General features: G+C 45.2%; 1 protein-coding gene across 1 annotated transcript; it reads right to left on the reverse strand.

Annotated features, from left to right (window-relative positions):
• Window positions 1-7,130: 7,130 nt before the first annotated feature.
• LOC115098460 (extracellular calcium-sensing receptor-like) lies at window positions 7,131-49,890 on the reverse strand. Its single transcript, XM_029614958.1, has 5 exons — window positions 49,633-49,890; window positions 37,538-38,353; window positions 33,823-34,050; window positions 15,789-15,912; window positions 7,131-8,050 (listed from the first exon to the last, which is right to left on the reverse strand). The coding sequence occupies exons 1-5, from the start codon at window positions 49,888-49,890 to the stop codon at window positions 7,131-7,133; spliced, it is 2,346 nt and encodes a 781-aa protein (XP_029470818.1).
• Between the last annotated feature and the right edge of the window lie 5,241 nt (window positions 49,891-55,131).

A 55,131-nucleotide genomic window follows, 5' to 3' on the forward strand; every position in this document is an offset into this window, starting at 1 on the left:
CGTGAGAGTGTGTTGTTGCTGCGATCCTGAGATCCTACTTGTTTCTGATCCTGAATGCCTGCTTGTTCCTGATCCCAAGTTGCTGTGTGTTCCAGACCTCGAGCCACTGCTTCTCGGATTACCCTCCTGGTTCTGACCTCAGCTTGGCTTCCTGAGTCCGCTTGTCCATTGCCCGTCCTGATCTTTTGCTTTTCTCTTTGTACTGCTGGTTCGTTGCCTGCTCTTACCCCCGGTCCATCCACAGCTTCCTCTGACTTCCGCCTGCCTCGAACCAGACCTCCGGATGCCATCTCTTCACCTCTTGGACCCTCGTCGAGAGAAGACCTGCACCTAAGTCCTACCAGCTCCGGCACCCAAGGGCTCAACCTGAGGGGAATATGGTTTGGTATAGGTGAAGCTTCAGCTGGGTCATCTTCTCCAGTACCGCTTCCTGGAGATGAGGACCACTGGGGCCCATCCCTCAGTGGTAGCTCCATGCCTCATCCTTGTTCAAGGGTCCACACCACTAACAGTTTACCAAGGCCATGGACCCGGCCGACCTGACTGGTCTCCAAGCCATTCCTGGCCTGGCTCAGTGGCTCCAGCAACAACAACAGTGCCTAGATGTCCTGGCAGCTACGGTTGAATGTCTGGCCAATCGACTGAACTCAACTCCAATGCCTGGGGTTCCCCCACCGTAACCCGCAGCAGCACAAGCCCCTTCCACTTCTCTCACCTCCAGGTGCCTCCTTGCTACTCAGGGACCCGAAGCAGTGTCACGGGTTTCTGAATCACTGCTTCATGCACTTTTCCTTGCAACCGGCACAGTTTACCAGTGACCAGGTCAAAACCACTTTCATTATGTCGTTGCTCGATGGCAAAACTCTTGCCTGGGCTTCTCCCCTATAGGAGCATGGGGACTCCCTACTTGGGGAGCTTTTCTGCTTTGTTCAGATTTTTAAACAGGTCTTTGGTGAACCTGGCTGGCAGTCGGCGGCCACCTCGGACCTCCTTCGTATTTGCCAGGGGTCTTTCTCCTTGATGGACTACGCAGTGGAGTTCCGTACTCTGGCGTCTGAGGTAGGCTGGTGTGAGGACAGCCTTCATAGTATTTTTCTAGAGGGCTTGGCCTCTAGAATTAAGGACGAGCTAGGTGCCTGGGAATCGCTGGAGGATCTGGAGGCCCTTATTGACCTGACCGGGAGAATTGATCATCACCTGCAGCAGCGCCTACAGGAGCTGAAGCCAGGGTGAAGAACTGTACCCTTGGCTCCGTCTTTCTCATGGCCCCTGGCCCCGCCTCCACCTCCAGAACCAGCTCCCGTATGGAGTGAAGACACTATGCAACTTGGCCATAGCCACCTCACACCGGAAGAGAGGCAGCGATGCAGGAAACTAGCCCTCTGTCTCTATTGCGCCGGTAAGGGCCACATGTTGGCCCAGTGTCCCAAGAGGCTGGGAAACTCCAGAGCCTAGGCAACACAGGGGAGCTGAGCCTAGGCTGTGTAAACCCACTCCCCTATGCACCACTCCAGTAACTCTCCATTACCCCGACGGCTCCTTTCCAACTTTGGCCTTCAATGACTCCACAGCTGGGCGAAACTTTATCCTGTCGGAACTTGTTAAGCAAGTACAGCTCCCCGTTGTTCCCAGGATCCCACCGTTGGTGATCGCCTCGATTCAAGGAGACACATTACCAGGCAGAGTCACCCACGTCATCGCCCCAGGGAGACTCTGCATTGGAATCTTCTATGAAGAGGAGATCTCATTCTTTGTACTTGAGAAGCCATTCACCTAGTAGTGCTGGGACTCCCGTGGCTCCAGAGGCACACCCCCTGCATTGACTGGGAGACGCTGCAAATCGTCTCCTGGGGGCCCAACTGCTATTCCACCTGTCTCCATGGTCTGCCCTGGCCCAGACTCCTGCTGGCCATGACCTCACCAGCCATGCCGGCCCAGTATGCGGACTTTGCTGACGTAATCTTGAAGGAGAAGGCGGAGAAACTCCCGGAGCACCATCCGTTCAACTGCGCCATCAACCTCCTGCCAAATACCACACCCCCTTGGGGCCGGGTGTACCCGCTGTCTCTCCCTGAGACTCAGGCGATGTCGCAGTACTTCCATGAGAACCTGGATAGGGGTTCATCCATCCCTCCACCTCTCCGGCAGGCTCCGGGTTCTTTTTCGTGGTGAAGAAGGATGGCAGCTTGAGTCCTTGTATCGATTATTGAGGCCTTAGCACCATTACCCACTCCCTCTCATCCTGGAACTGCTTGACCATCTCCAAGGAGCAAAGATCTTCACTAAGTTGGACCTCAGTGACGCCTACAATCTGGTCTGCATTAAACATGGGGATGAATGGAAGATTGCTTTTAACACACGTGATAGTCACTACGAATCCTTAGTGATGCCATTTGGCCTATGTAATGCACCGGCAGTCTTCTAGAGCCTCATGAATGAGGATTTCCGTGACATACTCCACACCAACGTCATCGTCTACCTGGACGACATACTGATTTATTTAAAAGACCTGCCCACTCATTGCCTGGAGGTTCGCGCATTCTGCAGCGCCTGCGAGAACATTGCCTTTTCACCAAATTGGAAAAATGCCTTTTTGAATGGGAGTCTCTCCCCTTCCTGGCTTCATTGTCTCCAATACAGGATTCCATATGGACCCCGAGAAGGTAGCAAGTATCCAGGACTGGCCACGACCATGGGGGTCCATGCCCTCCAGCATTTCCTTGGCTTCGCCAACTTCTACTGACATTTTATTCCCCATTACTTGTACCTAGTAGCACCCCTTACTGCTCTCACAAAGAAGGGATCCGATGCCAGACATTGGCCTCCTGAGGTGCTCCAAGCATTCAAGGAACTAAAACAGGCCTTTCTCCATGAGTCCTGTCTCCGTCACCTCAACCCCTCACGTCCATTCGTGGTGGAGGTAGATGCCTCTGATATTGTGTTAGGGGCCGTTTTCAGCCAGCGTTCCAGCAATGGGGCCTTGTTACCGTGTTCCTATTTTTTCCACAAGTTCACACCAGCGGAAAATAACTATGGCATCGGGGACAAGGAGCTCTTGGCCATCAAGATGGCGTTCGAGGAGTGGCAGCAATGGCTCGAGGGAGCCCAGTATCCCATCACGGTTTATACAGATCCTAAGAACCTGGAGAACCTCAGCCAAGCTCAATGCCTGAACCCCCGCCAGGCCCGCTAGTCGCTGTTCGACAGCTGTTTCAATTTCTCTCTGCGGTACCGACCAGCCTCTAATAATGCTAGAGCCGTGGCCAGCCCTGGCCCAGACTCCTGATGGCCATGACCTCACCAGCCCTGCCGGCCCAGTACGCTCTACAAAACAGGCTCTAAGAAACAGAGGATGTGCCCGTCGCACCCCAATACATTTTGGATCCTGGCAAAGTTCTAACCGCAACCTACATGGTACCCCTGCGGAAAACATAAGTTCATCTTTGCCTTCGTCAGAAAATCCTGGCCAGTCATCCCTGTAGGACTCGTATCCTGAAGCTTCTATCCTGCTACTACTGGTGGCCATGGATGTAACGTGACATCCGGGCCTACGTTGTCTCTTACCTAACCTGCGCCCAGCAGAAACCTCTGCCCGGACGCCCCTGGGGTCTTTTGCAACCATTGCCAGTTCCCAAAGAACAGTGGACCCACATCTCCATGGACTTCATTGTGGATCTACCCTCATCTAGTGGTAACCAAGTAATTTGGGTGGTCATCGATATATTTTTCTAAAATGGCGCATTTCATCGCTCTTCTCAAGCTATCCTCAGTGCCTGAGCTTGTCCAGCTGTTCACTCAGCACATCTTTCACCTCCATGGTCTCCCATGACACATAGCCTTTGACCATGGGTCCCAGATAATGGTGAAGTATTGGTGATCCTGTGTAAAAGGTTTGGGATACAGCTGGATTTCACATCAGGGGAACGAGCAGGCTGAACGAACCAACATGAGCCTGAAAACCTTCCTCCGCTCTTTTGTCGGGAGCAGACAGTACGATTGAGCCGCCCTGTTGCCCTGGGCAAAATTCTCCTTTAACCTCCACATCCATTCTGTGACGGGAGCTTCTCCATTACAACTGGTCTTTGGATGACAACCGGTGCCACCGCTGCCCATGCCACTCATGGTGCCCTCTCCTGCGGCCCAGCTCACTGCCCAGCAACTCCACTCACTGAGGGACATTACCCAGGCTAATCTCCTGCAAGCTGCTGATGCAGCCAAGAGGGGGTCTGACAAACACCGCTGCCCAGCTCCCTTCTATAAGCCGGGAGATTGCGTATGGGTGAGCACTCTCCATATCCGTCTTCAAGTGCCCTCAATGAGGTTGGCACCTAAATACATTGGTCTGTTTACAGTAAGCGAACGTCTGGGCCCGGTCTCCTACCATCTTCGCTTGCCCTCTAGTTTGAAAATACACAATGTGTTCCACATCTCCTTGTTGAAGCACTGGTGCTCTCCTTGTTCCACTGCAAGCCACCAGAACCCCCAGACATTGCCTCAGAAGAAGACCAGGTCTACCAGGTCAAGGACGTATTGCATGTGAGACGCAACCACAGATGCTGGGAGTACCTGATTTCCTGGGAGGGATTCAGACCAGAGGAGAACATCTGGGAACCCGCCTCGAATATCCTGGACAAATCCCTTCTCCAGCAGTTCCACCGGACACACCCCAGCAAGCCTGGTCCTTCAGTGAGGGGGCATAAAGGGGGGGGTACTGTTGGGAATCCTGGCCGCAGCAACTCGCGGTCGGTCCCCCTTACCAGTACCGGCAGGCACCCAACCCGGACTCCCTCCTCGATGGCCCGGGGTGGCTGGGTCCCGAATCCAGTGACAGTGTTTCTCTCACGCAGCCCCGGATGCCACCTACTTCCTCTCAGCATGCACTCTCCTAGGCGCGGGCGCATGTAGCTTGCCCCTATTTAAAGGAGCCAAGGAGGGAAACCCTGGCCCAGCCCCCGAAGATGACATCACAGGTCGGGGCTATTTAAGGTTGAATCAGCTTCCTGTACCTTGCTTTGGCAACAGGTCCTACTCGTGAGAGTGTGTTGCTGCTGCGTTCCTGAGTTCCTGCTTGTTCCTGAGCCCCTGATCCTTTGACTGTCCTCCTGGTTCTGTCCTCGGCTTGGCTTCCTGACTCTGCCCATCTTGACCTTTGGCTTGTCTCCACATACCGCTGGTTTGCTGCCTGCCCTGACCCCAGGTCTGTCCACGGATTCATCTGACTTCTGCCTGCCTCGACCTGGACCTCCTGATGCCACCTCTTGACCTCTTGGACCCTAGTCAAGAGAAGACCCGCACCTAAGTCCTGCCGGCCCCAGCACCCAAGGGCTCAACCTGAGGGGAACGTGGGCTGGTATAGGTGAAGCTCCAGCCGGGTCTTCTTCGCCAGTACTGCCTCTTGGAGATGAGGACCACTGGGGGCCGTCTTTCAGTGGTGGCTCCACACCTCGTCCCGGTTCAAGGGTCCACACCGCTAACAAGATTAGAGGGTAAAAGCTGGGATAGGTGCTCCCCTATGAGGAAAAAGTAGATGATGTGCTCTGACTGTATAAAAAAATCTTGTAGGACAACAAAGTGGATTAGATGCCAAGTAATGTCCGTTTAGAATCTTTATTATGGAGACTCGTTCATCCAATATAATGATATAATAATGAACAAGTCTCCATAATAAAGATTCTAAACAGACATTACTTGGCATCTAATCCACTTTGTTGCCCTCACGGCATTTTTAGATCGCCTACCCTCTTGTTTTATCGGTCTCAAAAAACCTTGTAACCATCTCAGTGTGCGGATATTTGAGTTGGATTTCCTGAGTTAATCTCCTATAGAGTATCATGGCATATGCTGTACCATGTTTGTTATTTTTCTAGGGTTAGGACTCTGGGGTCTCTCTGAATTGAGATGGTATGAGTAAGGAGCTAGAGTACCTTATCCCTACATTTTGTCCATGGTGGTTTGTTGGAGACCTTTAATTGATTGAGGAGGGAGGTTTTTTTCACCCTTTCTGCTTCATATTTGGGTTCACCTTTGAGTGACACCTTTTTGTCAATTTTATGTTTATGAGGACCAAAGGGCCTGGGACTCAAAGTTTCAGATGACTGAAGAAGGAGGTGCCTTTTTATCTAGAAAGGATATGAGAAAAAGAGGTGTCATAGGTCAAGAATGGACTCTCATCCATACTGGAGAAGTATGATTTTAGATCTTATGCTACGGATGTGTGGGAATTCTGGTGCCCCAATGGTACTGCAGATTGTGAAGATAAATAAAGACGAATGCAAGAGAGGTATGAGGAATGGGTCTGTGTTTAGTAATGGAAGTAAATTTGGATACATTTCTACCTATTCCAATGGGAAGAACTGGAAATGAAATGGTGATGTGAGAAAAAGTGAAAGGCCAAATTATCCACAGAACAGGCTGGGAGTAATGGGAGAATTTCTTGCTAATGTTCATTTCGTGAAGATCAATTGGACTATTTTCAAATTAAGCTATAAAGGACCATCAATTTACTTTTACATCTTATTAGTAAAATTAATTAGAACCCATCCAGTTTGGTAATTGTGAAGTTATTTGAGGAGATCTTCATTCATTTATTTTATATTTTGCCTTTTCAGTCACTTCAAAGTGGAAGATATTTCCCTATCCCCCCTGGGCTCACAATCTAAGTTTCTACCTGAGGAAATGAAGGATAAAATGACTCACAGAAGATCACAAGGAACAGTATTGGGATATGAACCTTGGTTATCCTAGTTTACAACACACTGCTTGACCCACTAGGCTAGTCTGCCACTTTGTCAGTGATGTTGACAAAGGGAAAGAAAGAGAGAGATTGGAAGTAAAATATCTAACAGGGTCTTGAAACTGAGCTTCACTTGCAGGGGATCCTGGACTGTCAGAGAAGTGTATTAAGTGTGTGAGAACTGTGCAATTAAGGTACACAACTAGGTGTGAGCCTTTAGATCCAATATCTTGTTTTTCCCACCCAGGAATAACACTATCGTCACTATGAGACTGCTTATTCTTTTTAGCCTCTTGGGAAAGAGGATTTGTGGAGGCTGCCAAATCTGGAAATATTTTGAATAATATAATATGAACATTTTCTTTTCAAAACCCGTTCAGGTGATGCAAATGGTCTATCATAATTCTTTCCTGCTTAAGGCCTGTTTCTTACTAAATGTTGTCACATTGCCAGATCGCCATGTTAGCAAAATGATGTAACACTTGGGCAGAAATATGCAGGCTAGGACACCAGTGCTAGAGGACAGAATGGCGAATATCTCCACGGCGACCATATATTTCCCACGAGTGCTCAGGTAGGCTGGTAGGAAGGAGGTCCAGACACTAAGAAACACAGTCATGCTGAAAGCAATCCACTTGGACTCATTGTAGCGGTCTGGAAGTTTCCGGGCTTGGAATGCTATGAGGAAGCTGATGCCAGCCAGCAGGCTCAGGAATCCCAGCATGCAGTAAAAGGCGATCCGTGAGTTCTCATTGCACTCCAGGAGAATTTTGGCTGGAGAGTCCTTCCAGTTAATCTCTGGGAAAGGAGGATACATGCATATCCAGGTGACGCAGATGCTGGCCTGAATTGACAAACAGCTCAGGATAATAGTGACTGGGGTTCTGTAACCTAACCACCTTCGGTATATGCTATCTGGGGACCTGGCCTTGAAAGCCACCACAACCACGGTGGTCTTGGCAAGAATACAGGCCACACAGAAAGAGAAAACCAGTCCGAAGGCAGTCTGGCGTAGGACACAGCGGAGCCCTACAGGCTTCCCAATAAAAATGAGAGAGCAGAGGGAGCAAAAGATGAGGGAGGCTAGGAGAAGGTAGCTGAGGCCTCGGTTGTTGGCCCTCACAATGGGGCTGTGTCTGTGTTGGATGAAAATCAACAGGAGCAAAGCAGCAATCACTGAGAGGAAAATGGCAGCGGCTCCCAACCAAGCCCCCAAGGTGTCACTGAAAGAAAGGAACTCCACCACTCTCCTGATGCACCGATCTCGCTTCTGGTTGCTCCAATGGTCATTAGGACACTTGATACACAAAATGGCATCTGTAAGAATATAAACAATACTTAGTGCTGTTTCAAATTATAGATTTCTAGAATCCATTCATGGATAAAAGACGTGAAAAGTTAGAAAATAAAAGAATATATCTGGATTCTTAAATGCGGGAACAAAACCAAACTAACCAAAGCAAGTTTCCTAACTTCAGAATGATTGATTTCAAGAAAATTAATGGTTATATACTAAGGAAGCCCTATGAGTGCTAGAAGGCTATAAAAGATACATCAACAGTCCCTGGTGGTCTAGCAGGGTGCACAGAAGCGCCGGCCACCTTTTGCCCCATCATGTGACAGGGGTTACCGGTGCCATTGGGCAGCCACTCTCACATGGTAGGGGCAAAGGGTAGCCGGTGCCAGTTTGACTAATGGCAGCTGCCAGGTCCCCTGCTCGGTACAGCCAGAAACCCCCATGCCTCCAGAGAAATAAAGAAAAGGAAAAGCAGTTTGTTTGAAAGCCTGAGTGTTTAAACGTTCTACAGAGCAATGCTCAAGCCTCCAGGGGAGGGAGAGAGAGGAGAAAAGAAGCCGAACATTTTTCTCCATTGTTTGAATTCTTCTGTTAATAAAAAGGAAACGGCTGAGTTGTGCTAGAAAAGCACTAAGAGAAAAAGAAAAATTTCCTGGGCTTCGCTTCAAAGGTAGTTCAAAGTTTTAAATGTAACAGACCAGCGAGTAGTGCTGCCTGTGTAGGAAGGGAAAAATTAATTCAGTTAGTGCTGGATAAGTCAGGATTTTATTTTGTATTTTCCCTGTGAAAGAAAAGTTCTGCTGCCAGTGGGAATATAACAGGGTGTGTCAAATGGCTATAGCTGGTGACTGAGAGAGAAGATATTGCAACATGTGCATTAAATGACAGAGACGAGGAATGAACATCAGGGCCAGGAAGACCCAAAGCAAGGGAGCTCATGTCTGAGGGAGGCAGCGTGCACTGGCATGAAGGAGCCAGCACAGAATGGTCTGAAGGAGACAGCACAGTCTCACTAGAGAAAGAAGATAGAGAAAAGACTGATACAGAAGGGGTTTCCTGGCTTCAGGTTAACCAGCAGGCTGAGAAAGAGTCTGCACCAGGGGAAGAGCTGGTGGAAATAAAGGAGGGAAAAGCATTGCTTCCAGCTGGAAAGCAGTGGCAATACCTTAGTGATCAGCAGCATGACCATATCATGGCTGAATCAATCCCCATGGACTGTGCAAAAGGGGGAGCTGAGTCACCGTGGCCAGAGATAGAAGGCAAGGAGCTCACTGGGACAGTGGTAGCTGCCTTGAGCCAGGATGACCAGTTGGCTGAAGAAGAGTCGGATTGTGTTCAGGAGCTTTGCCCCACTAACCCCCAAGAGGTGGAGGTGGCAGAAGAGGCCAAAGTTGAGGGCAAGAAAGGGACAAGTGTTCTTGGAGCCCAAGCCAAGAAGGATGGGGAGAAAATGGAGGTCCCAGTAGTCCAACTTGGAGAGGACAAGCTGCAAGATGGGACTAATGAACTGGACATTATAAAGAGTGGGACTCTGAGACTAACCAAGGAGGGTTGTCCAGAGAAACAAGAGAAAATGTTTGTGTTGAAAAAAGGAAAAGTCTAGTTATACAGGGAATCCTTAGCTGAGACCCCAGAAAGGTGGGAGAAGGGTACCTTGGGAAAAAGAGAAAGGACTCCAATTGAAGTGGATTCCCTTGAGTTAAAAAGCGAGGTAGTCCCTGATTTATGACCTTGTAAACTATACTACTGGGCAAGGCTCAGAGAAGAAAAGAGAAAGGCCCAGGTGTTAGCGCAACAGTGAAGTAAAGGAGTAGTGGGTTTATACTGTGGGTCTTGGCCCTGGTAGGAGTAGCCACTCAATTTGACATGATTGAGCTGAGGGGGAGTGTAGGTGACGGAGTATGCCTGAGAAAACCCCGGAATAGTGTAAAGGACCAGTCCCAGCCATCGCTAGTCCCAGTCCACCTTAAGACAGAGCATAATGAGTACCAGTGGCTCCGACGGCAGGATATAATGTAGCCTCATAGGCGAGCAGGGAGAAGCCTGGGAACCAGAGAAGAAGCCAGCTCCTTCCCAGAACAGTGAGTAAAGGCAGGAAGCAGCCTAAATATTTTGTGACTTCCAGTCCAGCCTCATCCAGCCTTGCCTTCTAGCTCCAGTCTTATTATGACTTGTCTCCTAGCCCAATCTGTCCAGCCTTGTCTTCCTTTCCTTTCAGTGACTTCTGTGTGTCCACATCCACCCTTGGCTGGTCCTTTGGATCCTGACCTGCCAACCACTTACCTGGACCCAACTATCTTGCTCAATGCCTGCCCTGACCTTGGCCCTCCTTTGACTTCTATAAGCCTGCTGTCTCCTCATCGCTGTGTCTCTGCCCTAGGGACTCGCTTAAGTCCTTCTGGTTGCCAGAAACCTAGGGCTCAAACCGTAAAGGAGGCAGCAGGTACAAGGTGAAGCTCCAAATTGTCCCGCTAGAGGGCGCATTTTCCAGTCTCTTGTCATAAACCTCAGGGGGCCCACTCTCAAAGCTGCATCAAACTGTGCCACTGCACTAAGGGCTCACAGAACCGAAATCATCATATTACCACTGTATCGAGCTATGGAGTGACTCCACCTTGATTATTGTGTGCAGTTATGGTCACTCCATCTCAAGAAAGACATAGTGGAACTAGAAAAGGTGCAGAAGAGGGTGACGAAAATGATAAAGTGGATGAATCTTCTCTCCTATGATGAAAGGCATGCAGGCTAGGGCTCTTCAGCCTGGAAAGGGGACATGATAGAAGTTTTAGAATCATAAGTGGGGTGGAACGGTTAAGTAAAGGACAATTATTTACCCTTTCAAATAACACTAAAACAAGAGGACACTCCATGAAACTAACAACCAGCAGATTCAGAACAAATTATAGAAAGTAGTTTTTCACTCAGTGCACTCAAGCTGTGGTATCTGCTGCCAGAGGACATGATCAAGGCAACTAGCAAAGTGGGATTTAAAAGAGTTTTGGACAAGTTCCTGGATAAAAAGAACATAACATATTATTAGCCATGTAGGCAAAAGAAAATTTTGATATCCCTGGAAGTGAGTACATAAGATCTTTTCATACTGGGTAAGACCGAGGGTCGATCCAGCCCAACATCCTATTTCCAATAGTGGCCACTCCAGATCACAAGTACCTGACAAGAACACAAACATTAAATGCTTCCCATGCTACTAATTCCAGTAATAGCAGTGGCTATTCCTTAAGTCAACCTAAGTTACTAAGCTGAAGGCAGCAGATTTCTTTCATGGTTCGTTAGAATATTTTAGAATTGCTTGCACCACTACAGTTCTGGAAATGGGGAAAGAAAAGTGGCAAGACCAAGCAGTGCCCCCATAGCCACAAAACATGAAAAATCTACATAGTGTAAACACTGAACTCCCAGTCTGGAGTGGAAGAGTTACTGCGGAAATATTTGGAGCTATTCAACATAAAAATTAAACTTTGGTAAAATGTCCCTAACACAGAGATTAAAAAAAAAAAGAAATTGTAAACATAAAAGGAAATTTGTTAACAAAACCAAAGTAATTGGAAACCAAATAAAACTAGTATATAACATTCAGAAGAAAAGGTGGGAGGCAAAGGGTAGGTGGGAGGGATTCAAAGGACAAATTTGAATTAATGACTGGAAGGGAGACAGTAAGCAAATCCAAGGCTCTCGTGCTAAGCTTTCAAAAGGGAACTTTGATAAAATGAGAAAAACAGTAAAAAAAAACCTGAAAGGAATAGCTACAAAGGTAAAACGTGTGCAAGAGGCGTGGTCATTGTTAAAAAAATACCATCCTAGAAGCACAGTCCAGATGTATTCCACACATTAAGAAAGGTGGAAAGAAGGCAAAATGATTACCAGCATTGTTAAAAGGGGAGGTGAAAGAAGCTATTTTAGCCAAAAGATCTTCATTCAAAAATTGGAAGAAGGATCCAACAGAAGAAAATAGGATAATGCAAAAGTGTTGGCAGGTTAAATGTAAGACATTGATAAGACAGGCTAAGAGAGAATTTAAAAGAAGTTGGCCGTAGAGGCAAAAACTCACAGTAAAAACTTTTTAAAATATATCCGAAGCAGAAAGCCTGTGAGGGAGTTAGTTGGACCGTTAGATGATCGAGGGGTTAAAGGGGCACTTAGAGAAGATAAGGCCATCGCAGAAAGATTAAATGATTTATTTGCTTCGGTGTTTACTGAAGAGGATGTTGGGGAGGTCCCCGTACCGGAGAAGGTTTTCATGAGTAATGATTCAGATGGACTGAACCAAATCACGGTGAACCTAGAAGATTTTGAAGGAGTTAATAAACATGTGGATAAAGGTGAACTGGTAGATGTAGTCTACTTGGATTTTCAGAAGGCGTTTGACAAAGTTCCTCATGAGAGGCTTCTAGGAAAAATAAAAAGTCATGGGATAGGTGGCGATGTCCTTTGTGGATTACAAACTGGCTAAAAGACAGGAAGCAGAGAGTAGGATTAAATGAACAATTTTCTCAGTGGAAGGGAAAGGGCAGTGGAGTGCCTCAGGGATCTGTATTGGGATCCTTACTTTTCAAGATATTTATAAATGATCTGGAAAGAAATACGAAGAGTGAGGTAATCAAATTTGCAGATGATACAAAATTGTTCAGAGTAGTTAAATCACAAGCAGATTGTGATAAATTGCAGGAAGACCTTGTGAGACTGGAAAATTGAGCATCGAAATGGCAGATTAAATTTAATGTGGAGTAGTACAAAGTGATGCATAGAGGAGATAATAACCCATGCTATAGTTAGTTACACAATGTTAGGTTTCATATTAGGTGCTACCACCCAAGAAAGAGATCTAGGCGTCATAGTGGATAACACATTGAAATCATCGGTTCAGTGTGCTGCGAGAATCAAAAAAGCAAACAGAATGTTGGGAATTATTAGAAAGGGAATGATGAATACAACGGAAAATGTCATATTGCCTCTGTATCACTCCTTGGTGAGACCGCACCTTGAATACTGTGTACAATTCTGGTCGCCGCATCTCAAAAAAGATATAATTGCGATTGGGAAGGTACAGAGAAGGACGACCAAAATGATAAAGGGAATGGAACAGCTCTCCTATGAGGAAAGACTAAAGAGGTTAGGACTTTTCAGCTTGGAGAAGAGACGGCTAAGGAGGGATATGATAGAGGTGTTTAAAATCATGAAAGGTCTAGAACAGGTAGATATGAATCGTTTATTTACTATTTCAGATAATAGAAAGACTAAGGGGCACTCCATGAAGTTAGCATGTGGCACATTTAAAACTAATTGGAGAAAGTTCTTTTTCACTCAATGCACAATTAAACTCTTGAATTTGTTGCCAGAGGATGTGCTTAGTGCAGTTAGTGTAGCTGTGTTTAAAAAAGGATTGGATAATTCTTGGAGGAGAAGTCCATTACCAGCTATTAATTAAGTTGACTTAGAAAATAGCTACTGCTATTACTATCAACAGTAATATGGAAGACTTCATTTTTTTTTAAATTTTATGTTTATGCCAATTTACAATAATTACAAGAACAAATCTTGATAGGAAAAAAAAAAGAAGAGATTACATTCATTCAATATCATAATACTATTATATAATTCAGAATAAACAGGAAAGTAAGATAATTACAGTATCTCTTCAAATTTTAAAGTCCTCAATAAGGAGGGTGGATCCTTTCAAACCTAAAGGAAAAATATACATATGACTTATTTGAGGAAATATACCAGATATTACAGCAACACATTTTTTTAAATTTTTTTTTACTTATGAGGGACTAGGAACATCCAGACAGGGTGCTTCAGTAGTTATGGGAGCTTTCCCCACTAAGAATTGAGTTAACTGGGGTGGATCAAAAAACACATAAGTATTCTGTAAATATTTGACCACACATTTGCATGGAAATTTAAGAAAATATCTCGCCCCAATTAATAAGATCTGCGGAATAGACTTAGTTTTTGGCTACTTGCCAGGTTCTTATGGCCTGGATTGGCCACTGTTGGAAACAGGATGCTGGGCTCGATGGACCCTTGGTCTAACCCAGTATGGCATGTTCTTATGTTCTTATGACAATCCAAAAGAGATGAAGAGACCCTGTCTCTATCGGGGCTCCTGCTCTACCTGTGCCCTCCCCTGAGAGATAAACGATCATTTACACTTCTCACATTGAAGTGATCGCCCATGCTCCCCTTCCTCAAATCTTGTATGAGAACTTCTAATCACTGGACAGTGACAGGGATCACATTATTCAGAAAGAAGAGGTTTTGCTGGTAAAAATTTATGTTTCTCAGATTACAAATCACACTACTTGAGAGAACCAGTCTTGGGAGATGAGTAAGAGGAAATAGACTTAATTTAAGAGATCTGCCAGGTAGTTGCAACCTAGATTGGGCACTGTCAGAGACAGAAAGTTGGGCTTGATGGACCTTGACCTGACCCGGCATAGCAATTATGTTCTTATCTACTTATGAGAGACTTACAAGAGAAGGGCACCATTAAACTTGTATAATGACAATCAGAAAATAGTCACAGATGCACTGACAAAACTTCAGTCCCGAGAACTCTGCTGGAAAGGATGAACACGAGGGACTGATTATTCAGCCGAGAAGGGTTATTGGACGCCCGATAGCAAAAAGATCACCCCCCTTGTTCAGACAGTAAAGGGTTTATATTCCCTGACTGTGTCATCAGATCCCAAATGGGAAGGGATGAAGCTGTAAATGTTACCCAAATAGGATATGACCTTTACTAATAGCCTGTCTGAGTCTCCATCTCCCTCCTGCCTATTGTATCTGGTCACACCAGCACAGTTCCTGTTTACAGAACTACATAACTGTGTATATAATGTTTATTATTTTTCTATACCAGTTTCCCAAGTAAAGAATCCTTGCATACTGCCACAGAAGAAAACTCAGTCATTTGTACTTCACAGTCAATGTTTCTCTTGGAAGCATGGGAGTGCAGTTAGTGTAGCTGGGTTCAAAAAAAGGTTTGGATAGGTTCTTGGAGGAGAAGTCCATTAACTGCTATTAATCAAGTTTACTTAGGTAATAGCCACTGCTATTAATAGCATCAGAAGCATGGGATCTTCTTGGTGTTTGGGTAATTGCCAGTTCTTGTGCCCTGGTTTGGCCTCTGTTGGAAACAGGATGCTGAGTTTGATGGACCCTCGGTCTGACCCACATGGCAATTTTTTATGTTCTTATGTCCCAGCTGCACACCCCCAATTCTGTTCCTGAACAAGATTGGGACAAACTGGTATCATAAGAAAAACCCATAAGCACCAACAGCCTATGCTCCAGAACCAATATGGCTATTCTAACTCTTAACTACTGGGAAACAAAAACAAAAAGGCAGAAAGGTTGAACACAATAATTATTTTCATCAATTAATATATTAAAATGATAATGATAAACATTTTCCCATTCCCTTTATCCCTCACTCATTCCATCACTTTCTTTACCACTATTTATATCTCATTTGTTTCTCTGTATCTCTTTATTACTCTTTAATCCAATATTATGATAGTATAAATATCTGCAATAACAAAATAGTATTTGGGAGCTACAAAGCACAAAACTCTGTCCTGACTATAGGAAAGTCAAGACCTGAATTTTAAGAAAAGGTGACCTTCAGTGACATCTCATGATTTTCATCACTGGTTAGGTGCAAGCCCAGGTTTCCTTGAGGCCCCTCTTCTCCCCCTCCTCTTTTCTCTTCCCCTTCACTGAGGTAGGCCTCACCAGTTTGGTTGGAGATCTCTCCCTCAGGACAGGGGGTACAGTGGAAGCAGCAGACAGGTCGTCCTTCCTGTGGAACTTTCCTGTACCCCGGGGGACAGCTCTCACTGCACACAGAGCGTGGGACCTGAGAAAGAAACGTAAGAAAGCATTAGTGCTGCCTAATTGTGAAGAGAAGATTATGGAGTCTGACAATTATCCAGACAGCATATCGCAATAAGTCCCCACAGGGCAGAGCCCTGTGGGAGGTGCCATCTCTTGCTGCGACCAAGGGCCCACAACTCACGTCAAAACATAACAGATTGCTAACTCCATCGACCCGGCTGAGCTCTCAGCCTTGAAGCCATCCCTGGCCTGGCTCAACGGATCATCGAGCAACAGAAATCTCTGAAGACACTAGCCGCTGCCTTCAATCAATTGAATGCCAGACTGAACTCTCCAACTACTCCAGATAAAAACGCCTCTGTTCAAGTGGTTGCTGTTCGTACCACTGTACCGCTACCAGCCTCTACACGCCCCATGGGGTCTTGTTGCTCTAGTAGTAATGGACACAGAGGAAATAGAGTTTTATTGTACAGCAAGTGATGAATATAGCCCATGTAGTGGATAAAGAATCTAGTCCAGTGGAGGAGGGTCTCAGATGATACAGCTCTGTCAGTACTCTGTTGCATGGAGATGAAGTCTCACCAGATCAGAGAAGGAGATGGGTCTGGTAGTGGTCCACGGAGCGGGGTAGGCCGAGAACCCGGTCACAGATGGAAGGCCAGAGAGAGGTAGATCCGGTAGTGGTCCGTTGAGCGGGATATGCCGAGAATCCACCGTTTAAATCAGTCACGACCAACAACACCTGAGCCACAAAGAATACCAGGCGCCCACAGAGAAAGGAAGAGAAAAGAAAAAGAAAGAACAAAAGGCAAGTGCCAAAAAATCCTTAAAAGCTTTAAAAAGAACCAGGGACAGCCGTGATCGGGAGGCAAGCCCCGCCCCCTCCAACATCACCAGCTGAAGCCGCGGACCGTTTAAATCGGTCGCGACCACCAAGCGTCGTGTGCCATGCATCGCGTGCCGAAGAGGCGCGACAAAGGGACACTCCCCTTTGTGCACCCCTTAGTGCAAACCTTAGTGCTAACACTAATAAGCTCTAAATCATCTTAAAACTTTCTTCCTAAACTACCCAAGAAATGACAACCCCTCATCCTCCTAACTACAAAAAGAACCACAGAAATGAACCGAAATTAGAAATTAACCAAAATGACATAAGCATGAAAACAAAAAACCACAAATACCAACACTGTAACTTAACTCATAACAACTCAAAAATATACAGCAGCTACTTAGCACTATCATTCATGCTTTTCAATGCACAATCCATAATAAAGAAAATTCCCATTATCAATGACTTTCTTCAAGATGAAAACCTGGACTTCACTGCAATCACTGAAACATGGATAAAAAACACAGACACAGTACTACTCAACCAAATCAACAAACCTTTCTACAAAACCTTCTCAATTCCCAGACAAAAAGAGAAAGGCGGAGGCCTAATGGTACTCATAAAAAAAAAAAAAACCTACAGATGGAATTACTCCCAACTAATAACTACATCCCTCTGGAAATTGCACTATTCGACTCACCAAAACTACAAATCCGTCTGATTTACTGCCCCTCCCCCCCCCCCCCAATACTCTGGATCAAAACTGCTCACCACTTATTGAATTCTTCCTGACAAAAATATCCATCAACAAGCCCATAATCATCTTAGGTGACTTCAACATACACATAGGGGCGGATTTTAAAACCTCTGCGCGCGCCGGCGCGCCTATTTTGCATAGGCCGCTGGCGCGCGTAAAGCCCCAGGACGTGCGTAAGTCCCGGGGCTTTCGAAACGGGGAGGGAGGGGGTGTGTCCGGGGGCATTCCCGAAACGACGTGGCGTTTCGGGGGCATGCCGCGGCGTTTCGGGGGCGGGCCCAGGGGCGTGGTCGAGGCCTCCGGACCATGCCCCCGGGACCGGAGGACGGAGCGGGGCTGCCGGCGACGCACGCAAAGTTAAGGGGGGGGGTTTAGATAGGGCCGGGGGGGGGGGGGGTTAGGTAGGGGAAGGGAGGGGAAGGTGGGGGGAGGGGCGAAGGTTGCACAAATGTGCACCCCTTGCGCGCGCCGACCCCGGATTTTATAAGATACGTGCGGCTATGTGCGTATCTTATAAAATCTGGTGTACTTTTGTTCGCGCCGGTGGCGCGAACAAAAGTACCGGTGCGCGTATTGTTTGAAAATCCGCCCCATAGATACCATCCCCCACTCCCACACTTGTTCCTCAATCATCGACGTGCTCTCATCAATTGGCCTTAGCCAAATCATCAATGGCCCAACTCACAAAGCAGGTCACACACTTAACCTCATCTTCATAAATACTAACACATGGAATAACCACCGAACAAAGATCACTAAGATACCCTGGTCAAACCACTCTATAATCCATGCAAATTTATACTCAAACCGTAAATTTACTACAATAAAAAATCCACCTAAATCCTTGATATACAGACCACCTTTTCACATTGAAACACTTCAAGAATACTTACAAACAGAACTAACAAACATAGATCCATCAAATGCAGAGAATGCAACTTCCTCCTGGATCTCCATCACCAAAACAGTAGCAGATAAGATAAACCCCATGATAAAGAAAACAATAAAAAACCCAAAACATCAGAATCAATGGTACAATGAAAACATCAAATCAGCCAACCGAGAACTCAGAAAAAAAGAGAAAACCTGAAGAAACAACAATAAATCATCCACTCTACTTAACGCATACAAAGCACAACTAACAGATTACAAAAACCTCATCCACAAAACAAAAAAATACTTCTACTCAAATAAAACAAACAAATACCAACATAACCCAAAGATGCTTTTCACCATAGTAAAATGCCTAACCAAACCTATCAACGATGACCAGCTATCTTCAATATCCAAGATCACAAGTAATGAATTAGCAGAATTCTTTAATGAAAAAATAAAAAAACATCATAAATAACAACCTCAACATTAACACCATCTCACAAAACCAGAAAAAAAACAGAAAATGTAAATCTCTCAAACTGTAAGTTGGCCCAATTTTGAAACTGCATCATCACTGGAAATCCAAACAATCATCAAAAATATGAACCCAGCAAAACACCCTATGGACTCCATTCCCATAACGATGTTAAAAAATATTGAACCTTCAATAACTAAAATTTTAACTGTGGAATTTTAACAGTGGAAACACTGAGAGGAGAGGATCACCTTGCTGGTGGCTGAAAGGAATCAGTAAGTTTTTGCTTGGGACATTGACATTGACTTTTTTAAAAGTATTGGGGCAAAGTTAACTATTTGGGAATATTATTTAGTGTGTTTGTGTGTTTGTGCCTTTAATAGTCAGGCAGTGAATAAACAAGTTAGACTGTTTGCATTTTTAAATAGTCAGTCAATAAGGTAGCAGTAGGTAGTGTGTTTATTTTTTAAAAGTCTGCCTGACTATTAAAGTGTCCTCCAGACTTTTAAAGAGCTAAGTGTTTTATTTAATAATAACTGAGTGCATTGTATTGAAAAACAAAAAAAAAACCACAAAAAAAAAAACAACTCCCACAAAAAAGTAGCCAGAAGCTAGAAATAAGCTAGGAGCAGTATATACCAAAGTAAAAAAGTTGAATAGTTCAGCTCAGTTACTCACCTTGGAAAGGTGTTGAGGTAGTGTGATTAGGTTTGAATAGGGAACAACATTTGTTAATCAAGGGAGCTGTGAGTCACTCAGGCTGACTAACTAAAGTTAGACTGTTTGTAATTTCCCACCCCTCGCCCACCCACCCCAAGCTCATCCCTTAATTTATAGGCAGGTGCCACTTGCACAAAAAAAACAAAACAAAACCCATCAAGAAAAACTTTATTGAGAATTTGATCAGACCCCAGTAGGCCACTACCAGACATATAGTGAATTCACTAATACATTTAAAGGAACTTAGACACATTCCTACTCCCATAGCAACCTAAAACTTAACTAGGAACTGATCAAAATTGAGATGAAGGCAGCAGTCCAGCAGCAAGAGGGGGGCTTCCCAGTCTTTTGCATCGAGTGTCACATGTATGATTTTTTACCCACCGGTGAGAAGTTGTACATGTGCATGCGATGCAAAGAGCTCCTGGCTCTCAGAGAACGAGTCCGATCTCTGGAGGCTAGAGTGGCAGACCTGGAGGAGCTGAGGGAGACAGAGAGGTATATAGATGAGACCTTCAGGGACATAGTAGTCCAGTCCCAACTTCAGACTGGCAGCCCTGGTGCTGCCTTGGAGGAAGAAGGTCTCATAATGGGAGAGCACCAACCAGGTGTAGCAGGAAAGGATCCTGTAGCAAGGACCTGCTCTCTAGGTGATGCATTGTCCTTTCGCACTGAGGATATCTCCCCAAGGCCTACTGCCCAGGAGGGAAGGGTTAGGTCGGCCGTCATAGTTGGTGATTCGATTATTAGGAATGTAGATAGCTGGGTGGCGGGTGGGCATGAGGATCGCCTGGTAACATGCCTACCTGGTGCGAAGGTGGCGGACCTCACGCGTCACCTAGATAGGATTTTAGAAGGTGCTGGGGAGGAGCCGGCTGTCGTGGTACACGTGGGCACCAACGACATAGGAAAATGTGGGAGGGAGGTACTGGAAGCCAAATTTAGGCTCTTACGTAGAAAGATTAAATCCAGAACCTCCAGGGTAGCATTCTCTGAAATGCTCCCTGTTCCACGCGCAGGTCACCAGAGGCAGGCAGAGCTCCGGAGTCTCAATGCGTGGATGAGACGATGGTGCAAGGAAGAGGGATTCAGTTTTGTTAGGAACTGGGGAACCTTTTGGGGAAGGGGGAGTCTCTTCCGAAGGGATGGGCTCCACCTTAACCAGGGTGGAACCAGACTGCTGGCGCTAACCTTTAAAAAGGAGATAGAGCAGCTTTTAAACTAGAACAAAGGGGAAAGCCGACAGTCGCTCAGCAGCGCATGGTTCGGAGAGATGTATCTTTAAAGGATACTAATGATGCATTAGAATTAGGGCATCCCGACAGTGAGGTTCCAATAATTAGAAAAGTAGTCCAAGTGCCTGTAACTAAAAACCCACCTGAGCTAAAAAATTCTAACTTATCCCTATCAATTAAAAAGCAGAATAAAAATACAAACAAAAAACAAACTTTGAAATGTTTGTATGCTAATGCCAGAAGTCTAAGAAGTAAGATGGGAGAATTAGAATGTATAGCAGTAAATGATGACATAGACTTAATTGGCATCTCAGAGACATGGTGGAAAGAGGATAACCAATGGGACAGTGCTATACCGGGGTACAAATTATATCGCAATGACAGAGAGGAGCAGTCGGGAGGAGGTGTGGCGCTTTATGTCCGGGATGGCATAGAGTCCAACAGGATAAACATCCTGCATGAGACTAAATACAAAATTGAATCTTTATGGGTAGAAATCCCTTGTGTATCAGGGAAGACTACAGTGATAGGGGTATACTACCGTCCACCTGGTCAAGATGGTGAGATGGACAGTGAAATGCTAAGAGAAATTAGGGAAGCTAACCAAATTGGTAGTGCAGTAATAATGGGAGACTTCAATTACCCCAATATAGACTGGGTAAATGTATCATCGGGTCACGCTAGAGAGATAACGTTCCTGGATGGAATAAATGATAGCTTTATGGAGCAATTGGTTCAGGAACCGACGAGAGAGGGAGCAATTTTAGATCTAATTCTCAGTGGAGCACAGGACTTGGTGAGAGAGGTAACGGTGGTGGGGCTGCTTGGCAATAGTGATCATAATATGATCAAATTTGATTTAATGACTGGAAAAGGAACAGTGTGCAAATCCAAGGCTCTCGTGCTAAACTTTCAAAAGGGAAACTTTGATAAAATGAGAAAAATTGTTAGAAAAAAACTGAAAGGAGCAGCTACAAAAGTAAAAAATGTCCAAGAGGCGTGGTCATTGTTAAAAAATACCATTCTAGAAGCACAGTCCAGATGTATTCCACACATTAAGAAAGGTGGAAAGAAGGCAAAACGATTACCGGCATGGTTAAAAGGGGAGGTGAAAGAAGCTATTTTAGCCAAAAGATCTTCATTCAAAAATTGGAAGAAGGATCCAACAGAAGAAAATAGGATAAAGCGTAAACATTGGCAAGTTAAATGTACGACATTGATAAGACAGGCTAAGAGAGAATTTGAAAAGAAGTTGGCTGTAGAGGCAAAAACTCACAGTAAAAACTTTTTTAAATATATCCGAAGCAGAAAGCCTGTGAGGGAGTCAGTTGGACCGTTAGATGATCGAGGGGTTAAAGGGGCACTTAGAGAAGATAAGGCCATCGTGGAAAGATTAAATGATTTCTTTGCTTCGGTGTTTACTGAAGAGGATGTTGGGGAGGTACCCGTAAGGGAGAAGGTTTTCATGGGTAATGATTCAGATGAATCAAATCACGGTGAACCTAGAAGATGTGGTAGGCCTGATTGACAAACTGAAGAGTAGTAAATCACCTGGACCAGATGGTATACACCCCAGAGTTCTGAAGGAACTAAAAAATGAAATTTCAGACCTATTAGTAAAAATTTGTAACTTATCATTAAAATCATCCATTGTACCTGAAGACTGGAGGATAGCAAATGTAACCCCAATATTTAAAAAGGGCTCCAGGGGCGATCCGGGAAACTAGAGACCGGTTAGCCTGACTTCAGTGCCAGGAAAAATAGTGGAAAGTGTTCTAAACATCAAAATCACAGAACATATAGAAAGACATGGTTTAATGGAACAAAGTCAGCATGGCTTTACCCAGGGCAAGTCTTGCCTCACAAATCTGCTTCACTTTTTTGAAGGAGTTAATAAACATGTGGATAAAGGTGAACCGGTAGATATAGTATACTTGGATTTTCAGAAGGCGTTTGACAAAGTTCCTCATGAGAGGCTTCTAGGAAAAGTAAAAAGTCATGGGATAGGTGGCGATGTCCTTTCGTGGATTGCAAACTGGCTAAAAGACAGGAAACAGAGAGTAGGATTAAATGGGCAATTTTCTCAGTGGAAGAGAGTGGACAGTAGAGTGCCTCAGGGATCTGTATTGGGACCCTTACTTTTCAATATATTTATAAATGATCTGGAAAGAAATACGACAAGTGAGATAATCAAATTTGCAGATGACACAAAATTGTTCAGAGTAGTTAAATCACAAGCAGATTGTGATAAATTGCAGGAAGACCTTGTGAGACTGGAAAATTGGGCATCCAAATGGCAGATGAAATTTAATGTGGATAAGTGCAAGGTGATGCATATAGGGAAAAATAACCCATGCTATAATTACACGATGTTGGGTTCCATATTAGGTGCTACAACCCAAGAAAGAGATCTAGGTGTCATAGTGGATAACACTTTGAAATCGTCGGTTCAGTGTGCTGCGGCAGTCAAAAAAGCAAACAGAATGTTGGGAATTATTAGAAAAGGAATGATGAATAAAACGGAAAATGTCATAATGCCTCTGTATCGCTCCATGGTGAGACCGCACCTTGAATACTGTGTACAATTCTGGTCGCCGCATCTCAAAAAAGATATAATTGCGATGGAGAAGGTACAGAGAAGGGCTACCAAAATGATAAGGGGAATGGAACAACTCCCCTATGAGGAAAGACTAAAGAGGTTAGGACTTTTCAGCTTGGAGAAGAGACGACTGAGGGGGGATATGATAGAGGTGTTTAAAATCATGAGAGGTCTAGAACGGGTAGATGTGAATCAGTTATTTACTCTTTCGGATAGTAGAAAGACTAGGGGGCACTCCATGAAGTTAGCATGGGGCACATTTAAAACTAATCGGAGAAAGTTCTTTTTTACTCAACGCACAATTAAACTCTGGAATTTGTTGCCAGAGAATGTGGTTCGTGCAGTTAGTATAGCTGTGTTTAAAAAAGGATTGGATAAGTTCTTGGAGGAGAAGTCCATTACCTGCTATTAAGTTCACTTAGAGAATAGCCACTGCCATTAGCAATGGTTACATGGAATAGACTTAGTTTTTGGGTACTTGCCAGGTTCTTATGGCCTGGATTGGCCACTGTTGGAAACAGGATGCTGGGCTTGATGGACCCTTGGTCTGACCCAGTATGGCATTTTCTTATGTTTCTTATGTTTCTTATCATAAACCTATCCCTCACTGAAGGAAACTACCCTGAATGCCTAAACTCTGCAATTATTAAACCCATTCTGAAAAAGAACAACCTTGATCCAAATAATCCACTGAACTACCGACCCATATCAAACCTACCCTTCATTGCCAAAATCATTGAGAAAATTGTATACTCCCATCTCAGCGACCACCTTGAAGAAAACATCCTACTTCCCACTAAATTTGGCTTTAGAAAGCAACTGAACACAGAAACATTATTACTATCTTTGAATGACACCGTACTCAAAGGTTTTGAAAATGGCACAGCTACCTTCTGGTATTACTCGATCTATCAGCAGCATTTGACAAGGTAAACCACTCCATTATGATAGAATGACTATTGGAAATTGGTGCAAAAGAAAAAACCCTAAAATGGTTCACATCATATCTTTCACAAAGAACATACCAAGTATGGGTCAATAATACCCTTTCAAAAAAAAATAAATCTTGACACCGGAGTCCCCCAAGGATCCGCACTATCAGCAACACTCTTCAACATTTATCTCCTTCCAATATGCCACCTCCTATCAAACCTCAACCTGACCCACTTCATATACGCAGATGACATTCAAATATTAATACCAATAATCAACTCGTTGGAAGAAACCTACAAAAAAACAGCCACCTACCTAACCAAAATAAAACTACTATCCAACTTGAAACTCATACTAAACTTTGATAAAACTGAAATAATCATACTGGACAGAAAGAACAACTTTCCTCAACCACCTCCACTCAACTTAATTTATTATTTATTTATTTATAGATTTTTTATATACCGGGGCACGTAGATAACATCACCTCAGTTTACATACAAACATTAATTCAGCAAAGTGCTTTACAATATAACATAATAACTGAAAAAATACAGTACCATGAATAACTATGTATTAAGAGAATAAAAATCAATGTATGAGTGTCTGTGTAGATAAACTAGGAAGAATAGAATAGGACTTAGTTCATTAATAGTAGGCTTTTTTGAATAACCAGATTTTTAAGTTTAGTTTAAATTTTTTGTGGCAAAGTTCCTGGCGTAATTCAGACGGCATGGTGTCCCATATTGTTGATCCAGCAATGATGAATGAACGTTCTTTTGTAGAAGAGGGATTGGTCAGATTAGGTGCGGGGATCTTCAGTTTAGCTAAATGCTGGAATCTAGTTGGGCGGATTGATGTTTTGAATTGTAGATGATCGGGGAACCAGAGCATATCTCTGTTGTGAATGGCTTTATGTTTAAGCGTCATGGATTTATATATTAATAAACCAAAAAGTGGCTATCACTCCGATCAATCATGCACGCAACCTTAGAGTCATAATTGACAAAGAACTCTCCTTCAAAAATCACATCACAGCTAAAATCAAAGATGGTTATCACAAACTCCTACATTATGTCATTTAAAAACTTTCCTCTCCCCCAATGACTTCAGATCAGTCCTTCAACTACTTATATTCTCCAACCTGGACTACTGTAACTCCCTATTATTCAACTTACCTCATAATACCCACTACAGATCCTGCAAAACACAACTGCAAGAATACTCACTGGATCTAAAAAAACATGATCACATCACTCCCACACTTATATTTCTACACTGCTCCCAATAAAATTTAGGATTGAATACACATTTCTAGGGGTGTGCATTCGTTTTGAACGCATATGTAAAACGCAACTTTTTTTTTTTTAACTTAAAAAAAGTGATGATGCGCAACACATTGCATTTTCAACTTATTCAACATAGCTACGTTGAATACGTTGAACCTAAATAAACACTTAAACCCCCCACCCTCCTGACCCCCCCAAGACTTACCAAAACTCCCTGGTGGGCCAGCGGGGAGTCAGGAAGTCATCCCTGTATTCCTTTGCGAGGAGCACGTGACGTCGGCGTCACGTCGGAGTGACGCCGACGTCACGTGTTTCTCCGCGCCTCCGCTCCGGGACCCCTGTTGGACCCAACTGGAACTTTTGGCCAGCTTGGGGGGGGTCAGGAGGCCCCCCCAAGCTGATCTTCTATCTTATTTCTAAATGGCTCAGTCTGTTTTATCATCAGATTCCCCAACTCGACCATAGTTTCCCACAAAGATTCTAACGTTATCTGTTCCGGTTTTTGTGGATTGTAAGGAAACATTTTTAAACTTAACTGCTGCGGCGTGGATGTGCTCCCAGGTTGATTCAGCTCTATTCCGCCTCTGTCTGGGCTGCCAAGGTCAGCTTCAGGCCCTCCGGGCTGTTCTTCCCCGCTGTTTTCTCCCGTTGGTGAACTCCCTGACCGGTACTCGCCGCTAGCACTTTCGGCTTGCTGTGCTAACGGGTTCCCATCCGGGTCTCTCAGCATCGCTGGATTCCTGGGCGCTTGCTTTTGCATCGGGGACAAAGTTGTTTCAGAGTCCGGTAGGGAACTCAGCTCCTCTCCTTCAGTTCCCTGCCCTTGTGACTCAACTCCCAATGCTGCTGCTCCTCCCCTGCTGGTGCAGGTTTCTTTTTTGTAGGAAAAAAGGATGGCACCTTATGCCCCTGCATAGACTACAGGGGTCTGAATGAAATTACCATCAAGGACAGGTACCCCCTGCCCTTAATATCAGAACTGTTTGATAGACTCCAAGGGGCCAAAATATTTTCCAAATTGGACCTCAAAGGAGCTTACAACTTGATGTGTATTAGAGGATGAGATGAATGGAAGAATGCTTTTAACACCCATGATGGATACTTTGAATACCTCGTCATGCCCTTCGGTTTAAGTAACGCACCTGCAGTCTTTCAAAATATGATGAACGACATCTTAAGGGACTTACTGTATTAATGCGTAGTAGTACATCTTGATGATATACTGATATTTACTCAGGATCTGCAAAGTCATGAGGAGGATGTTAAGAAAGTCCTAAGATGCCTGCGTGAGTACAACCTTTACACAAAGCTTGAGAAGTGCAAATTTCACAAAGAAGCTGTACCCTTCCTGGGATATATCTTTTCGAAGAAGGGTTTTCAAATGGACCCTAAGAAACTTGAGAGTATCTGGGACTGGCCTCAACCCACAGGCCTGAAGGCATTACGTTGATTTACCAATTACTATCAATCCTTCATTAAAAACTACTCTTCATTGAAGGTCCTCTAACTGCTATGACCAAGAAGGGAGCCAACCCTTCCAATTGTTCTCCTCTGCCTTCATGATGTTCAAAGAGGCTTTTCAAAAGAAGACATGTCTCCACCACCCTGACCCACACCATCCTTTCATCGTGGAGGTTGACGCATCCGCCGTTGGTATGGGGGTGGTTCTAAGTCAGTACAGCGAATCCAATATATTTCATTCTTGCTTCTTCTTTTTTAGGCGATTCTCGCCTGCTGAGAGAAACTATGGGATAGGAGATAAGGAGCTCCTCGTGATCAAACTGGCTTTTGAAGAGTGGCATCCCTAGCTAGAAGGCGCTCAACACCAAATAGTAGTATACACTGATCACAAGAATCTAGAGTACCTTTGACATGCTCAACGACTCAACCACTGTCAGGCAAAATGGTCCCTATTTTTCAACAGGTTCACTTTCCTTTTGAAATACCATCCAGGAGAAAAGAACTCTCGGGCTGATGCCCTATCACACTCCTTCTCACCTCAGGACATGCCAGATGAACCCCGTCATATCATCGATCCCGCAAAAGTGGTCCTCGCAGCCACCCACACGGTACCTGCTGGGAAGATGGGGGTGGCCAGAAGTTTAAGAAAAAGACTGTTGAAATGGGCACATGATTCTCGTCTGGCAGGCTATCCTGGACAGAGTCGCACTTTAGCAATATTGCAAAGATACTATTGGTGGCCCACCATGAAGAAGGATGTGCAAGCATACATGGGTTCCTGTGCTGTATGTGGTAAGAAAAAGCCACCACCCGGGCGACCTTGGGGTTTATTACAACCTCTACCATCACCGGATGAACCTTGGACCTATATCACTACTGATTTTGGAGTGGACCTGCCATCATCCAGCAGCAACAACACCATTTAAAAAGGAACTCAAAACCTGGTATTTCAATCTAACTTTCCGTGATGGCGTCGGTTAAGTCGTCCACAACTTCCTTCCTCACTCCTCTCCTACGCACATCACGCTCGAACCCCCTCGAATTTCCTCCCCTTCCCCCCTCCACCCTGCATCTCCCCCCCTCTCTTCTCTGATCCTCCTCCACCCCTGTCCCTCCCCTTATCTTCCTCCCCACCTCATCTATTCCTCCTGCAACCCTCACCTATCTAGGAGCTCTGCCCTACGCCCCCCCGTCTTTATGATTTTAATGTTTGTTGTAAAATGTTCCCTTCAAGTTTGTATTTGTTGCTCCCTCTCTCCTATATCCCTTTCTCAGTTACCAGTATATTAATTTGTGCCAGTGTTATAAAATTGTATTAAGTTGTTATCTTGTAAACCGGAGTGAAGGCATCCCACTATACTTCGGTATATAAAAGCCTCGAAATAAATAAATAAATATGTGTTACAGTCGACTGGTTCTCCAAAATGGCACACTTTGTAGCATTACCAGGATTACACTCTGCTACTGAATTAGCTAAACCTCTTCATTAAACACATCTTCCATCTTCATGGGATGCCCAAACATATCCTTTCCGACAGAGGAATGCAATTTACTGCAAAGTTTTGGAGAGCACTATGTCAGAAGTTTGACATTGCTTTAGATCTAACCTCTGCCTACCATCCTCAGAATAACGGTCAGACTGAGAGGATAAATAGGACGCTGAAACAATTTCTGCAATCCTATGTCAACTCTAGACAGAACGACTGGGCTGAACTACTGCCTTGGGCAGAATTTGCCATCAATTCACATCCTGCTTCTTCAACGGGGTCTTCCCCTTTCCAACTTGTCTATGGGAGACAACCTTTACCTCTGCTGCCTATTCCATTGACAGTAGGCTCTCCTGCTGCCCAGGCTACTGCAGCAGAATTATTTCAGCTTTGGGCAGCTCCAGGGAATCGAGAAGTGACTGTGAGAAAGACTGTGGCTGCCTTACCGGGGGTGCGGTGTCCAGGCGGCCCTGATGGAGTGCAGCTAAGCTCACTTATGATGTCATAATTGCGGGACAGAAGGGGCTTAAAATCTGCTCCTTGGAGATGGTATTTGCAGCACCAGGAAATTGAGAAGTGACTGTGAGAAAAGCTGTTGCTGCCTTACCGGGGGTGCAGTGTCCAGGTGGCCCCGACAGAGTGCAGCTGCGCCCACTTGTGATGTCATAGTTGCGGGATGGAAGGGGCTTAAAATCTGCTCCTTGTCAGTGCGTAGTTGATGCTGGCGCACTGCCGAAGACGCGCACACCAAAGAGGCACACGCAGCTTTTTCAGCTTCTTCAGATTCTTTGGATCTTTGGACTCCTTCCCGCTAAAATATTGGTGGAAAGGAACCTCTTCTCAAGTACTGGTGTCTCCGTTTGCGTTGGAACCAAGGTAAATTAACTAACTAGAACGTACACTATCCACTTCAGTATTGTTTTAAATGCCTCACTCAGCACGAAAGAGAAGGGCCAGAGAACGCCAGGCCTCAGACGTAATGGAGTCCATCTCTAAAGTGGGACTCATGGATATCCATGTACAACGAGGATTACAGAAAGGGGATGAAGGATCGCTGAATGTTAAGAGGGGAGAAGAGGAGCCCTCCGCATCTCTAGATCTTTTAACATCACTCTCCCCAAGTGAGATATCCCCTCTGGTGAACCCAACTGAGAAATGACAGCTGGCCCCAGGAGAGCTATACCCTACCGACAGGGTAAGGGGAAGCTCTTCCTTGAGGCAAGGAGGTCAGCTAGATAATCTCAGCCTTAAGTAACATCTTGGGTCCCGGTCAAGCTTCAATTGAGACTGTGGAAGAGGGTAATGGGGTAAGAGAGGATGGGGATCATATTATTCAGTTCAAACCTTTTGTTAAACCACAGGATTTTTCTCTTGAAAATATATGGGAGGCCATAAATGAAGTTAATAAAAATATGGGTGATCAAATGTTGATAATATTAAATACTGTATCATTAACAAAGAGGAATGTGGAGGATATAGAAACTGAAAATAAACTAGTGAAAAATGAATTAATGAAAGTAAAGGAAGAAATAGGAAAGTCCAGGGAAGTACAAACTATGATGATGAAGGAAAACCTGGTATTACAGCTCAAAATAGAAAAGTTGGAGAATGCAGCTAGGGTAAGGAATATACGGTGCATAAATTTCCCTAAATTATCTATGCTGACTCCATTGTTTCTATGGAGAAAATATTTAATGGAAAATTTAAATATCCCAGAAGCAACTTTACCCATAATATCTAAGTTGTTTTACTTACCTCCAATGAAAAAAATCAACAGTTGTTAGAGATATTGGTAATTTAAAAATAGAGGAATTAATTCATAAGGCTCCTCTTCAAGATAAAGTTTTAAATGTATCAGAATTACTTGAGCAAACAGATATAGAATCAGTAGTGCCATCAACATTAATAATATCTTTCATGTTAGAGTCCGATAAAGATTGGATTTTCAAAATATTCCTTTTAAATAGATTCAAGGAATTTATGGGGTGCAAGGTGCAATTATTCCCTGACTTAGCGCCAACACAGAGACGCAGAAAACAGTTTCTTGCTCTGAAGTCTCAAACACCACAAATGGGAATGCTTTTTATTCTGAAATATCCTTGCAAATGCCTGATAAATTGTGAAGGCAATACCTATGTATTCCTACAACCGGATCAGTTAACAAAATTTATCCAAAGTAAAATGAAGTCCGCCACCAGCTCCACCCCAAAACCCACCTAACATAGGGCCTCATTTTCTAAAGTATCGCAGGCCTGCGATACTTTAGGTAATGAGGGGTGGGAGGCCGAAAGGGGGGGGCGGTCCTGCGCTAGCCGGCAGCGATCGCACCGCCACGGTGCGATCGCTGCCGGTTTCGCACCCAATAGCGCCACTACAGAAGGTGTAGCTATTGGGCGCGAACTATTTATTTATTTATTTATTTTAAACGCTTTTCTATACCGTCGTTTAGTAGTATACCATCACAACGGTTTACAGACAGGCACATAAATAAGTCTGGTTAGGATTATAAATTAGCTAGTAGGTGCCAATAAATTTTCGGTTACATGATTCAAATAATATACACTATCTGGATCGTGGATTGGAAATTCTATTTATATGACTAATAGAATATCCATATATGAGATATACTGTACTCTCTTAAATTAATCTTTAGGTATGAGAAAAATAATAAAGGAGGGATAACTGCTATTTGTTAACTTTTAACTGTGTGTCGGAGTTCTTTTTCTTGTCTGTTAGTATTCCTTACTCCTCACTCTCACTGTGAAAAAGCTTTTTTGAAGAGCCATGTTTTTAAACTTTTTTTTAAAGAGTTTTAAATCTTTCATTAATCTTATTTTGAGTGGCATTGTGTTCCATAATATTGGACCGGCTAGGGATAGTGCTCACTAGGACACGAAAAGGGCCTTACCTTTTCGTCGTCCACAGTGTCTTCGCGGAGTCAGCCCCGGTGACGCCCCGATTCCTCCTCTTCCGGGGCCGACCACCCCCATTTTGGTATTGCATGCGATAAGGGACTTATCTCGTGCGATCCGTCTCGAAAATGAGGCCCATAGTCTTATGTGATATGACGTGATCTCCCTCAGTTTAAATATGTGTAATCCTAGTTAGTTGAGAAACTAGTTTGAAAAATAAATAATGTATAGGTATTGTGTACCTTGGATTCAACTGTGGGCTAAGCACAGGTAAATAGAGTTAATAAAATAAAACTAATTGGATTGGATTTAATATAAATTAAGGAATATGTAATCTTGATTTATCAATTGTTTAATTTAAAAAATTGTTTAAAGTGCTTGATGAAAGTAATATATGGAATAAGAAAAATTGGTATATTTGATTAGGTGAAAGAGGAAGGTAATATTTAGTCTTTAATTGAAGATTTAATGTTCCTTATAGTGTATATTTTACCATGAATTCTGTAACCTGTGATAAATTTAAGATAAATTATGCTTGAATTGTATTGTAAAATGAAGAAATATAAAATAAAAAAAAAAAAAAAAAGATTTATCTCAACTTTGGAGACTGACGAAGGAGCTCCTTTTTAAAGCAGGACAAAAGTCAAAGAGGACCTATGATGCCCATCATCAAAAGGCACCCCATTTCCAGCCAGGCAACAAGGTCTGGTTAAGCACAAAATACCTCTGACTCAAGCTCCCTTCTGCAAGATTTGCTCCTCGCTTTGTGGGACCTTTCGCCATCCTTCTGTGATTAGGAAATTTAACATACAGTCTCAAACTGCCTCCATCAATGAAGACACACAATGCATTTCATGTACCTCTACTAAAGCAAGTGATACATTCCGAGTTCTCCAGAAAAGAACAAGAGCCCACCAGCCTGGACACAGAAGATGACATTGAATATGCCGTAGACGACATCCTTGATGTACGTAAAAGAGGCAAGACATGGTAGTACATCATCTCCTGGGAGAACTATGGCCCAGAGGAAAACTCATGGGAACCACTGGCCAATATTACAGACAAGGAGATGCTACACCAATTCCACCAGGCACACCCTCGCAATCCCAGACCACCTAGAAGGGTACTTGGAGGGGGCCCTTTGAAGGGGGGTACTGTTGCGTCCGGTCGCAGACAGCTGCGACTGTGCTGCCTTTCCTCTTTCTCTCCCTTTTGTCTCTCTCTGGGCAAGATGGTTGTCTCCGGTGCTGAGTGCCGCAGGCCTCGGTGTTCTCAGACCTGCATGGGCATCCCCATCCGCCATGCTCACTCCTATGGCCTCCTAGGGCACGAGCATGCACATCTCTGACGCTCAAATGCACGTCATGGCGGGAACCTCGGGGGCGGCCCCACCGCATGACGTCAGTACCTACTGGTATATCTAGCCTCCATATCCGCTACCAATTTGAGTTAGCAAAGACTTTGGCTACTCTGCCTGCTCTAAACTGCTAGCTTAGACACCTCCATTCGCTAAGGGCCTCACTCCATCAAAAGCACTAGACACCCGCTCCTCGAGGGTCTCTCTCTTCCAACTCCCTTTGGGGTCCTCACTAACATAGACACCCGCTCCTTGGGGGTCTTTTCTCTTATTTCATTCCAGGATATTGGACCATTAGGTACTCGCTCCTCGAGGGCCTATCTACTTCATATCCTGCACCACAGACCTTCGGTCCCACCTTCTACCATCAGGAAGATGCCTTCACTCTGTGAATACCTCTACGAACTGGCGCTCCAACTCCACCCACCAGTCGCGGCATTACCCACACTGCAGGCTCCTGCCTATCATGAACATCTGGGTGAGACTACACGTCTGAGCCTGTTGAGCGTATTGGCACCTCATGGATCAGTGCCTTACCTTCCTGCTTACCATCTACTTACAGTAGTACAATAAAGACTCTATCCATTCTGTGTTTGCTAACTGTTCCAGCCTATCACAGTGGTTTCCCACAGAGCACCTCCCCGTGGGCGGAGTCATCTCTATTGCAACCAAGGGTCCACAATGCCTCAACCACAACACTTTTAGAGCACATCCTTTATATTAGTTAATTTATAAAGAGAAACTAGCCAGGCAGCTTCCCTTTGGAAATTACATTCAAAGTGCAATAAACGAACCCTCAGCTACTGGGCTTTACTTGTAAATTGCCCCCAAAACTATTCTCTCTCTTCCTGTTTCTATTCTATTTTATGCGTTTACTCCATTCTGACCTGTTCTTCTATCTGTTCTATTTTTTTTCTGTTCCATTCTTGCATCTATTCTATTCTAAAATTGTGCCTCCCTAACTATAATTTGTTTTGGAGGGGTGGGAAGGTGGAATGTTACCTGGGAGTATCCCCTTCCCCACTGAATGAGGCTCTCATTTAGGCTCAGCTTCCTGTCTGTTGATGTCAGGGGATTATAAATGCCCACTGTCAGGTATCTGTTGCCACCATCAGGGGTCAGGTGCCAGTTCATGATGTCAAAGATAGAAGAGGCGTCCCCACGTTCATTGAAGTACAGTTCTTCTCCCACTGGGTTCCGAAAGCGGACTCGCTTTAAGTGCTGGAGAATCTGGATCACAGCAAGGTGAACAAAAAAGGACAACTGAATATAATCAAGGACATCTGTCCAGTGACTCCTCCAGCACCCTTCCTGTCCTTATCATGCAGTGCTTTACAATGAAAACATCAGCCAATCAGAAGTCAGCATCCTTTTTGGTGGGGTACCCTCTTATTTCTATAAGTGTGTCTCATTCTAGCGACTGATTTCAGACAGTGTCTGTGCTGTAGAACAAACTATTCCTTTTTTAAATTTAAAAAGAAATTTTCATTGAATTTCAATTAATAGAATAACAATGAAATCTTACAGCAAAGCATTTTCACAAGACATTAAAACAAATCACTCACCTCTCTCCCCACTCCACACTTGTCATTTGTCTGCAGTTATTGGTTGGGAGGTCTGGGTTAAATGGTGGTGGGAACAGAATGAAGTGGTGGAGGGTCTAGGTGAACTGATAGAGGTGTCAGAGGAGTAGATTTTCAAAGCGCGTGCATCCATGTGCGCTACCTGGCGCGTACACATGGCCACGCAATTTTATAATTTGCTCGCGCTGGTGTGCGCATGTTATAAAATTGGGGGTCAGAGCATGCAAAGGGGTGCACATTTATGCAACCTGCGCACGCTGACGCCCGCAGCCTTCCCCAGTTCCCTCCCAGTCCACTCCAATTTAGCAGCGGCCTGGAAAGGAACTTCCCTACCCCCTATTCTAACTTTCCTACCCGTTCCCCTACCTTCCCACCTCCTAGCCCTATCCTAACCTTCCCCAAATCCTTATCTTACCTGTTGCACCCGCTTCGAGCAGGGCACAGGTTGCACACACCAGCACCCTGCTGGCACACGATCCCCTGGCACAGAGGCAAATGGCTGATGTGCCGGGGGCCTCTAGCCCCAACCTGCCCCCCAGACCGCCCCACCCCTTTCCCGAGGCCCCGAGATTTACACGCGTACCGGCTTTACGCGTTTGGCCGGGCTTTTGAAAATAGGCCCGGTGCGCATAAGGCCACCTACGGGCGTAAATCCTTGGGATTTACGCATGTAAGGTTTTTAAAATATGACCCTTATTGCACAACAATTGTTCTACAAGAACTGAGACTTGAGAGAGATTCTAATTTAGGAAACTTGACTGGCATGACAACTTGTACATGCATTGCTAAAGTAATAGTGTTTTAAATTAAAGGAATATTTACAGAAAAAAATATTTAATAGTGATTAGGAAGTTGATATTCAAACACTAGATAGCCAGATAATTCCTATTTAGCCAGCAATCTAGTGGCTGCTGAATATCCGGTTAAGTCATTTATCCGGCTATCTAGATAGCCAGATAATTTGTTGGTGGGAAATGTGTAGACTGGAGTGGCGCTACCTAGCTGGATAAGTTATCTGGTTGAGTAGCGATATTCAGCCTTAGTTGTAAAGTTATCCAGCTAAGTTAGACCTGCTCAATTTCTACAGTGTTCTCTCGTCCTAGCTTGATAGTACCCTGGTAGAGAGTCCATCAAGCTAGGGTGAGAGAACATTGTAGAAATCTCATCTTTGTGCGACTTTCCTCACTCAAATTTATATCAAATCCTCACTGATATGAACTGTGCTGTTCGTACATCTCATTGTGCATGTAAAACTGTCCCCAAAATCATAGACCACCACCAAAACCTCACTTTGAGTTACTAGATGACCCTTCTATAGGGTATACCACCTTCACAGAGCGGAAGGATGGAGGGCTGCCATCTCCAAAAAAAAAGCAGAGGGGTGGGTAAGAGTATATAAAATTACTGGTGAGGACATAGGCTATAGGTATTGCCAATTATTAGGCTTGTTCAATATTTGTTGATTGTTAATGTGGCTCGCGAGAATGAGCGCTACTACCTGGAGATAATACCCTTGTTCAATGTACATACACACTGTTAATGAGACTCCATCATTGCTCTGGGCTTCAACAGCAAGAGGAAATGTGGAAAAAAAAAAAGGATTTGCATTCACAAAAAAGCTAGGTGTAGCTTGCTTGTTACCGCGGTTACGTCCCCAAAACCAAATAAGCCGATACTTTACTTTCAGTGCATATCCAGCGTGGCTCTCTGCTTCGACGGCAGGGGAGAGGGTCTGGTGCTTCACTTTCAATGCACAGCTCTCTGCTTCAGTGGCAGGGGGAGTGTGGAGGGGGGGATCTGTATGTGGACAACGGCCAACAAGGTCTGAGTTGCGTGGTCTGAGTGGACAGAGGCATGGGTGTAGCCTGCTTAATGCTATCCCTAATTAAGCTAGATATTCACTTGGATGCGGTTCCGGCACTGCTTTCTACATTGGTGGTGGGGTGGAGGGGAAATGGAACTAAGGGGTACTAAAAGCCAGGCGTAACAAGTATAAGAAAAAAAAAAAGAGTGCATGGCTTGCTGGGCAGACTGGATGGGCCGTTTGGTCTTCTTCTGCCGTCATTTCTATGTTTCTATGTTTCTATATAGTGGTATATAAACCCTTGCACTGGCACTGAGGCGTCAATGTTTTATATATTGAGTGGTGGTATGGAATTGGCCATAGGCCCGAGTGTTACTTTTTTTTTCCAGTGTGCCATTTAACCAGTTATATTCTTTTAAATATAGCAGGTTAAATCCAAAGTTATATGGTCACATGCAATCGAATAACTTTAGGACTGCTCAGAGACAGGCCTAAAGTTATCTGGCTAATTTAGTCAGATACAGCTTAATATTGGCTAAATTAGTCAGATAATTTAGCTCCACCCTCTAACACTCCTGGAATGTCTCTTTTTTATCCAACTAAATGTTAGCCAGATAAGTGCCCTAGATATTCAAAAATAGGTATTTAACCAGATAACTCACAAGTTATCCAGCTAAATATCTTTGAATATTTATATCTTAGGACCCTAAGTTCAACCGATATTAGGAGTTTAACTTAGCTCCCTATATTTAGGGACTCAACTTCTTTTTTTTTTTTTTATCAGCCTCTATGTTACTATGATAAACTGAGATCTTCTCCTACATGGTGCAAATCATTACCTCACTCCTCTTTACATCAAAGTATTTATCGCAGAATCCATGCTGAGAATAAAATGTTTTTATCATTCTATCACAACACCAAAATCAGTGCGTTCATCATGACAGCTCTAGAATGGAACAGCTGATTATTCTTACTCTTCTGTTCTGCAAGAATGCACCACAATTCCAGAATAATGTAGACTTTATACAAATAGTTTTGAGATTTTGTTATCAAATGTCACTTTTGTGCCCAGACCATTTCCTATTGTTTGAGGAATCCAGTAACCAGTTCTTTCCAAGGTGACCTCTTTTATCCCCAATTTACTCAACTGCCATTGAGTCATAATATTAATAATGATTTCTCCCTTCCTCATGAAGTACACAATATGTAAATTAATTAGTACTACAATTATTATATTTGTTCACTTGTAGCACTATAAATACACTTGCATACACTATCATAGCTACAGTAGTTTAGTAAAAGCAGTCAGATGTGCTTTTCCATTTCTCACCTGCCAAGGCTGAACATCTCTAAAGCTGGAGCAGTTTCCTCTATCAGGGTTACAGGACAGCAGATTGTGCAGTGCATGAGCCAGTGCATAGACAGCATTGTAGGCAGAGTAACTGTACCGCATGTTATTCACATCATAGATGGAGCTTGGCAGGTCTTCCAGCCTCTCTGTGCCCATGCAGGGTTTCTTCTCCTCACTTGGACTCTTACCAGTTATATTAGGGCCCTCTTTCCACTCACACTCAAATACACTTTCCCAGAAGGGCTTGAGGAAGATGTCAGGAGAAGAGTCAGTGGGAAGATTCTTGTACTGAAAGTTGCTGAAAGAGGGGATGTACATGGAGTGGAATGTGACCCCAATGGTACCATTCAGCACCTCCCATAAGCGCCTGTTGAAGAACAATGGGGATATAATGAGACCTGGGCTGAAGATCCAGACCTTCCTCACCTGCCTCAGGGCCATCTCTTCTAAGACTGGTCCAATCTCTGTTGGGTATCCATACACAATGATAGCCTCTGCACTTGATGTACTTAAGATTTTCACCAGATTCCGAATCCTCATTGGGCTCCCATCTTTGCCAAGAGTTTCAGAGAAGGCCACGCAGACCTCCAAGCTGGCAAACTCTGTCATCAGTACCTGGGCTCCATGCAAACCATAGTCAGTAGAGGAGAACAGGATGCCCACCCAGGTCCAACCAAAATGAACCACTAATTGGACTATTAAGTAGATAATAGACTCGATGCTACTAATTGTCCTCAGGAAGGAAGGGAACTGGAGTTTCTCTCCCAGGACTGGCAGTGCTGATCCATAGCTGATCTGGACAAGAGCAAGAACAAAAATTGAAATGATGACTTCTAATATTTACAGAGGGAATACCAGATTTAAAAAATCTTCTAAATAGTTCTGAATGATTCTAAAGATTCTGCAGAAAGAGAGGCAAGGAGAGAGCTAAGGTGACTCATAGCACACTTACACAGAACTGAAGGGAAAAGCAGCATAGCAAGATTAAAGTGTTTAGGCTCTTCTGAAGCTTCTGGGTAATAGAGCACAAATGATTGTTAAGAGGTTTAGGGTAGCAGCTGTAAAGCTCCTTGCATACACAATATCACTCCAGTTACTGGTCTTTCCCACTTTTCATCTCTCTACATATACAATATCTATTAGAGGTTGATATTCAAAAGATCTAGGTGCCTAACTTAAGAAGTTAATCACCTAGATCTGGCAAAAAGAAACCTTTTGCTCTGAAATGCTAAATTTAGGTCCCTAAAAAGTGGATAGGGCCACAGGTGGGATCAGGTTAGGGAAATGAATTTAGGTACTTAGCACTGACTGCCAGCTCTAAGCACCTAACGTACCCCTGGATTCATCAAGCTGTGATAATTTTTTGTGGGAGAAGACCCATTATCTCGGGGTGTGTCACTGTAATAGTGGGGCCTCTCTCCTGAAAAAATATCATGGCTCTATGGTGCGCAGTTTTGTCTCATGGCCAAACACCGCGGGACAAAAGAACACGGTGAGCGGCTCTTTAATGTGATGGTGGCACCAACCTCAAAGGACCTCCATCATCTTAAAGTGCCAACAACTAAAAACAAAAAGTCTCACGGCAAAATGAGGAAGGTGACCAGGGGTCAGGGCTTACCCACAGTTGAACCTGGAGCTGCCACTCAAGGTGACCCCGAATCCCCAAAAGAAAAAAAGAAAGAAGAATGTGCACATGTGGTGATGACCCCTCAACCCCTTCCCCCTCTCCCAAGGTCAATAAAAGTTATTGGGGGTTCAGCCTCCATGTAGCCTGCGTCCAATCCCCGAACCTTGATCCAGTAACATGACTGAAGCAAGGTCAGGTTGGCGCCATTTTGAAAAATGGCGTAGACCTGGCCGAAAGTGAGGGGGCAGTCTGGCCTCATAGCTGGAATTGCATGGTGATTTTCTCTGACTGAGAAGAGAAGCTGTGCTAGGTCAGCTAGCACTAGAGATGTGAATCGTGTGATCGATCGTCTTAACGATCGATTTCGGCTGGGAGGGGGAGGGAATCGGATCGTCGCAGTTTGGGTTTTTTAAATATCGTGTAAATCGTGTAAATCGAAAACTGGCACACTAAAACATCCCTAAAACCCACCCCGACCCTTTAAAATAAATCCCCCACCCTCCCGAACCCCCCCAAAATGCCTTAAATTACCTGGGGTCCAGTGGGGGGGGAGGGGAAGGGGGAGGGCGGGAAAACCGGCACACTAAAACAACCCTAAAACCCACCCCGACCCTTTAAAATAAATCCCCACCCTCCCGAACCCCCCCAAAATGCCTTAAATTACCTGGGGTCCAGAGGAAGGGTCCCGGTGTGATCTTTTACTCTCGGACCTCTGTGCGTTGTAGAAATGGCGCCGGCGCCATTTTGTTTTTTTGTCCCCCGATGTCAGGAGCTTAGGAGATCGCTCCCGGACCCCCGCTGAACCCCCAGGGACTTTTGGCCAGCTTGGGGGGGCCTCCTGACCCCCACAAGACTTGCCAAAAGTCCAGCGGGGGTCCGGAACGATCTCCTACCGCGAATCGTTTTTCCGTACGGAAAAACGATTCGACTGCAGGAGGTCTTTCCGGACCTCCGCCGGACCCCCAGGGACTTTTGGCCAGCTTGGGGGGGCCTCCTGACCCCCACAAGACTTGCCAAAAGTCCAGCGGGGGTCCGGAACGACCTCCTGCAGTCGAATCATATTGCCGTACGGCCGGCACCATTTTGCATGGCCAAAAGTCCCTGGGGGTCCAGCGGGGGTCCGGAACGACCTCCTGCAGTCGAATTGTTTTTCCGTACGGAAAAACGATTTGCGGTAGGAGATCGCTCCCGGACCCCCGCTGGACTTTTGGAAAGTCTTGTGGGGGTCAGGAGGCCCCCCCAAGCTGGCCAAAAGTCCCTGGGGGTCCAGCGGGGTCCGGGAGCGATCTCCTACGCTCCTGACGTCGGAGGACAAAAAAACAAAATGGCGCCGGCGCTACCTTTGACCTGTCATATGACAGGTCAAAGGTAGCGCCGGCGCCATTTCTACAACGCACGGAGGTCCGAGAGTAAAAGATCACACCGGGACCCTTCCTCTGGACCCTAGGTAATTTAAGGCATTTTGGGGGGGTTCGGGAGGGTGGGGGATTTATTTTAAAGGGTCGGGGTGGGTTTTAGGGTTGTTTTAGTGTGCCGGTTTTCCCGCCCTCCCCTTCCCCCGCTTTACGATTTTTTAACGATAAATCGGGGGAATTGTTATTGTATCGCGGCTCTAACGATTTTTGACGATTTAAAATATATCGGACGATATTTTAAATCGTCAAAAAACGATTCACATCCCTAGCTAGCACTGACCACCATTTACCATTTAGGGTGTTGGGCTGGCTTGGAGAGAGATATTATTTTCAATGTCATCCATTTTTCTGGAGTGACAAAAATTCCTGCTTTTTTTAATTCCAATTACTTAGTCTCTAAGTGCAGTGGGCTTCACTGGGATGTTTAACAGGCTGAGTCTGTGCAGTCAAATGCCCAGGGAGTCTGCCTCTTTTCTGCTTACAAGCAAGCAGCTTCTGTGTGCACGCCACACGCATTAGTGCACAGCCAGGCAGCGTGACAGTGGGCAGTGGGCATTTTAAACAGACTTTACATTATTATTCAGTGGGTCTGTGCAGTCAAGCGCCCGGGAATCTCCCTCTTTTGTGCTTACAAGCAAGCAGCTTCTGTGTGCACGCCACACACAGTGCACAGCCAGGCAGCGTGACAGTGGGCAGTGGGCATTTCAAACAGACTTTACATTATTATTCAGTGGGTCTGTGCAATCAAGCGCCCGGGGAGTCTGCCTCTTTTGTGCTTACAAGCAAGCAGCTTCTGTGTACACGCCACACACATTAGTGCACAGCCAGGCAGCGTGACAGTGGGCAGTGGGCATTTTAAACAGACTGAACCTTATTATTATTCAGTGGGTCTGTGCAGTCAAGCGCCCGGGTAGTCTGCCTCTTTTGTGCTTACAAGCAAGCAGCTTCTGTGTGCACGCCACACACATTAGTGCACAGCCAGGCAGCGTGACAGTGGGCAGTGGGTATTTTAAACAGACTTTACATTATTATTCAGTGGGTCTGTGCAGTCAAGCGCCCGAGGAGTCTGCCTCTTTTGTGCTTACAAGCAGCTTCTGTGTGCACGCCACACACATTAGTGCACAGCCAGGCAGTGTGACAGTGGGCAGTGGGCATTTTAAACAGACTGAACCTTATTATTATTCAGTGGGTCTGTGCAGTCAAACGCCCGGGGAGTCTGCCTCTTTTCTGCTTACAAGCAAGCAGCTTCTGTCTGCATGCCACACACATTAGTGCACAGCCAGGCAGCATGACAGTGGGCAGTGGGCATTTTAAACAGACTTTACATTATTATTCAGTGGGTCTGTTGAGTCAAGCACCCGGGGAGTCTGCCTCTTTTGTGCTTACAAGCAAGCAGCTTCTGTGTGCACGCCACACACATTAGTGCACAGCCAGGCAGCATGACAGTGGGCAGTGGGCATTTTAAACAGACTTTACATTATTATTCAGTCGATATTTGCAGTCAAGCGCCCGGGGAGTCTGCCTCTTTTGTGCTTACAAGCAAGCAGCTTCTGTGTGCACGCCACACACATTAGTGCACAGCCAGGCAGCGTGACAGTGGGCAGTGGGCATTTTAAACAGACTGAACCTTATTATTGTGGGCAGTGTTACTACTCAGTGAAATAAAATCCATAATGTCAGGGAAAGAGAGATGCAATCGAGTCATTGGGACTGGCAGAGGAGGCACCCCAAAAGACACTAGTACAACACCACCAGTACAGCTAAAAAGGCAACTTTCGCAATCTAAACTCTTTGTAGGGGATGGCAGTTCCATGCCAAAAAAAATGAAATCTGACCATGATACATCGCCATCGCCACCACTTGTTTCTGGCCCTGTAGTTTTAAAGGAGAGGGAAGGGGAGGCAGAGTCATGCCCGACAAAATGTAGACACCCAAAAGCAGCAGGGGGAGCGAAATCTTGACTAACACTTAGCGTTCACAAGGTAGCGCAGTCACTGTTAGCTTCTGATTCAGATGAAGAATCTTCTTGTGTGGGATTCTCATCAGAAACGGAAGAAGTAATAGCTGACGAATCTTCAGTAGAATCAGTTAGTTCTGTCTTAGCCTCCAGAAATGTGCAGCAGGGGAGAGATGACAGTGATATCGAGGAAGAGGAAGAGCAGTCAGTACAGGCACAGAGGGTGACTGATGCCCCCTCTGGCATTGCTTCTCAGGGTGCACCCACTACCTCAACTACAGTGCCAGCATCCACCCCCAAGGTGTTAGAGAGGGGAGGATCACGAAAGACATCTCTGATCTGGAAACACTTTAAAGTGAAGGAAGACCCGCGTTATGCTCGGTGTAATTACTGTGCCAGGGATATTAGCAGAGGCAAGCAAATGGGACATCTTTCTAATTTTGGCATTAACCATCATATGAAGAGTCAACACCCAAAAAGATTACTGCCATCTGGGGATGGTGGCAGTTCCAGTCGGGGGACCCCTTCCAACCAGTGTGCAGTGGTAGGAAAGCAGCAGAGTCAGCCCACGCCCTCATCCCCTTCTAGCAGTCAGGCGGCAGGCCAGCAACCCCCTAACATGTGGCAGAAGTGACAATCCACCATGGAGGAAATGGGGTGGAGTGCGGTTACGCTATCCCGGGGTAGGAGGCAGGCAGCCTCAAAAGTTGTAACCAGGAGCATTGGGGAAATGATTGCCCTTGATGACCAGCCCTTGCAGCTAGTGCAGAATGTGGGTTTCAAGCGTTTTTTGAAGGTCGTACTTCCAAATTACAAAATCCCGTGCAGAACCACATTTAGTAGAAAGGTCATCCCCTGCCTGTACAAGCAGTGTCGCAGTCACATTCAAGCACTGCTAGCTAAGGCAGACGGAAGAGTGCATTTCACCTGTGATATCTGGACCGCCATGAATGCTGCACACTCTTACCTCTCTCTGACAGCACACTGGTGGGACATGGCTGAGGCAGGGGCAGCCTGCAGCTCTATTACTGAAGAAGTATCAGGGTGGAGGTGGGCTTTGCTGCACACCCACCTGACGGACCAGGCCCATACCGCAGCCAATATTCTAGCATGCATCAGAAAGATGCTGGAGGGCTGGCAACTACACCAGCGAGACAGGAAAACGCAGGCAGGTTTCTTTGTCACAGACAATGGTGCAAACATGGTTAAGGCAATAACCGATGAGCGGTTTAAGAACATCCGATGTTTTGCACACACTCTGCACCTGGTAGTGAAGTCAGCTCTGGGCCTGGAGTCCAATGACAAGGAGAATGAATACCTGCATAGCTTAATACAGAAGTGCAGGAACATAGCAGCACACTTCCACAGAAGTGTCAAGGCGGGGCAGGTTCTCCGACAAAAGCAGACTGATTTGGATATGCCTCACAAGCGTCTCATTCAAGACATTGCTACCCGGTGGAATTCCACCTTTATGATGCTGGAGAGGTTACTGGAGCTGCAGACACCCCTTCATGAACTTTCTGGTAGAATGGACATTGGTGTGCAGAATCCCCTAGGGCATCATGATTGGTTTGTCATGAGTCAGCTGGTGAAAATCCTGCAGCCCTTCAAAAATGTCACGAAGGAGCTGAGTTCCAGAAGTGCCACCTTGGCTGACATCATCCCTATAGTAAATTTCCTGGATAAACATTTGGAGGCCTTTAAATGGGAAGACGGAATGACTGCTGTGGTGCTGCAGTGTCTGGACATTTTGCAGCAGCAGGTGAAAGACAGATTAAGGCCTTTAACAGACGACCGCACATACATGCTCGCCTCTGTCTGTGATCCCCGTGTGAAAGGTAAACTTGCCCTACAGACCAATTGTTTGTCATTTGTGAAGGAGCTGCTGTTAGCAAAGGTCCGTGAACAGGAGCGCCATAGGCGGAGACAGATTAGGCTTGAAGCAGAGGTGGAAACAGCAGGCACGTCAAAAAGTTGTGCTGCTAGCCCAAGCAGGAGCAGCCCTGTGTCAGTGACAGTTAGTACCTCCTCATCCACGTCAGAACACCCAAGGCATGTTGGCCATAAAGATTCATCAGTTGTGCTACGGGTGAGAGAGAAAGCAGCTGGATTGAGTGACTCAGAGCCCGCCCAAGCACAGGAGGAGACAGCAGCACAGCTGTCTGTGACACGGTATCTCTCAGAGCCGATAGAGAAAATGCAGACAGATCCGCTGGCATATTGGGCACACAAGTCCACTGTCTGGCCACACCTAGCCAAAGTGGCTCAGCGATATCTGTCATGTCCACTAACCAGTGTGCCCAGTGAACATGTCTTTTCAATGACAGGGGATATCATGAGCCCTCACCGCTCAAGGCTGGCACCAGAGTTGATGGAAATGCTAGTGTTTTTGAAAGTAAACCTGCCTTTGCTTGGGTTTCCAAATTTTCCCTGTCAATGGCAAGATGAATAAAAGCAATTCAAAGCCTTGCAGCAACTCCAATTGCCTCCTATGCTCCAGATAATATAAGCACTACAGCACATGTACCTGACATGAATCGCTGTGCCTGACCGTCAACTGTCCAGGCCTTGGGTTCCTACAAGTCTTTGACCTCGATTGCTGTGCCTGTTCATCCAGGCCTTGTGTTCGTACAAGTGTTTGACTTCGATTGCTGTGCCTGTTCATCCAGGCCTTGTGTCCCTAGGTGGGATTGACCTCTGTCCGCGACTGCTTTGCCTGTCAGTCCAGGCCTTGTGTTCGTACAAGTGTTTGACCTCGATTGCTGTGCCTGTTCATCCAGGCCTTGTGTTCCTACAAGTGTTTGACCTCGATTGCTGTGCCTGTTCATCCAGGCCTTGGGTTCCTACCAGTGTTTGACCTCGATTGCTGTGCCTGTTCATCCAGGCCTTATGTTTGTACAAGTGTTTGACTTCGATTGCTGTGCCTGTTCATCTAGGCCTTGTGTCCCTAGGTGGGATTGACCTCTGTCCTCGACTGCTTTGCCTGTCAGTCCGGGCCTTGTGTTCGTACAAGTGTTTGACCTCGATTGCTGTGCCTGTTCATCCAGGCCTTGTGTTCCTACAAGTGTTTGACCTCAATTGCTGTGCCTGTTCATCCAGGCCTTGTTTTCCTACAAGTGTTTGACCTCGATTGCTGTGCCTGTTCATCCAGGCCTTGTGTCCCTAGGTGGGATTGACCTCTGTCCTCAACTGCTTTGCCTCTCAGTATTCATAGCAGAACAGCAATAAAGCAATAAAACACACTTCCTTTAAAAAAACCCATTTAGCATAGCATCAACCCTTTTCTCTTTTTCCCTTTAGCATAGGGATTAGCCCTTAGTCCATCCTTTTCATAAAAAATAGGTTTCAATACCCATGAATTATTTTACATCTTCTTCCTTGGTCAAATCAAGTATTTCCCCAAACTTAAAATCCATGATTCCTCCTAGGTGGCTAAGTAGCACTTCCTGGGAGTTTATTCTGCATCTCCTGGAGCTATGGTTCTGCAGGACACTAACTGCAAGGAAGGAGAGAGAATTCTTCACCCTGGGTTCACTCCAGCTTCCCACCAAACTCTTGCCAAAGGCCCTTGTGCATCAGCTTATATTGTACCCATACACTCTTCCCCTATAGGTCCTCTCTCATAACACCAATTAAAAAGACATACCACCCCTTTAATAAACTTCTTGCCACAATAATGCATCACTCAACCCCAAAAGCAAAGTGAATTCCTCCCCACCTCCTGCTGAATTTCTCCAAAGACCCATCTAGTGATTAGGCCTTTTGTAGGGGTCCCGTCATACAAATAATATTATCATTACAGGAAATCCCATGAAATTAATGAACAGAAGATTTAAAACAAATATAAGAACGTATTGTTTTCAGTCAACACACATTTGAATTGTGGAACCTCTTGCCAGAGAATGTATTTAAGTCTAGTACCTTAGTAGGTACTTTGCGAACTTGCCAGGTACTTGTGACTTGGATTGGCCACTGTTGGAGATAGGATACTGGGCTTGATGGACCTTTGGTCTAAACCAGTATGGCATATCTTATATTCTTATATTCTGAGTTTTTAAAAAAAGTTTTCGACACGTGTCTGGAGGACTCATCCATTAACAATTAATAGCTAGACAGAATTAGAGACTGCAACAGGGAATGTATATCCTCATTTTGAATCTGCTGGGTACTTCCACGTAAGCTTATTTGGCCACTGTCAAAGATAGGATATTACCCTCGATGTGTCATTGATCTGACCCAGCATGCCACATCTTTTATGTTCTTAGCAGTAGCATATTTGGCAATATTTCCTAAATCCAATATTCTGGGACATGAATATGATTATCATGCAATTCTTCATAACAAGGTAGTCTATTCTTGCCTCTGGATTTTCAAGTATGTTCCTGGGAATTAGTTTTTAAGTCACGGTATCCAAATATCATGCTTTTGTGTGATTTGTGAGTAAGAAATTGAATTGCTATGGCTGTGTAATCTGTAATTTTACTCATTACATTTGAGCTGTCTACCCAGGGGATCATTGGCCATGTGCTAAGGCTGAAGAAGATACGGTTGAATATGTCATCAACAATGATTTTAATGAACATTTAGCCAATGCTTTAAGGAATTACCATGTCCCTGACTTTTGGGATAGCTATGCTGATATAATCCTTGAATTTAGGCCTTTGATTGGACCTCAATTGAAATATATCATTGTTTGTCTCTATAGAAGCCACCCACTTTAAATCCAGTAATGACCTGGTGTCACCGTCTTAATACAAAAGTATGATTGCATGTAATCTGATATGTGTTCTTTACCTTTAGGAGGAGTATCCAGGGGATCATAAGTTGTTCCTTGATGAACATGATGATAGCATTAATGAGGCACTCATAGATTAATATTATGATGGATATGTCAATTTTTTGGCAGATGATTTCATTGCAAATCATATTAACTGTCGGTGTAGGAATTTGCATGGTCCACAGCTGCAAGATATGATTTTTTAACCTGGACTGTTGATGGGAACTTTTGATTTAGATTAGAAATTAACTTAGAAATGAATGAATAAAGAAGAGATTAAAACCACAAGGAAAAAAGATGTGAAAGAATTTGGAGTATTTGGTTTTCTTATATTGAAGCATAGAACATGACAACAGATAATGGCACCGGCCGTACGGCAACACGATTCGAGTGCAGGAGGTCATTCCCGGACCCCCGCTGGACTTTTGGCAAGTCTTGTGGGGGTCAGGAGGCCCCCCCAAGCTGGCCAAAAGTCCCTGGGGTCCAGCGGGGGTCCGGGAGCGATCTCCTATGCTCGTGACGTCGGGGGACAGGAACCAAAATGGCGCCGGTGCCATTTCTATCAACGCACCCGTGGCCCGAGAGTGGAACATCACACCGGGACCCCCCCACTGGACCCCAGGTAATTTAAGACATTTTGGGGGGGTTTGGGAGGGTGGGGGATTTATTTTAAAGGGTCGGGTGGGTTTTAGGGTTGTTTTAGTGTGCCCGGGAGTGGAAGATCACACCGGGACACCCCCACTGGACCCCAGGTAATGTAAGACATTTTGGGGGGGTTCGGGAGGGTGGGGGATTTATTTTAAAGGGTCGGGGTGGGTTTTAGGGTTGCTATAGTGTGCCGGTTTTCCCGCCCTCCCCCTATTTATGATTTACACGATATTTAAAAAAACAAAACTGCAACGATCCAATTCCCTCCCCCCCCCCCCCCCCCCAGCCGAAATCGATCGTTAAGACGATCGATCACACGATTCACATCTCTGCCTAGGATTGAGGAACAAGGATCTACTTTTTAGGATCTGCCGGGTATTTGCAGCTTGACTTTGCTACTATTGGAGACAGGATGCTGGGCTTGAGGAACATTTAGTCTGACTCAACATACACATCATATGTCCTTTTGTTCTACATAAATAAATAGGCCAGAGGATGGAAATGTGAAAATGTCAGTCCCTGAAGTATCCACCTATCAATTTGTCTATCTCATCTATATTGCTATAGTACCTCTCTTTCTCTATGTATCTCCAAACTACTTGTGAGTCGTCATGCTATTATTTTGATATTTTTTATGGATGTTATGTTGTACCCTGCTTTGAACTGTAGAAAATTTGGGCTACATATTTTTTAAATAAATAAGCTAATTTTATTTCTCTCTAGTGTCTAAATATATAAGTCTATCCGTACAGTATCTCATTTGCTGTTTGTCTCTCTGAAACACCCCTCACTCTGATCTGAAGTGGCTCTGGCATAGCTTCTGGCAACATGCTGCTTCAAGGACCCTGGCTAGAACTTCTTATACCTTTGGACTTCCTTTATAGGTCCTCTAGCTAGGACTTGCTGTGGAGCTGGCTGATGACATCATAGCATGCATGAGTATATAAGGAAATCTCCTGCGACCAGACAGAGCCTCAGCAAAAAGTCCTCCTGCTTGTCGCAGTGTGTGTTACTAGCATTCCTGCCTTGTGCCTGACACTGCCTTGTCCAAGTCCTGCTCCTTCCCTTGTCTATCTCCTACTTCTGTCCTGCCCTATTCCAGCCTGACCTTGCCTTGCCTCCGTAATCTCCTTACCTCCCTTCCTTGTCTCTGCTTCCTGCCTTTCTTCTGTTCCCTTGTTCTTTGACCTGATTCCCTATGCTTGCCCCTGCTTGTTTTTTGGACTTCGTCTCTTCACTGCCTGCCCTGTCTTCAGCCTGGAACTCCATTTATGCTTCTACGCTTGTACGTTGCATGCCTCAACCCTTGCCTGGTAACTGCCTCTGCTTGAACACCTCCTGCCTTGACTTTTGCCTGCACCATGTCTTTGCCATCATGCTGCCTGCTCTGACTTTTGGCCTGCCACTGGACTTCGGCTCATTGGGACCTCGCCTAAATCTTTCCGGCCCCCACACCTAAGGGCTTATCCTGTGGGGATGGGGTTGGTAAAGGTGAAGTCTAGCTCCTCTTCCTGAGTATATCTACCTACTTATGGTGTGCAATTAGTAGGTTCACTTTCTAATCAGTCCCAATTATGTCTCAATGCAAGGGCTCACCGAACATGACATTGCAATTCTCTTTCTCTCTCTCTCTGTTTCAATATCCAATACCTGAGGTATCCTCTGTAGTCCCAAAATCCTCGCTATTTGAATGGACACAGAAGAAGGGACATCTCCCAGGAAGGCTGCCATCTTGATTGCCGGCTGATACCTGTAATTGGGCACAGTGGTTTTCTGTCCTGACAGCGTCCACATGACTCCTTGGGTTGCCATGGCTTCTGTGTAACAGGAGTCAAAGATCCTGAAGCCCAGGGTCACATTGGGTAATATCTTTGGATCTTGGTTGATCTCTTCTGTGGCAAAGACCATGGCAAGGGCACATTGATACCTCTCTGGATGGAATCTGGGGGAAAAAATGGTTCTCATCTGTAGAAAATTCATCAAACCGTAAGTAATAAGTTATTTGGTAGAAATGATACTTTTATTAGTTCAGTGACTGTTCTATTATATAAGCTTTATGTATTGATAAGGTCATTTCATCAGGCCTTGCTTGAATTAATGGTCCTTAATAGACCCAAAAGGTTTCATCCTAAGACATGTCCTGAAAGCTGAATCTTAACACACTGCCTGAGGAGTCACAAAAACTTAAATCATAACCGAAAATATTTTACCTTTACTCGGTCAATGTATTTGTATTCTTTAAACATGTATTGTTTACAGGATAACAATACTCTGTCTTCTGAAATATTATGTACTACAACTACACACTTGTACTATAACAACATTTTTTCAGTTCTACTTTGAACACGATTACTTAAATAGCATTAGTACTAGCTAGAAAAATCAAACTATCCACTTGCTTGTTTCTTGGCTTAATTACTTTCCCCTCTTCATATTCTTAGGTTCCCAATTTTATCACAATTTCAAAGACTTATATGGAGGTTGTGCATATAAAATGTATGCATATATGCATAATTAGCTGGTATTGTCAGAAAGCATTTTCAGAATGACGGAAGTATGTGCATAATGTTGTCATTTGGAAAAATATGTGCGAACAAAGAGGGTGTGTTGAGGACATTCCAGGGCAGGGTTTGGAATTAGAGGCAAAAGTAAGTATTTTGTAAACTGAGTACATGTATATGTCATCAAATATATAGAGATGCTCTTACAACCTCCATTTAAGGCTCTAATTTCGAACATCACTGTTTTAGCAGCTGATGCTTAGGGGCGGATTTTAAGAGCCCTGCTCGCCTAAATCCGCCCAAATCCAGGCGGATTTAGGCGAGCAAAGCCCTGCGCGCCGGTGAGCCTATTTTACATAGGCCTACTGGCGCGCGCAGAGCCCCGGGACTCACGTAAGTCCCGGGGTTTTCTGAGGGGGGCGTGTCGGGGGCGGGCCCGAACCGCGCAGCGTTTTAGGGGCGTGTCGGGAGCGTACCGGGGGCGGGCCCGGGGGTGTGGCTACGGCCCGGGGCGGTCCTGGGGCGTGTCCGCGCCCTCCGGACCCGCCCCCAGGTCACGTCACGGTGTGCTAGCGGCCCGCTGGCGCGCGGGGATTTACGTCTCCCTCCGGGAGGCGTAAATCCCCCTACAAAGGTAAGGGGAGGGTTTAGACAGGGCCGGGAGGGTGGGTTAGGTAGGGGAAGGGAGGGGAAGGTGAGGGGAGGGCAAAAGAAAGTTCCCTCCGAGGCCGCTCCGATTTCGGAGCGGCCTCGGAGGGAACGGGGGTAGGCTGCGCGGCTCGGCGCGCGCCGGCTATACGGAATTGATAGCCTTGCGCGCGCCGATCCAGGATTTTAGCGGATACGCGCGGCTACGCGCGTATCTACTAAAATCCCGCGTACTTTTGCTGGGGCCTGATGCGCCAGCAAAAGTACACCAAATCGCGCGGTTTGAAAATCTACCCCTGAGGGGAAGTGCAGCAAATGCAAAACCCCCCCCCCCCCATGAGTTTGTTTTCTTTTCTGCCCATATTCTTCCTGTGAAGTGGACCCCCTGGCAGGTCTTTGCTCCTCCAAGCTCTAGAGCGTCTTTCCTTTCAGTAAAGCCAAGTGCACAGGGACTAGGATATTGCTAAAAAGTAAACCGTTTGCTCTTGAAAAACCGCTGCTTGAGGCGAGGGATGAGATAGTCCTTCCCTCCCCCCCCCTCGCCCCCGAAGACACAGATTGGTCAAATCATCAAGGGTGGGGAGGGGGTGTCACCTTGGAGTCTGCCCCTTTCAGTGATTTCAAATGCTGCAGAAGGAGGAAAGCAGGGGTCAGAGTTCCTAGAGGAGTGGCATCTAGTGTCAATGATAATGTTTCTAGGAAGCTGACAACCCTGCCATACTCCCGGGAAGCCTAGGACCTGCCTCCCATGTTTCCCCAGGATTTGCCTCCTGGAGAAATGGGAGATGGGTGAAAGGTGCAGGTCTGTGAGTGGTGCACTCTCTGCAGGTTGGTGCAGATAGAGCCTTGCTCCCCCTCTCTTCCAGCCCCCACCACACACAATTAAAAATTATGCATTTAAAATAATAGATTTTCTTTGATAAAGGACTTTCATCGACTTTTGAGGTAAAAAAAATATCACAACGTATATATTATTTTTTACATGCACTGCTGTGGTGCCAATCAGAAGACCCTGAAAAAAAGACACTTGCAAGCCATTTGGTATTATGCTTTTGTAAAGTGTGTTCGATGTGGACTTGGCCCTCAGAAAGCCATGAATAAACTGCGGCTCACGAAAGTCTTTGTATACTGTGCTGAACTAAGGGTGCAAATGGGTATTCGGAGGAAATAGTTAGAGGACTCACAGTTATGATGCTGTAGCTGCATTCTGTTGTAAGAGAGATAGAATTGACAACTTCGAACACTGTATTGTATCTATTTGTGCATAATAAAGTTGAAAATTTGTATCCTCTTTCCTCCCAACACACATACACAAATTACTTGTCCAGACTTTATTTGGTGGGAGTGAGAATCAATGAGGCTCCCCCTTCAGGAAGACAGTTTCAGTTAACTCTGTTTCCTGGCAGCTGCTGTGGGTGTTAGAGAGCATTTGAGGCCTGGAAGATCAGCTGGCAGAAGCGCTGGCTGTCAGTGGGTTTGACAGCAGATGCTTAATTTTACCATTGTCGGTTGTCGAACCCACTGATAGAAACGGGTTCGGAAAACGGACGCCGGCAAAATTGGGCGTCCGCAGGCAGATTTTTTTTTTTTTAAATTTTTGGGACCTCTGACTTAATATCGCTATGATATTAAGTCAGAGGGTGTACAGAAAAGCAGTTTTTTCTGCTTTTCTGTACACTTCGGTGCGGGCCGAAATTAACTCCTGCCTTTGGGCATGCATTAATTTCTGAAAGTAAAATGTGCGGCTTGGCTGCACATTTTACTTTCTGTATCGCGTGGGACTAACTAATAGGCTCATCAACATGCATTAGGGGTGATAGCGCATGTTGAGGGCACTATTAGGGGTGATAGCGCGTGGAAAACGCACGTCCAAACGGGAGCTAACGGTGCGCTCGGCCTGAATGATCTTAATGCACACCTCCTGTTTGATGCTTGGCCATGCGTTTCTTACTGAAGCTCCTTTGTAGATATATATATATGTGTGGGTATATGTGTGTGTGTGTGTGTGTAGTACTGACCCTAAAAGTGGTTGAGTAAGAATCTACATAGCAATCAAAAGAAAAACAACACACAAGATATTTTCCAAATTATAAATTTCTTGGTAATTTTCAGAGATGCGCGTGTAAAAATGAGCAAATATATGCATCAGTAGCCTGTGCTCGTGTAATCATTGTTTTATAAAAGTAGACACTCAGTACATAGACTTCAAATTTTGTGTATACATAGGTGCGTAAAAAGGCAGCAGTGTAAGAGCATTCTGGGACAGGACCGACAGTTAAGTGCGTAAGATGCTATTGTAAAAGACACTTATGCAAGTACATTTGGCAGCTTACACCTGCCAGATGTTGATGATTATTTATGTTTTCAATAAAAAAAATTAAAACATAAAATATGTAGGAAAGTACACCATACAAAGCATTGAATGTAGTCACGTATAAGCATATGCTGTGGGGCAGAGATACACGTGTTTTATCATACGTGTGAATATGATATGTGTAGGTTATAAAATAGTAGCACAGATCTCCATGCAGCCATATATGCGCATATATGCCATCGCTCGGAGTTCTTCGAATGTTATCCTCTATATGTATTGAACATAACATTTTAAAACTATGTACAACAATTATTTTTTAACAGTAGAAGGAAAAGGAAGCACTAGGGGATCAGAAGCCTGAGAAGGAGCGGTCCTGAAGGGCTCGGGGGATATGGTGCTCAGGTGGCGGATACAGGGCTACCAGTTCAAGAGCAGTTGCTGGTCATTCCTGAATGGCAACCATGTGCTCCGCCAGGGCAGCTGAACCCCTGAGGTCAGCACACATGCCAGCCACATTTTGGCACAGCCATTCCAGAGCTATACCACAGCGCCATGAGAGCTGAGCTATGCCAGAGAAGCAGGTGCTCCTTGCACAGAGCCAGCCTCAGGAGCTGCGGGTGGCTCCAGAGTGTCAGTGCCAACCTGTGACACAGCATGCTGGCCTTCCTCCTCCTCCTCTAATGGAGGCCTCCAACTGGACCTTCATCTTCAGGTCCTGGGGCAAAAAGAGATGTGGCCCCTATGGGAAGGAACAACTGAAAGGGGTGCTGGCTGGTGACTTATGCTGTAGTGGAGCCAGGAGATGGCAGGATTGGGTGAAGGCCAGATGGTTGCGGTGATGCCGGTGTAGCAGCTGAAGCAGGATGAGGGACCTGGTCCTCCTCCTTCGCAGATTAGCTACTGGTATCTGCAGAAAGAGAAATATGTGAGGGTTAAGTAAGGAAATGGTGTGAAAGGCAGTGTGAACCAGAGGTGGATGAAAGTTGTGAGTTTGTGGGCTAAGTGAGGGTTAGATTTAAGAGGAGGGTTTGTGGCAAGGAGTGTGAAGGAAGTAGTAGGATATTGCTCAATTATCTTGGATTAGGAGGCTGTACCTAAGTCAGGGCTTCACAAACATGTGCTGTGAGACTCAGTATATGCAAATTTATCTCATGCATATTCATTGTGGATAAACTGAAAACCTGACTGGCTGTGGGGTCCCCAGGGCAGGTTTGGGAAGCCCTGACCTAAGTACTACAAGAGCATGAGCCTTCTATAAGGCTGGCATTAACAGCATGGTCACAACAAAGGTGGAGACCCGAGTTGCATGGCTCTGTGAAGGGCTGGTTTTGGGAAGCTGGTGATGATTAGGCCACTTAGCAAAGTGACTTTGAGGGAGTGGGGAAAATGTGTTACAATGGTCAAAGTGCTGAGAGTCCCTGTAGAAAATAACAATAAGCAATGAGTTGGATATTTGAGCCCTGCCCATCTGAAAGCCTAATGTAAGTCCTGGTCCATCGGGGCCACCTCCTCAGCTCTGGGGTGCATGGGGTGAACCCACCCAGAGGGAGGAAAAACAAAATCTCTCTTGGGCCATAGGCTGGACACAGGATAACTTGCAGGGCCAAGGACACACAAGCCTGCCTTCGCTACCAAATAAGTCTATTTTCTACCCTGAACAACTGTGCTCCAAATCAGAAAAAAATA

Source organism: Rhinatrema bivittatum, chromosome 1, assembly GCF_901001135.1.
Source record: "Rhinatrema bivittatum chromosome 1, aRhiBiv1.1, whole genome shotgun sequence".
NCBI lineage: Eukaryota > Metazoa > Chordata > Amphibia > Gymnophiona > Rhinatrematidae > Rhinatrema > Rhinatrema bivittatum.

What these genes read in the sequence shown, in the direction of transcription:
- LOC115098460 (XM_029614958.1), bottom strand. Translation starts at nt 49,890, where the DNA reads ATGGTCTTTGCCACAGAAGAGATCAACCAAGATCCAAAGATATTACCC. An exon ending in GACTACAGAGGATACCTCAG is followed by an intron (nt 38,354 to 49,632) that starts GTATTGGATATT and finishes GCTCTTGTCCAG; the next exon opens with ATCAGCTATGGATCAGCACT. An exon ending in GGGGAAGGGGATACTCCCAG is followed by an intron (nt 15,913 to 33,822) that starts GTAACATTCCAC and finishes TTTCTTTCTCAG; the next exon opens with GTCCCACGCTCTGTGTGCAG.